This window comes from Schistosoma mansoni, chromosome W (assembly GCF_000237925.1).
Source record: "Schistosoma mansoni strain Puerto Rico chromosome W, complete genome".
NCBI lineage: Eukaryota > Metazoa > Platyhelminthes > Trematoda > Strigeidida > Schistosomatidae > Schistosoma > Schistosoma mansoni.
Window position 1 is genome coordinate 35619903 of NC_031502.1, and position 72089 is coordinate 35691991.

Consider the following 72089-nt stretch of genomic DNA (forward strand, 5'->3'; position numbering starts at 1 on the left):
ACTCTGATGTTAGAAATAAACAACAAAGTCGGGGTAGACAACAACAGTTATGAAGATTTCATGGGACGACATTGATTGACTGGGAGGAAGGAATGAAAATGGTGACACATTTGTAAATCTATGTTTATTCAACAGAATGGTTATAGGCAGCACAATATTCTTACACAAATGCATACACAAAGCTACATGGATCTCACCGGATCACACCATGAAGAATCAGATTGTTCATATTTATATCATTAAAAATTCCAGAAAGGCAATGGAAGATGTGAGAACCACGACGGGGGGAATAGCAGTACAAAGGTTCAATTCAGCCTCCCTAAGAGATACTAACAAACTTAATGAATTCAAGATAACTCTCAACAACAGGTTCTACTGAAAAAAGAAACTACGATGTTAGACAACTGGAAATGGATCAAAAAAGCATCAACTTCAACGTGTCAAGAGGTTCTGGACCTCAAGAACCATGATCATAAGGAAGTGTTTACAATTATTTATGACTATGTATAAGACAATTTTTCTGGTTAGCGTTTTCATTTTAACAGGCGTAAGTAAGTAATATATCAAATAATTAATAGTATTGAGGTGACACATTTGATTGTCACACACTTACCTCTCATTCTTTACAGTGTTAGAAAAGACTAAAGTCTAGATGAATAACATGACATACTATAAATTTTTGTTCGTCGCCGTCGAAGAGTAGAACGGTTTCCTATTACATCGGGTTCCACACATGCCACCACGGACGAGCACCGTGTAGTATAACAAATAGTTAGGTCGTTTCACATAAGCGTAGGGGACTTTGAGGAAAAGTAGAACTCCGAAATTTGAATTCTCATTTCGAACTGGAAATCATAGAAAAAAGATGGGATCTGGCTCACCTCTAATATTATGGGTGACATAGCGAATGTCAAAGCCATAACACTACGCATATGCAGTAGGGGACGAAAAGAGGAGGTGGTGTGGCAATCTACATCAATACCTCTTAAAAGCCTATGCATCACCAAATACCAAACTTCTTAAGCCACCAGAATTCTATTGGTGCTGTCCTCGACATGGACCATGTTAAATACGCGGTTGGAGCAATATGTTGTCCCTCCACAAAGTAAGGTACTAAAAGAGAGTATACTACTGGTGTTATATCTACTAATACATACGGAACTTGTCCAGATACTCCCGTTCGATGACTTGCATATCCCATCCCTAGATCTCTCTACCATAAAAGCTTTGGACTGAATAAGCATACAGACATCACCATGAGAAGGGATAAGAAGTCATCAAGACTTGAAACTTACTATCAAATAACCGGCTTCTAGTGAGATGTGTCCACCTCTAAGAACTAACAAGAAACACAGGCCGTAAGGTAGTTATAACTGATATAATCTCAAATGAGATTAGCCGGAGAGATTGGGATGTTTGCCAACTGTAACACAGTCAGACAGACTACACATCAATGAGGGAGCACCTTGAATGTCTCATGAGCACAAGAATAGTGCAAGCTAATAGTGAATGGCCACTGAGATATGGTGAAGTGCATCAATCAGAAAGCTGTCCTACCTAATATTTTTCAAGTTTAAACACATATTTTAAAGAGAACACTGACTGAAGCAAGACACAGAACACCTGATCCAGATTAAAGGAGAGCATGTCACGAACCAAAACCTCCCCCAAGGAACTATGACTCCAGCTGTTATCCAAGATCGAGGAATAGGTCAATACTTAAATGAGAAGTGGTGGACCATATTTCCAAACCTAGCTAGCCACTTAACTACAAGTCAATAAGAAATACCTTTCAAAGGTCCATGACAGGGTTGAAACGTACGAACAAGGGTCATATCAGATGTCTCGATGGCAAAGATTTTGTCGACCAGGGGATGGCAAAGGTCTTGAATTCCTGTTACGTCAAACAACTACATCAGTGGCTTACAAGCAGGGAATACAACCCCAGTTTCGTGCCGGCTGAATGTCTGGAAAAAGTCCATCTAACCCACAGTTTTGTGCTAATGAAACTGAAATCCTACAGTCCAGAAGAGTCACCAATATGTGATATTAGCCATTCATAACCTTTAAATGATGCATGAAGGCCATCAGTACAGTGATATGCTACTTGTTTAAACAGTCACTACAATTCAAGTAACTCTAAGAAACATGAAAAAAGACTTCTACGTCCCCAGTCTTTAATGGGAGGACAGGAAATAACCAAATTTTCACTGACAAGTCACATCGAAGGTTGTAAATAGGCCGAATAGAGGGAAAACTTAAAAAACAACACGTCTCATGTAGTTCAATACAGATTCAGAATGAAGATGTTCTATCCTTTCAATCTTCTACTAGCATGAGACAGCTACGAAACCTGATAGAGCCGAAAAATACCAACCCACGAAACACTCCTTGGTTTTGCAAAAGAATTCAGCATTGTCACCTATCCAGTTGAGGTAACCTGAGTCCTCTAGATAGATGGCTCGAAGAGGATGTTTGACCACTATGTGCTCACCTGTAGGGTACCGTCGTCCTGTGCACTAAATGGACCGAAATACATATACAGCAGCTGTTCTAAGTTTGTTATCGTCAGAATATTTGAATCCATTTCTGCCCATTTCAATTTCTGTAAACTTAATTTACCACCTGTTCCTTAGCTTTTATCTAATCGTAATGCTTATGTAACTATTGAATTGGCTCCTGAAAGTCGTCCTCTCTTCACTTTTCTGTATTAGAATTTTTTGTCATTCCTCATCTGGGAATAGGTTATTTTCCTGTCCGATAATGTAGATTTTGGGACAAACTCACTCAAATTTCAAGATACACAAACCAAACAATGACTACCAGACTGACTAGAATTTTTGCAGTCTTTGGGAAAGTCTTCTCTTCATTGAAAGCAACTAAAGACCTAAGTCCTTGCTTATAACAAGCGAAAGCAAGGAATTCATCCATATAACATTAGCTTGTTACTAAGTTACCTGATATTGAATTCTGGCTAACCTATTTCGAGGTAAGCGCTAGCAACATTTCTTCCTGGTACGCTACCCATGAAGGTCACACATACTTATCAGAAATACAATCCAAAGGCTGCATATGGGATAATTGCTAGCGACTCCACCAAAGTTAGTTATGTTTCTAACAAAAGCTGTAAATCGGGTGAACTCTGTTTATGTGGAGCCGGTGAATCAGCAATTATATGGAAGCCACGTACATCAGAAAAAGTAAAAGTGTACCTTTTGTTAGAAAATACTCTTTCTTTTAGGTTCATACGTTTGCAAGGGATACAGGATGCCATCCTATTTCCTGTCTCAAGGCGTCTGATATTTCAAGTCTAGATCCTCGAGTGGCTATAGGTTACTCAGATGGACTTGTTAATATCTTTAATATGAATACTGGTGATATTGAGGCTAATTTTCGTGCTGGCCGTTCAAGAGTCACATCTATGGACCTGAAAAACGATTTACTTGTCTGCGCGGCGGTAACAAATGCTTTTTTGTTATATTTTTAGGATTCCGAAATAAATGTTTTTGACATTATATCTGGATCCGGTACTAGAATGAAGGGACATCACGGTATCATTACTCAGATGAAATTACTGACTGAAAGGAAAATATTGATTTCAAGGTAAGTACATAAAGAATTATATATATATACATTTATTTATTTATTAATTATTTATTTTAAAAAAGAACTTTTCACAGCCCTTGTATTGACTTAAGATATCCATGCGACTTGATAATATATTAACCACTAAGGTTGGGATAATCGTGTTTGCTGACGACTTCCGTCTCATCCAGTCTCTATCAGCACGTTATTCTCACTGGTTATACCAAAAATCCCTGGCAATAAATACCGAATCTTAATATAATCTTAAGTATTTTAAGGAGAGGCTTAAGTTTAATAGTACCAAGTTTAATATTACCAGCTTTTGTTGCACTCACGTTAATATTAGACTGGCTGAAATTTTTGTTTCGAAGTGACGTCAGCCATGGGTTAATATCCTCCGAACAATTTATAGAAACAAATGATCGCTATTTTCCAGCGTGTAAAGTATCGTCTAATAAACAGCCAGATCCAATAACGTGGGACTTTAAAGCGACTTTATTTAGTTGGTCCGAAGATAGATATTTGGGTTTTTGAATCCAAACTATTTTGTGGTATAGCTCAGTAATCATTCAACGACTTTGCTGTATATCAGTCCACATTCCCGAATTTCTTAATCCTAGCCTGTTATAATGTCGGAATAATAATCCTACACTAATTTGCCAGTGGTTGTAAGGTTATTACTTATTGAGCTATTCATTTATTTAAACCCACAAACATTGGTAGAAAGAGACACCAAATATATATATACGCCATACAAATCATTCGATTTGTTTAAGGTTTGGGATACTACCTGGGCGCCCAAACGGAAGTGGGTTGTTTTCTTAGGGATCCAATTCATAGGGCATTGGAGCAACGTTAGGAGATGCAGTCTCATGGTATCCATTGACCGACAATAGGTACATTTGCCATTTGTTCCCTCTTGATCCTGGAGCCCATGTGCACCATTAGTTTGGAACCATGGTTTTCCGACTTCCGTAGATGAATCCTCCATATCTACCAATCCGGTTAAAGCGCCGGACATTCGCTTTCCATCTTGTCAATCTCATTAACAAAAACCCCGCCGCGGGAGGGCAGTGAGTAGGACTTACCTGGTAGTGACTGTATACACGTGGCCGTGTGAGAGCATTTCTATAGGGAGAGCGGACTCTGCCCACCCTCGACCTTACCAAAGCATTCAGGGACAAATAAATCAATAAACTAAATTTCGTTACTCCACTAAACACAACTGAAGTTTATATAGATAATAAACAAGAACGCTTAACCTCGAGACCACTAAGCCAGCATCCAACGATGTTAATGTCTAACTTCAATCGAGTAATGATCTTATGCAGCCCTTCATCTGTTGTCTGAAGTGGATAACTGTCTCACACCCGATACGGATTGGACTCCACTGGCCACGACTCCGAACTAGAACTCCAGAAAATCCATCTTGAAGCTGGTCACTAGTGAACACATGATTATTGTCAGAATGAGGATTTGTGGAGATTGTAGTAATTTTAACGGTTGAATTCATGATTTGATCTAAACTATACCACTATTAAAAAAACTAGTGTGGGACTCCTCGTTAGTGCTCATTCACAATCCCGCACTCGTGACACGAACCCAGGATTTTCAGTTTCCCGTGCGAACGCTTTACCTCCAGACCACTGAATATGTATAACTGAGCTAAGTAACTTGTTTTCAAACTGTACGGATTTGCTAGTTATTTAGATATTTCATATGCGTCATTGTCTTCAGTAACATCATTTTTATATTCTTGTAATACCCTAAACAGTTTATTTTATATCCTATTTCAAGTGCACAGGACAGTTTTATAAAATTTTGGGACCTGAAAACTCAACACTGCTTTGCTACGTTGACAGGACATCCAGGACCGGTATGGGATTTCGCGCTCACTCGTTGTGATGAATTACTTGTTAGTGGAACTAATGATCAAAACCTGAGAGTTTGGCAGATAAAATATGTAGGTCTGATACATTTTCCTTAAATCAGCTAAACGCACTTCTCTTATTGATAAGGGTTAATTTAGGGGTAACGTATACAAATAACATGTGTATCCAGTTATGTGATTTTTAATTTATTAGCAGTGTAAATCCTTATACATTAAGATCGCTTTTTGCAGGAGGTTTAATGTTTTTGTGTGTATATTATATTACTGGAATTAAAACTTCCTTTTTTAAAGCCGTAAAGTAATGAACTCAAAATTATTTCATCCAAGCCCAACGTTTATTACTAATGGTTTAAGATCTCTAATTTCTGAGGAGTATTCTCGCAGTTTTTTTGATCCAGAAAATTAAATTCATTACCTAATTGAACATTTTATTATGTTTACAAACAAATTTGGTTTTCGTTTGTTTCAGGTGAATGAAAGTGATTCGCTTGTGAAACATAACGACAAGACCACTTCAAACCCCGATGAGGCAATAACCCCCTTAAGTGAACCTCAGTCTCAAATCGCCATACAATTTTCGGGTTGCGTCCAACGTTCAGGAGTTCGCCGAGTTCACTGTTTGGTTTTTGATCCTACTGGAACTTACTTATTGTGTCAGGTAAGGTTTTGTAAAGATATTCTTTCTTAATGTTGCGGGTATTTTTCAGTAAGTTCAACGTCTACAATTTATTAATTCTATATGAAGCAAACTGTTCATAGTTTAATTCATCTCTTTTTCTGCCAATATTTTCTTGTGGGTTCCAATAGCCAAATATATGATAACCTGGAACCCATGTAAAACGTAAAATTGTCCATACATTTTACAATCCGTTTAAATATGATATAAAAAAATATTACGAGATCTTGGTTGAATAGCTTGTAATATGTACACAAGTTTTTAAACTTTCCTGAGTTTTTTAGTTAGAATTTTCGCATTTTAACGAAACTTTTTTCTTCAAAAAAATGTTATTGTCACTAGGTAATCAAATGCAGGTTCGCGTACTAGGGTTTGATTAAGAGCTAATGAGATTGCTGCGTTATCAAACATAAATTAAGTATTGTTGACTTCAAACATATCATTTAATGTTTGAAAGACGAGTGCTCATAGTGTATTCATGGTGCATTCACTCTCAAACTGGAAATTTTATTACGAGTAAGTATGGGAATATGAAAAGAATACCTATGTCGTTAAGGTTGTATGTTTTCGTACCGCATAGCTAACTCCTAGGTTAATTTGTAGGTATCAATGTCAAGGTTGGACTTGATAGTTTCTAATTAAACTTGTGTTAGTCTAATTTGATCATCTATCTACTCTGAAAAGTGGCTTAGGTTGTCATGAAACGTCAGAAATACGATTTTCTGTTCATTGAGATGTAACAAAAACATATTTATTATCCTCGGTTGGTTTTTTTGAAGGTTTATTTATACAGTTCTTTAGAAGAAACTTGACGTGTTACTAAACTAAAACTTTTGTCTTCGATACTTAATTTTTATTTCTTCTAGTCTTTCGATCGAAGTGTGGAAATATTTCGACTTCTGGATGAGGAGGCAAAAGCTAAAAGACTACGTAAAAAGACCAAGAAAACTAAAGCGTAAGTTATTGCCAACTGTAGCTGAACCGTTTTGGAAAAAAATGTCAACTAAAATATACAACTTATGAGATACCTCACAAACGGGATTCCATCAGAGACTGTTGTAATGGTTTCACTAAGATGTTAACCTGCTCATTTGATTTATGAACAGATCCTAGATCTTTTCAAATATTAGTAATTCAGTTTGGTAGTGGTTACTCTATTTTTGTTTACGTGACTTTCCAGTTTTTGAAATTACTGTCCTCATGCAGATTACAAATGGATCCAGATAACAATATTCTCTTATTTATTTTAAGGAAGAGAATTTTTCCGATATAAATTTTCATATCTCAGCAAAGCTTTGTGCACTCCTAAGCTATAGCATTCAGTAATATTTTGCACCTACATGAATTACTCTAGATTTTGGGCAGACCGATTAATCTATTCTTTTCAAGATATCAATCACTCTTAGATCTGACCTTTTTGGCTGCTCGCTTGTAACCTTGATTGTTTTTATAAATGAGTGTATATCTGCATTATGACTTATCCTTTCCTCCATATGTCTTCAGCTTGTTTTTCTGTCTGGCTACAAATATTGAGTCATGCTTTATTGAATTGAGATGGCACGTTTGTGTTCTCTGATCAGCTTTTTTATTGCTGACTGTCTAAATTAACGGATGTATGAAAAGTACATGTCCAAAAGCCATTCTCGTAGTTGTCCTGTTTTGTTCCGTTACTCGCTATCGCAAACTAAGTTGGTGAATATGTAGAAGGTTAAACGGTATATACATTGCATTCACATTATCATCCGACCATATGGAGCCAGACAACGGGTCTATAAACATCTCCAGTACTTTCAATCTGCTAACCGCTCTAGGTTATTTTCTGTAGTAATCATCATTGTTATTTTAGTTAAATTATGCGATATATTTCAGCATAAATACTTGTATTCCTTCTGCACTGCTTAGTCGTAAATTCAAATAATTTGACCATTAATTAATTTTAAACCCATATTAAACGCTGAATGAAGCTCTCCCAGCGAAAGAATTGATCTATAAAATAATCAAATGATCAGATTTACAAAATGACACTATACTTTCAAATGAACACTGTCGACGGAAGTCATAATGTCGATTTGGGATTTATGATTAGTCTTAATCAGGAACACTAATCGCACTCACAACTTATCACTACATTAAGCATTTCTCCAAAATCTGTATAGCACTTATAAACTGCTATCATAAGCATCAGACCAGTAGTCCTATACATATTTCAAGATCATATCTCGACTACCTCACAATGTGGCTCATATTACGTTTTTTTTCAACCAATTATTTTTTCTCTGAAATTACTCAGACACTATTGGACTGTTAGCTAATCTTTTTTTCATTACATTCATTTTTAGAAAAGGCTTGGATTTATCTAGCGTGATTCTAGAGGCAGAAGATGAATTGCGTCCCATCTTGAAAATTAATCTGTCAGCCAAGCCTGGTAGTTGTGACATTTTGGCGCCGCGTTTAGTCAATGAACATGAATCTCAGAAACACCTCATTCGTGTATGTATATTTTTTGTTAGGCTTTTTGTAACATCCTTTGTGCATTGGTAATGTGTCTTCTGCTATATGCTTTAACTTTATTTTATGCTAGATTATCTGCTCACTTAAGAACAATATGTTGGAAGAATTGCAACTGGCGGTTCCTTTATCTCCATTTAAGTTACAAACCCTACAACCGACGCTAACGTACAATAAGAAATGTCCAAATGCCCGCTTACTAAATACTGTTTCTATTTTTGGACACAGAAGTCCGGTAATCGCTTGCAGTTTTACTAGTGATAACCTTGGGGTTTTTACATTATCCCAAACGGAAGCAAAACTGTGGAGTAGGTATGTACAAAATGAGTTATAATGTGACTTTCTCTAAAGCTTCTCTATGTCCATCCCTTATATATTTCCTTGTATTAAATCATAATTGAATTAAAATTACTCGAATGTCTTATTCGATTAAGATATAACTGGTTATATTTGTATCCCATAGTAATTGCATTTAAACTGCGCCTTTTGTTTTCTCTGCCTCCAACTTTAGAAGCCTAATAAGAATCTAACAACAGGCATATTTGAGTGGAACAGTATAAAGTTCAGTTATCACTGTCCAATGCAAATTATTCCCACCTATGTTCCTTATGTAATGCATTGAGCATTATATCTCTGAAAATGCAGATAACGCACTTTGTGTTAGCGTACTCTAAATTTCTCTGAAATGAAATATAAGTTTCGTCTAAAAGAGAACTGTATTCGCTGAGTTCTCTTAATTTTTATTAAATGTGGGTTTTTTAATGCTAAAATGTATATCAAACTCACTAGTTGAAACCTCGTTTCTATTTGTTTCTCTAAATAGTGTATTTACGCCCTATTTCATTCATTACTTCCGTAGAGCAACTAGAAGTGAACCTTATTATCAGCTAAGTGGTTTTCAATAGGTTTACGTGACCAATGATGTAGTGCTAACTGATGACTTGAGCGTGTAAATTTGATATCTAATCCCAGAATTAAACCGTCAAAATGATCAGTAAGAAATAGTTGACCGTAAGTCGAATAAAGAGAACGCTGTCTTCTAACTCGAGGTTAATAAAAACTTATTTTAAACTAGATGCAACTACTCCTATATCAAAACTCATAAACTAGTCATCAGACTTCTTTAGTACAAACTTTTATGTATGTGAATCTTATTTGAATTAGCTATTAGTAATGGTTGTATTTACAGAACGATTACTCTTTCTAAAAAAACCTGTTTCACCTCTGATGAATAAATACTGATATAATAATACCCTTCTTATTTTGTATTTATATAAGTTATTAATGGTTCACTAAATTCATGAAGGATCAATGTAAATTTATTTCCTTTATTTTGAGAATACATGGTTAACTTACTGTATTGACAATGTGCTGGATACATCTAAAGCTTATAGTAGGAGAAAAAATGCGAAATTAATTTCCGATTTATATTAGCGTAGTTCAGTCTACATTCTCTTATTCTATAACATTTTTTAAGGGGACCGATATAGCGAGACTTTTCCATTTGCTATGTATATTTTCTAAGATTTTTAATTTACAATGATTTCCTGTACATTTGGAGCGAATACAAACTGGAATTTGATAAACTATTCTATCTGGGATATTAATTTTCATAGAATAAATGTTGACAAAACACAATTTTCTTTTTACACTATTCTTTAATAATCTTGAATCACATTCGGAAAGGGTTTAAACCTGCTATGTTTGTTTCTCTGATTGGTTTAAACTACAATACGCTTATTTTTTACCATCATTTTTTAATGTATTTAGACGTTCAACAGCATGTCTAGCTACTTTAGAATGGAAGAATCATTCAAACAGCAAGCATAATAATTCAGATGAACCATTATCAAATAATCCATTACCTAACAAGGCATCTTCAATGGTACTTGCTCCAGGCGATCGTCATGTAGTCATTGGATATGAGGTACTTTTTTATCGAAATGAAATATTTTCTTTAACAGTAGAGTATATTTCTCGTATAATTTACATATTATCCTACTTTCTTCTATAATTATTTAACCTTAGAGATCCAATCTCATTAATTTATTGTTTTTTATAATTAATCCTTTTTGCATAAGATATTGTCATCACAAGTTGAACTGTTCAGTGTTTTTATTGTTGAACAGAAATATCAGCCAATGTATTTTAGATTATAACCCATAGTGGTGAGGACTGTCCAAAATCGATCTTATTGTAATCATTTAAATGTAAAATATTTTGTTCCGATTAATATTTGGTTCGTCAAAACATTGTCTAATGGGTTCCCCTTTATATTATAGAATAGTATGTTATGTACTCCCAAAAGAACTACACAATAAGTGTGGTAAATTTTATATGATTTGCAGTTCCTGAAAAGCGGAATCATTTAGGGATATATTTATGTGCACCAGAAAGTAATCTAGTACCATTCGGAAATACGGAAATAAAATTAGATATAAAGCTTATTCTGATCATAAGGTTATGTTAAAATCAATAAAAATAGTGTAAGCGGCTTAGTTTTACACCCATACAGATAGATCCCTTCACTGTATTTTTCGCTCTACGACCTTCAATTCCTTCTCATAAGTAATAAAAATTGAATCCCTATGTTTTATTTCCACAAAGTATTCTGTGCTAAATATTTATAAGTATTTAGTTTACATAGACTTACGCACTCCATAGTCCTACCAAAATTAAGTTTATTTTATTACCATAAATCTCGTCTTCCTTCTACACTTAACGTTTTACTGTATACCAATGATTCGCTTTTTCATGGCTGATCATTCAAAGGGTGTTAGTACCATATATTAAGCAATAAATTATGTAATTGGTCAACTCAACAAATATTTATTTACTCAACAATGAACCACCTCCATTGTTTGAAGTTAGTGACAGACTCTGGTTTTCTAAAAATTCGTACCTTGGACAGTGTTGTGACATACGATACAAGCTATATATTTATCTCACTTTTTTAACTGCTGGCAATGACTTGAAGTATTCCATCAAACAATAATACTTCGAATATTTTTCAATCATAAAACTAATGAGATGTATTTCTTTTTTAGACTGGTCAACTAATTTTATTCGATTTGACTTCGAAATCAGTAGTTCAGATTATCGATGAAGCTCATACTGGTGCTGTACGAAGTATTGCTGTAACCGGAGATAAGGTAGTTATATTTTAACTACGTTGTTTGATTTGATACTCCCTATAGTCTCATAAGTTCAGTGCAATATAATTCAATATATACGTACAAATATATGTAGTAGGCCACAAACCAAACTTGTGAAAGAACGAATAATACCATTTAACTATCCAAACCTTCGTTAGTGGAGTGAAACTCTTTCAAAGATAAAATTAACAATCTTTTTGACTAACCCTTAACAAAATATGATAAATTGAATTTTTAGTTGCTTTGAAATGAACCCACCATCACTTTTGTTTGATATTAGTACCTAGATGTGTATTATAGTTATGATAGTATTCCACTAGTTACGCCTGTAATATTGGCCATACGCTACTCAAATTATGCAAAACATATGAAGAAGTAACTGATAAGATACATTTTGGATTTCATTGCTAATGTTTTTTTTTCTACACCTCTCCTAGTTTAGTTACTGTGTTCTATGGCTGTTTTTATTCTTTAGTTCACTTTTCTCTATAAAATAAGATGACCTACCACCAATGAGGATTGCATTTATATGATATAATTGGTACTGGATTATTATTCTTATTACTATTTCACTGACTAATTTGCTCTCTTGAAAGGGCATTTTTAAGGTGCTTTCAAATGGTGCGATTCATTGATTCTGTTTTATAAAATAGCGACCATAATTTTTTTTTAAAACACATGGAGAATAAGACAACATGATATCGTGTCCTAAAGATATATTGACACTATTTTACATTGTCGAATATGTTTCTGTCTTCCATTTGTAGAAAAAGATTATATCCGGTGGGTCTGACAAACAAGTGAGGTTCTACGATTTCAGTTTAAAAACTTCTGATAATGGGTAAGTGCGAATTCTCGTAGGATATTGTTTATTTAATAGTTTTAGATTTATTGTTAATTACAAACATTTTACACAACACTTGTTTGCTTAAGATCAGGTTGTTGTTGTAACCATCAAAATTTAAATTAGTGGAGGTTACCTTTTGTATATATCTATAAGCTTATTCTTGCTTTTGTAAGTACTTTTATCAACAGATTATGAAATCAATTAGCTTTTGTAGTTTGTGCACACAAATATTGAACAATTACAGTGAATACTTTCTTTTTATTTTAGCAAACCACATCTCTGTCTTGTTGAAAGCTGTCCTTCAAAAACTGTCTCTGATCAAATTAGTTGTTTAGCTGTTTCACCAAATAATCGACTAGTGGTTGTTGCTTTGATGAATTTTCATGTGGATGTATTTTTCACTGATTCTTTCAAGGTAGGTTATTTTATTTTAAGGCCTTATTTTTATTTTGCACTTATAGAACTGTTTTTCGTCAATTTGTTTATTTGGGGAAATAGTATGCTTTTATTTGAATAAAGTTAATAAAAACTACAGTGCACACCTTCATTTTTGTCTTGCACATCCTATTTTTATTAGCGAATACATTCACTTTATGGTCATTCTGCTCCAGTAACCAGTTTGGATATTTCTTCTGACAGTCGTTTAATTATAACGGGCAGTACCGATAAAACAGTTCGTTTATGGGAATTACAATTTGGTAATTGTCAGAGAAGATTTACCTCACATTCAGAACCGTAAGTTTTCTCATTTAACTTCGAAGCAGTACTTTTTTGAATTTACATATGCTCTCGTGAGTTGCTAAATTCCAAAACTTAAATTCTTAGTAGGTATCATTACCATGTTTTTATTTGATAATTTTGAATAAATTGAGCATTGGGTAGATTAATTTTCACAATCGGAATCTTTAATAATGGGTAGATTGTTATAAATAAATTAATATATTTGCAATATCCCAACGAGTAGAAAAATTAATTTTTTACAAATATATTAATTTATTTAAATTCTTGATGTTGAATATATGTGTGTACAATTCACAGTCTTCGCTGTGAACTAAACATGACGAAACCTTCACCTTAGTAGTCTGTTTCCAGTTTCCTACGCTGGGGTTCACTATTTACTTCACTAAGAACATTAAATTGAAATGTTTACTGTAAACTGATTTGGCTACTCAATGTCACTGATACGAATTATTAGTTACTGGAAGGTTATCATTTGTTATCAGTAAGTCTTATTGAAGATCCTACGTATTATAGTATATTATATTATTTTCATGCCTGTCACAGTTGTAATTAACTCGATTTTCTTTCTTGATTATTTTTTAGTATCACTTGTGTTCGATTCATTCCACATACTTCGCTGGCTGTCTCCTCTGATAAAGGTGGTCAGATTAAACAGTGGGATATTAAAAAGTTCCGTGAAATTACTACCTTTAAGGTATGTTAAGTTTTTTCATGCAAATTAGGGTTAATATTTAGTGTTTGATGGATGTGACCACTGGTGTCACTGAAATTGCTACATTCACAGGTAAAACATGTGTCATTAATTGTAAGGGTAGTTTTAAATAAATCTTGCAAGAAACACTTCATCTATCGTTTGATCATAGTGCCTTCTTTAAAATGTTACATATTCGCAAGCGGTTAGTGTTCAGAGCAAATTCATGTTTTATATCTTACCCAATGGAAAAATGTATCAATTTTCGTGAAACTCATTCTTTAAAAACCAAAACTCGCATCATTCATTCACGTTACTACTAAATATGTATTACACAAGATGAATGACAGGATCTTGTATGCATAATTCTGACATTTTTTAAATCATTTCCAGGGTCATAACGGCAGCGTAACTTGTTTAGCTACAACGATTACTAACACAGCTCTTTTGACCCAAAAGAAAACACCTAAACTGGAAAAAACACGCAAATCACGTGCACAGAACAACCAAGATGAAGGTAGCAATGATGATGATATGGATGAACTATGGGGTGGTCTTATTCTATCTACCGGTCAAGATTTCAGCATAAGAATATGGGAGGAGGCTGATGAACTTCTGATTTTAGAAGAAGAGGAACAAATTGCACGAGAACAGGAGGAGGAGGAAGAATTGGTCCGATCAGAAGCAGTGATTCCTGGAGCGATGCCTTCAGAAGCTAGTGAAGTTGGTCCTTTAGGCCGACCAACCGGTAATACAAGAGATGCTGTAAGTTTATCGTAAATTGTTAAAATAATTTTTTCGTTATTAATCTATGCTATCTATCCAATGATTAGATCAAACAAAAATTCAAGTTTACGATCTTACGTTTAAAAGCTAAATGTGTCAAGCGAATAGATTGTAATTTCACGAAATTTTATTCTCTGTAAACTGCTTTGCTTTACAAGAGTAACTGTTTAAGAAGGAGACATTTTCTTGAACACGATTTAAAGATACTACAACTTTAACTAATTTCAACGTTTGTAAATCCTAATAGTCCTGCGTTTGTATAACACAGTCGAACTTCACTCAAGTAATCTTTAACGTCAAGTAGTTTATTGTTGTTTTCTCCATATTTCTTTGAGCAACTGCCAAATTTAACACAAATATAACTCAATGATTGCAACATTCGTTTTTTCACTAGTAAAACGCTTGGTTTCAAACCGAACTTCATTTTCGAATGTTATGGGGGGGGAAAGATAGTACACGTGTATATCTGATAGCCTAGTATGCAACTTTATCCTAATACACAAATAACCATTAAACTGGTGATCGGTTAACTTGTAACTTCCCTTCAGCATAATTGAAAAAACAGTGGACAAAAAGAGGAATAATCAGACTTGTAAACTGTTAGCAATAGCTGAAAAAAATTATTTTTATACATCCTTGAATAACATTGAGTTAATATGTGTGATATTCATACACTCTTATTAACAGTGTTCTAGCTTTGTATCAGAATTAATGCACGACAAGTAACACATAGCTTACCATTAAAAGTCTTATCACAATGAATATCAAAGATACTCAAATCTTCTTTACCAGTTAAACAAACTTTATACTCAATCTCTTGATAATTTCAGGTTTCTTCAACATTAATTCTAACGATTTCACTTTTTCACACTTTCTACTCGTAACTTTCAGGCTGATATGTTTATGGAAGCAATGGACATTTATGAAGAAGAGATAGTAAAACGTAAAAACGGAGCTAAAAATATAACACATCCTCTAATGGTTGCACGTGGAACAAATTGTCCAGAGAGATTTCTACTCAAAAGTCTAATGGCTCTAAGAGCACCATATTCTCGTTTAGGTGGTGGTGGAGCAGGTTTAGAACATGCATTGGGCGCTTTAACTAGTGAACATGTTCGCCGTTTACTTCCTAAGTTAGCGGATTGGTTATCACGTGGTTGGGAAATAGAACTTGTTGGACGTTCAATTCGTCATTTGGTAACGCTACATTTTGGTCTCGTAATATCATGTTCCGAGCTACGTGACGCAATCCGTCAGTCATCTAAGGCTAGGATGGAACAATTAGTCCGTGCAAAAGTATGTCTTTCTTGTTTTAGCCATATTATTACTATAGTTTCATGTATTCAAGTCACTTATCTACTAATAATGGGCTGTTTGTTTATTATAATATTCTAATTTTTCTCATTTAAACGAACGCGATCCTCGTAAAATCTCTACTAAATGGTGGAACATAAAAATAAGCATTAACTAATATCTATTACTGTCATCCATTACTTTTTTTAGTTATATATGTGAAAATTATGATTGAATCTAAAAGGAAATATATGGTTTATGATATAATATTAGGCCTGCAAACCGATTTCATAGATGATGAACATGGTTATTTTCTCTTTGTTTGTATCACTTTAATCATAGTTTGTGGAGAAAAGGAAATTGTTCTTATTAGTTTTACAGGTCGACTCAAACTCACAAAAGGCACCTCTGTTTTTAACGGAGGCTATTCTGTTATCTGGACTTGCTCCAGGATAGATCGTTTACATATGATGACAGTGATCACTCGAAATATTTATGGTCGTCAATTCATGTAATTTGTGCTTCTACAGTGATAGTTACCCAGCAGCAGTAAACAGAAAGAATCAAATATTCTCCTTCTGGCCGGGTTTCTTTCTCCTAGCTAGATGGCTTAGTCGTGAAACTTTCATTATTCTTCTGAACAACGTCAGCACAAACTTTAGGTAGAAGTGAGGTATTCGAATTTCTGCACATATTACTGGTAGCTTGTTATGTTGAGCCTGATTGGGTATTGTGGACCTACAACCTGTCCGCATATTTGTTTTTATTGTCACTCCATCTGACTTGATTCTTTATCCTACTGTAGTTGTGACTTCGATCTGTGTGAATTGGCTTCCGACAGGCTTAAGCGTCCGGTTTCCCTGTGTTGGTCGTGGTGACCAAGGCACTTAAGAATAATAGCTTGTTTTCCGAATCCTTTTCCAATGTAGATTTTATGTCATTGAAGACGTTTTTGACAAAATTCTATTTATTTTCCATCTCATCATTTTTTATGATGATGATGATGAATCTACATTTTTGGCTTGACCAATGGAAGCCGCGATTTTACTCGAAGGAAAAAGCCATACAACAGACAGACACCAACAATGCATAACTTTGAACAGATTGGTATCAGTCTAAGTTACCACACATTACAATGGTAGGAATCTAATCAGTTGGAAAGCTGAGGATCTTAAGTAATAAAGGAAAAATATCTCTTCCCTAACTAGTTTTGTATTCATGTCATCTACAATCTTCAACCATAATGTTTGAAAAAAAGTGAGAGAAATGTAATGTAGAATCAATTTATATTGATCGCCGTTTGTTCGAATGGTTTTATGTAGATTGGTTTAATTTCTAGGGTACCTGTGATAACGAGGTAACACTGGACAGCTCTTTCACCATAGTACGGAACTCCTCAGCAGTTCTCACCAAAGATCCCATTAGGGATCGAATACAGGGGTTTCATATCTTACAGCTAACACCTAGCGATTAGAACTATTACGTTAACGTCTAATAGTACGACTCAAAATTCAATCCATTTGTGATATAGAGTGACGGGCATCTAATGTCATTGATGACAACTTTCTTACATCCGATATATCTAAGCTCTAAAAGTCCCAACTTCTCACTAGAATTTGAATTACGTCTCGAATTCACTAGTGAGCTGACTTTTACAGTTTAGCTGAAGGGATTTTGTGGCGATTTGTTTAGTTTATTTATTTTCAAGTATTTATTCATATCGACTCGCTGCTATATTGAAGTGAAATTTATTTATTTGAACACATAAATATTGGTACAAGGAAGCACCAGATATAAATGCACCGAACAAATCTCATTTGATTTGTGTGAGGGCTGTGATACTGCCTAAGTGCCCAAACTGAAGCAGGTGGTTTTCTTAGGGAGTCACACCCCGAGTCTTTGACCGAAAGGTCTGATCCACAAGGCAGTGGAGCATCGTGAGGAGATGCAGTTCCATGGTAGCTGGTGACCAACGATTGATTCATACGCCGTTTGTTCCCTCAGAATATTGGAGTCCATGTGCACCATTGGTTTGGAATCAGGGTTTTCCAACTCCCCGAGGTGGACTTTCCGTGTCCATCAACCCGGTTAAAGCGCCGGACATTCGCTTTTCGTCCTTTCAATTTCGTAAACAACACCCCGCCACGAGATTGCAGTGAGTAGGACTTCCTTGGCAGAGGCTGTATACGCGTGGCCGTGTGAAAGCATTTCGAGAGAGGGCGGGCCCTCCCCACTCTCGGCCGTACCAGGGCATTTAGGGGCTGAAGTGAAATATCTTTGAAAATATCACTTTTAATCACAATCATTTCTCTACATTGATAAACGTCAATTAGGTTATACATTCTTAAAATCTTCAAATATTTTCACTTATCTCCCTTTTGTACATTTTAGAATCTTATCGGTATGAATTTAGCCGGTTTAGAATGTTTAGCTAGAAAATTGGAAGAGAATCAACAAATCGATCTATTCGATGAATTAATAACAACACGAGATAAACGAATCAAAAAACACAAAGCTAAACAAGCTCGTTTAACACCGTTACTTCCCGACTAATTTTGTATGTCATAAAGAGTACATTTTTATATATACATATTTGTAAATAAAATAAAGACATTGTACTGTAATATAAAATAACATTTGTTCATATTTTACATAGTGAAGTGTGTCGTGGAGGAGGGCGTAAGATAGGCCGTTTATCATATTTCATGTTTACAAGAAATACAAAGATAATCTTATTATTCTGCAATATACGTTTTAAAGAAGAAAAAAAGGGACTACAAATTGTCCATTAAATAACTTTAATAACATTTCACTTAACCATTATATTCATAATACTTATCACTAATTGAATATAAGTTATACTCTAGAATAAAGATAATAATAATCCTAGTAATAATATTCAGTTTATTGAATCAACATTTTTTTTCATTCGTTAATGATATCACATGAAGTACATTTCAAAAGTTGTTATTCATACTTCTCAGATACCATTGTTTCTTATAATCTCTTCGTAACTATAGTCTGTAATATAAAAAATAGGTAGATGGATAAATATATTCGATTAGATTGTAATTTTGGTGTAGAAAAGAAAAATTGATTTCTTGTTAGATTCATTATTTAAACACATAAACATTGATACAGGGAGGCATCGAATACATATGAGCCACACAAACCACTCGATTTGTGTGAGGGCTGAAATACTACCCGGGTACTCAAACCGAAGCGGATGGTTTTCTTAGGGAACCACACTCCAATCAATAAATTTACAAATATACGCCTATTGTTTCCAAACATATGGTAGAAAAAAAGTATATGTATAGACTATTACGAAACATCTTAGTAGTCATTTGAGAATCCATCCACCATTTTGTTCATATAAATTTACATCAAACTGCTAAGTTTTGTAGATCTCATCATGGATCATAACTGAAAGTAATTTCGATCTAAATAGAAGTAGTGCACGATTTTGATTTCAGCAACATACTTCAAACATTAGTAAGTGTTTACAATTTCCCGTTTCTTGTATTCAGAACTGAGATTGATCAATCTCTGTTGCCTTTGTGTCCATTCTATCCAATTACCACGTTATAGCGTTATATTATAAGTTTTATATTCTGCATTTAGTAGTCAGTCTAATACGGAGCCCGCCGTTCGTTCTTTTTAAGATTGGACAACTAGATTTCCATGAATCTCTGTTAACTTCTACGCTGCGATTCAAACTTGTTACCTTTCAACTAAAAATCCAAACGCGCATACCACTGAGTTGCTAAATCCATAAATAAAACCTGTGACATTTTCACCAAGAATTGAAGTTCCATCTGAATAGCTGTAGACTGCAGTTTATTTTATTTTCTTTGTATCGTCATCATTTATAATTGTGAAACCACATTCAAAAGCAAGATGAAGACACTAACTTAACCTCGAGAAATTTCCGTAAACTGTATGATGGTTGATCAGGATTTAGATCAGTGACGTTTAAGTCAGTTGTGTAGTCCTGTAAACAGTTCGCATAGAAAATCGCACTTTGTTACTGGAATATTTCTAATTGCTTCGAAAGTTCATAAAAAATAACAATCACTGACACTTTTTTAAAGTTATACAATCAAAAATATATGAAGTATTTAATGAAGATTCAAACTGATATCAGCTCGTATAGTGTTAGATACAATGGAAAAGTGTTTTAATCTGGGACCGAACCAGAATGACATTGTCGTCTAGTCATTCACTTATTTCCAATGACTTTTAAAGTAATAACATGCATTGACAAGAAATTACCTTCAAAATGAACTAGTTCTGTTGGTTATACGTAAGTGACAGATTGAACATTTATTTTTCTCATAGTTGAATTCTTGGGTCAATTGAAGCTAGACCACCATAGAAAACCTGGAAGCACTGGACGGCCGTTTCGTTCGGGTCTGTTGTGAGATAGTAACTCACTGAAGAAAACGGTGGCGCGATTTCGTGGTTTGGTTGAAGATAGACATTAACACCGTTGGATGCCGGCTCAGTGGTCTAGAGGTTAATTGTTCGCGCGCGTGACAGATAGGTCCTGGGTTCAAATCCTGCGGGCGGGACCGTAGATGCGCACTTCTGAGGAGTCTCGTACTAGGAGGAAACGGGCGTTGAGTGCTTCCAGGTTTTCCGTGGTGGTTTATCCTCAACTAACTCATGAATTCAACTATTAAACTACTATAATTTCCACAAAACCCCTTTCTGATTTATTTTTCTAACGAAACAAGATAGTTTCATGAAAATTTTTATTTGAATATATTTATCACTTACCTGTATAATTCTTACTCTTTAATTATAATTTTTTGTGATAACACATTGACTTATTGCTTTGCTAATTGTTTCATGTAAATTTCTTTGTGTTGTTAAAAATTCTCTTGTAAGATTTATTTGTTGTTTCAACATATTATCCAGTGCAGTCAAACAAGGATTATAGGTCGTTAAAGCTAATTAAAAAATAATTGAGAAAAATTATAATCAATTTTCTAACAAGGTGTATTTATAAATTTCACAAATGAACTGTAATAGCTTTCTAAGCAGAGATAGATAGTGTCTAACAGAGTTGATATCCACTCCTGGGCTCGAACCCAATACCGTTCGCTTCAAATGCTATTGCGTTGTACTAGTTCTTGTTGACAAATTATATTTACTATGTAAAACAATAACTTTTCGTCATTATAAATGCTTCCAGTAAGTTTAATCAACCCAATGATTGCCAGAAAATTTCTCTGGCGTTTCCAGTCATGGTTCTTCCATTACACATTGAATTTTTTCTGAGTACTGAAATTTGATATATATGTTTTAGATAACCAATTACGCAAACGATGGAGATTAACAATTTCACAACTATCATAATTTATATCACAGGAAACTACTTGAAATATGATACTTACTATCTAATGTTTTGTAATTTATGAGCGATGACGTCATATTTTGCATTTTAAGAGTAGTGTTAATAGTAGGAGTGGGAATTTCTTCATATTTTATTATTGGAAAGTTGTGTGGAATATGGTAGTTTTGTGAAAAATAACCTGACCACACTGTTTGAACTTCAGCATCCTTTGATTGTCGAGTTTCAGATGAGTTTTTAGATATTCTAAAAACAAGCATAAAAATGAGGTAAACTTAATTATCCGCTGTTCGCACTATGATTTAATACTTCATGTCAATTTCGTTTATGGAGTTTCAAACTAGAAAAAGTCAGCTATTTATTGCTTCTAGTTTTCAATGGTTCTCCAGCTGTTGTTAGTTCGTGGTGAAAATTTACTATCATACTGAACAAACTCGTTGAATAGTTTTTCAGGGCTAATGCCTAGTGGGTTGTATAACTGAGAATGCAGAATAAAAATAAGATCAGGGTATAAGTTGAGCAGAACTACAAGCTCATTCAGTTGTCGTCTTGTGAACTTCATGTTTACTTCGGAATAATTATTTTTTATGTTACACAGTTACACTGCTTTAATCGATTTTTTTGTATTTGAAAAGTTTTACTTCTTAATACATTCTCGTAATACCCAAATAGTCGTGTCTTTTTGTAATTTGATCGTCTTAGATCTTGTTATCAAAACAATGGTCAGATTATCAATTCAGCCACCTCATGTTTTTACTAATTAATTGTAATATCATAACACTGAAATTCAACTAATTAAAATCCATTCTTTGAAATCATAATCAAATCCCATCGTCCTATACATCATCTAATTCATCAAACTCTGAATAGGTGAAATTTTTATTTATGTACTGTCAAGTATATTAAACTTTCACCATGTCAGCAACTACATAAATTATTTACTGAATAATATCTGTGATTTTGGATAGTTGTGTTGTCTAAATGATGTTTCGTAAATTTAAGATTCATATTTTTGATTGGTCACTGGTTTTGCCTGAAAAATGTTACACTTTTATGAAATATAAACGTAAATTATGAAAGTTTTGAGCAGTATTGTTTAAATTGGATACAACTTTATAAATAATTAGTATTTTGACAAATAGCGTATCTGTACTTACTTCTTAGATGAAATCGTTTCACGTAAATTTGTTTTATTCAATGGTCCAAAGGAATTCATAGGTACTAATTGATGATTGGAGAAAACGTTATATAACATTAACACACATAAGATAGTCATAGATACTATTTCAAATTACATCAGGATCTTACTTCATTTAAAAGAATTCACTATATTATCTATTGTCAACAATAATATAATGTTAACTTTATATCTGATTAAGTGGTTTGTGTTCTGACTAGCTTGATAAATCGTTAACAGTATATAAAAATAAAAAGTGTGAGAATACAGTCATTGGTAAATGATAAATGAAGAACATTGGTAGTGAAGTTGTAAAACGAGGGTACCATTCCTAGAATTGAAGAATATATGGAACTCAAAAGAACTGTAAGCCAACATCAAAATCAGAATCTTCAGTACGAACGTTAAGACAGTTCCGCCGTGCGGACCAGGGAACATGTTACACAGGGAAGTGCAGGCACACAACAAAGGAGTGAATAACACGTGAAAACAACTGGAAAGGAAAGCTCAGGATAGAGTAGGTAGGAAAATTCTTGTTGGTGGCCTCTACTCCACGAGGGGTAACAAGTGTAAGTAATTCAACAAGGATTAATAATACAAATAAAGTAAACATTATGACAGAATATACTATGTTGTATTGAAATATCTGCTTAACCCATTCAAAAAGGAAGAGGTTGACAGTGTTATAACCCTAAAAATAACGAAAAACACCTGTTGAATATATTAGACTAAATTTTTCAAAATCTCTTTAACAGGAATAACTATATCCAATGACGATTGGGATATTTTTACTTTTACCTGATGGCTTTCTTAATATCAATAAATTTTAATAGGCCTAATGAATAGAACTTCGTTGAGATTGTCCATCAATACTTGTTAACTTCTTAAAATACTTTCTAATCAACTTAGGTTTTTATCGTGAAGAACTGTGAAAAATTAAACTAGCAAACATCACAGCTAACTACAACGTACTTAAAGCGTCCAAAACACTCAGAGTGTTAGTTTAAATAAGAATTTCAATGAAATTTTATGGGTATGTAAGCATCCAGTCAATGAGTTGTTTCATTCATTACATTGAAAACTATGTAACTTCCATACTCTGAAAAATATCGTACTTGTACAAATAGTATGTTACATGTATTTGTTGAAATTAAATGACGGGAAATTTATTCCCTAGCAAAATACACAATATATGTAAATAATCATTGATTATCAACGAACCTTCATTATAAACTTTTTGATTTATTAGACGATCAGCCTTCTTTGTTTTAGGTGATAATGATCTCTGTGTTGTGATTAGATTGCATTTTAAATTTTCTTTAGTTGAACTAATTAGATCTTGTTCATTTTCAAAATCATCTGAATATTCATCAATTTCACTAGTATTATTTTCATTGTCCATTTGACAAGATATCTTCTCTAATGGAAGATTTTTATTAGATATCTCCTCCGTCAATGTACGTGAATGGGAGTTTTCACATTCAATAACTTCTTCAATTTCCATCAGTGATTTTTCATCTAAGATAAGTGAGTTTTATTGATAAGAATTTTAAGTATAAATATCATCGCAAAAAAAACACCAAGCTATTTCACGAGTAAATCTTCCTTGCATTGCTGCACTAGTGAGTATGTTTCTTTTTTTGTCTTTAAACTTGGGAAATTTTAAACGGAATAGTGAAAGGAAATGACATAAGGAGGATACAGAAATTACAATTTCAGGAAAGATATAAAATAATAATAGCAGAGATAGGCGATAGTATTTAGTGAAGTTATATGTGATTAAATATGAAAAAAATCCAGAAAAGAATAATCATAGTATTAAGTGTCTAGATACACGATGTCCGCATCTAAAAAAAGCGATCTACAGAACATATCTGAATGAGCTTGTCAAGTCGCACTGAGTATTAATAGCTGAGTTATCTATTCGATAGTATCTACGGTATTGTCATTTTTCAAATACAGAAAAAAAAATTTTTTTTCCTGAAATTGTGAAGATTTAAGTCATTCCATTTCGAGACGGTACATGAATAGAATAAGAAATACATGAACTGAAAGTATAAGAGTTCAATTCATTAGCGAGGATAAGATGTTTCAAAAATAATTTAGAGAAAGCTAATAAATAAATGCATCTCAGCTACTGAGACCAATTTTAAATTACTTAAAATAGAATTAATACGTCAAGAACTTCATCAAATTAATTTGTCCTTCCAGTGACAAATGAGAGTGATATCTAGGATTGCCATTAACTAATGTCATTGTTTATCCATAGTACTTTTTGTGACTGATATTTCATATGTATTATCACTGCATATTTTGATAGATAGTATTTAATATCAGTAACAAATCTAGCTGTAAATCTATAACTTCCATAAAAACTTACACTTTACCTAATTTATTTTATTATATCTTTTAATATGTTGATTTTATTTCAGTGAACTTGCAATTCTCCTTTATTCAGTTAGGTTAAATACTACTCAGCCATATTATATGGTTGTAGGTAGCTGGTAAAGGAACCTTGGACCAAGTTTTCATCCTGTATAGCACTCATTAGCAATTCGTACTTCTTTCATGATGGAATTAATGATTCCTAATGGATCCGAATCTGAATCACCCAGCTTCACAGTCTAAGTCGTTACCACTGAACTTTTCTGTCTATAATTGACCTCCTGTAGGACTGAAACATATTTACAATTGATCGTTCACTAGGTAGTTATTAATGTCATATTCGTCTCATCATTTGGTTATGATTGAAATTTATCTAGTAAGTTAGCTAGTATGTTTAAAACACGTATTCTGTATATATTACTGGTATTTTATATTTATTAATTACAACAAAACAGAAACTCACTATACGACTTGTCAAAACGACTTGTTGAGCAATAACTTCCGCAATCTATCCTATTGTCATTCATTAATTCATCAACAGATAATATTAATTGATCATCGAATGTACTCATTTTGCTTTCATTTCGTGAAGCTTCTAGGGAAATTTAATTTCAGTAAATGAGGAATTATTTTATGAGTTTACAGTTTGAATTTATAAATCAATACATATTTCACAAACTTAAAGTAGGAATCTTAAACTTGTACCTCAGATGGTAAACTAGTTAGTAATAGACGTAATAAGCGTCATGGTATTGAGTCGTTTATAATAATATCAAGTGAACAGGTATTTGTCCTAACGTTCAGATGTAAATCCTCAAAACAAGTGGAAACAATTAGACTTATTGTTTAGTTTCATTACTTTCAGCCTACTTTCTATATTCTTGTTTAATGTCATATTATTTATTCGGTATCTTGAAGCAAATTTAACTCTTTTTACGGTCTATTTATTAGAATAAGCAATATTTCTCAGTTGCACTGAACCACTTATCTTACCAATTCACACTCCTATTTCAATGTTTCGGATCATTCTGTTTTTCCCAGTTTATTTCTCCTGTGATAATCCTATTTACTTCGAACAGATCGTTAATTTACAAAACGTGGGGTCAGATGCCCGATTCATGACCAAGAAGAAAGAACCAGAGTAGCGCTAGACGACACTTCATTCCATGCAATTACAGGCAGTCAATTGGCGGAAATGAAATCATATATTTATTGGTCAGTAAATTGGGTTCCGATTTGTTCACAATAGGTGAGCAATTATACTTACTTTCGCTACCACAAATCACCACAGTATATTTAAACAAATCCAGAGAGTTACCCACTAAACTAAATCGTCTAGTTAAAATTCTCCTACATATTCTACTGTCATACTGTTATTTCACTAAACTAGATAATGACGATTTGGAATATAGGTACACAAATACAACATTCTGGTCACTAATAGTGACAGATTAATTAATTTTAAGATCAAGATTTCAAAAACCTATTGTAAACAGTTCTGGGTTTTATTAAACACAGAAAGAACTACCACGTAGTACAATTGCTATTTGAAAAGTTGACTGATATCTTGTCTACATTACAGATTCCATAGTTTGATAGAGCTTCGTTTGTAGTTTTTCGTCTATTCTGGGGTTTCATTAACCACTGAACAACCAAAATTGACATTACATAAAGACAAGTGTTCAGTACTCGCAACTGTTCAGTACCCTGTGATCAACTTCAGCGATCGTCCACACTAATTTCGAGTTAACACTTCTTATTCACTTAAATGTTTGATAAGGATTTTTGGATTCCCTTACAAGATATTTGAAAGCTCTCACACTTTTTCAGCATCTTCAGCAGCTGACAGGATATAGACAAACCTAATAATTTTCTTCCCGATTATTATTTGATAAATATAAGGGGGGCAGGCTTTTCAGCCTAATAAAGATTACTTATATGCTAAGTGATAAATCTGTCTTATTCCTTTTCTATATATATAAACTTACCTTTATTTGCACTACTCAGTGAATCTTTATTATTGAAGGATAAAACTGAGATTCTACTTAAATCATTCTCATCATTTTCTTGTACTACTAATAGTTCATTTATACCATTATTATTGACAGAATATTTTTCAACTTCTTTTGATTTTATCCCACTTGAATTTTTCGACTTTTAATTAAATAGAAAAAATGAATTCATTAGTTTGTTTTAATTAATAAAAAGGTAGATAATTTAAAAATAACTGATATAAAATAAGTCAATTGAAGCTAGACCACCATGAAAAACCTGGAAGCACTGGACGGCCGTTTCGTCCTATTGTGGGACTCCTAAGCAGTGCGCATTCACGATCCCCCGTCCAATGCTTCCAGGTTTTCCATGGCGGTCTAGCTTCAATTGACTCATGATCTCAACGATACAAAATTATTAAAATCTTCACAAAACCCCCTTCTGATATAAAATAAATTTATATGAATCAAGCTGTTTTCTGTTATAAAATTAAATTACATAATAAAATTTCTACAAATCCCTTCAAGGTAATTAATAAATAAATAAACATTGAATTTACCATGTTTTGCTGAAGTAATTGCCATAAATTTATGCATTCAAAAAGATTCAGTTATCAATCTTGCTTTGTTGTGACATCCTTCACAAATGTTTGTGTTATGCAATTTTTTCTTTTTACAACACTAATTATTATTTTACACATTCTATGTTATAAAGTATATAAGCTGATTTTTGACTATCCATAGTACTATGTTTAATCTTCAATACGAACTTCAAGATAGTTCTACTGTAGGGAATTGAAACTTTGGAAACTACCACAACCATCATCAGAAAAGTACAAGTATTTATAAACAATTGTCTATGCAAGATACTCAATGTACGTTGACCGGATACCACCAGCAACAGCCTACTATGGGAGAGAACAAACGAGCTTTCAGCTAAAGAGGAAATCAGGAAATAGTGATGGAAGTGGATATGACACACACTGAGGAAATCATCAAACTGCATCACGAGGCAAGCGCTAACTTGGAATCTTGAAGGGAAACAGAAAAAAGGAAGGTCAAAGAACATACTGCGTCGAGAATCGAAAGCGGATATGAAAAAGATGAATAACAACTGGAAAGGATTGCCCAGGACAGAATTGGATGGGGAATGCTTGTTGGCTGCCTATGCTCCTCGACGAGCGGTAACAGACGTAAGTTAGTACTATTATTTTTAGGTTGCAACTGATGAGAAACTCCGAAATACAGTGACTTCATATTATTCTGTCTTGTTAATAATTCTTGATCAGGTGAAATGTGTTTTCATTATACACAAATATGAACGTACTTTGTTATTGAATACTTTTTGTGTTGAATGTTTATTTAAATTTAGTGACGTTTTTCCTGCACTAAACGGAGTCAGCAAATCTTCAGTATTTTCATCTTCAGTTGTAGCTGGAGATTGTTTTCGAACTAGTATAACACAAATACCAAAGTATTAAAAACTGAATTAATATTCATCATGGTAAAACGGTTATCAGAAATGACACTACTAAGCTGTCATCTATGGAACCCAATATAAATTATAATGGAAAGTACGAAATAAAAAAACAGAATATCATTAATGAAATCCTGTATGCAAGAGAAACAGTCGTTATAAAGTTTACAAATCGCTGACACAATAAAGCGGTTGTTAGATGTTTCACCTTAAATTATGACTATCCAGTAGACATTTTTTATTCAGCACGAGCCCCGTTATCCTTAGTTTGAAAATTGCAAGCCCCTAAAATATCCTTCAAGCCTAAGAACAAGGTTTTTTTTATCTAATCATAATAATTTTACGTCTTTTTAAACATTATGTTAGATTAATTATTTCTTTATTATCTGTTATTCGTATACTAGCTCCACTATAGTTTTTATTTTTTTCAATACAGTTCCATGGACCAGTACAATAAATTGATGATGAATGATTTCAAGACAAAGTTTTACGGTCAAGCCTTTGTTGTATATTTCGAAAGTTGTTTTCATCTTAAACTTAGATCCGATGACTGTAAATGTATGGATCAAGGTGAAAATATGGGAACTAGAAAAAACCAAATTTCAAACATTACTTTAGTCTCATTATAGAACCTAGATATTTAGACCGCTAGGTGTTAGTCAGTCAGTCAGTCAGCTACAACGTAGGACCAGGCACATATATGCATCGGTCCAAGTTGCCATACCTCATTAGCACAACAAGATGAACACCGGATTCATAGAAGTAATTAATTTAGTGGTGGTAGTATATAAAGAAAGGTTGTATATAAGGATATAGTACAGGAAGGAAGAGAGATATGAATCAATTTTAATCTCATAGTTTAAGGGAAGATAAAGAGTGTATACACCTACGCCATTGTGATCGATTCTGAGCCATGTCACCCACAGTCTCCAACCATAGGTTACGATAGTCACGCGGACCCCAAACAAGTAGTCTGCATCTGCCAACATGGCTCAGACTAGAAGTTAGTGACTTCGAGCACTGATGCCATGTTTTGGTTTGACCGCCCCTAACTCTCTTCCAACCATCCCCAATACTAGTCATCATAGCGCGTCGTGGTAATCGGTGTTCAGGCATACGTAACACGTGGCCCAACCATCTCAGTCGATGAAGATTCATCACCTCATCAACTGATTTACCATCGTTCCCTAATACCCTGCGTCTAACCTCACTATTACTTACCCGGTGATCCCAGTAGATGCGAGCAATATTTCTAAGACATCTGTGGTCAAATACTAGCAAATTATGGGTATCTTCTACTCTTAATGGCCATGTTTCACAGCCGTAAAGTAGAACAGAGCGAACTGATGCGCAGTATACTCGTCCCTTAATTGATAGACGGATATCTCGTCTTCGCCATAGGTGACGTAAGTTGGCAAAAGCCAAACGAGCTTTTTGAATCCGTGCAGAGATTTCGTCAGACACCAACCCATTAGGGCTGATCAAACTTCTAAGATAAGCGAAGTTGTCGACGCGTTCGACTACTTCACTCCCTATCCTTAGTTCGGGTGTTGACGCCGGCCAGTCCTGGAGTAACAATTTACATTTGGATGGGGAGAAACGCATCCCAAACATCCTGGCATTATTACTGAGTTCCAACAGAAGACTCTGCATTTTGTCAGCGTCTTCACCAAACAGGACTATGTCATCTGCGTATTCTAAGTCGCTTAGTGGCCCCCCTGGTAGGAGATCAATTCCTGTAAATTCAGTCGACGAGAGTGTTATTTGCAGCAACAGGTCTATAATGAAGTTAAACAAAAAAGGGGATAGTGGACAGCCTTGACGTACACCACTTGAGGTTGCAAAATCATATGACAGTTCGCCATAAGCTCTCACTCGACTGGTAGTGTTCGAGTAAAGAGCCTTCACAAGGTTTATGTACTTCTGAGGTACACCTTTCAATGACAGACACTGCCACAGAACCTCTCGGTCTACAGAGTCAAATGCTGCTTTCAAGTCAAGAAAAACTATCATTGTCGGACGCCGATAAACGTGTTTGTGCTCTAAAACTTGACGAATGGTGAATATGTGGTCGATACAGCCACGACCAGGTCTGAAGCCAGCCTGATTTTCTCGTGTTTGCAGTTCACGAGTCTTAGTTAGGCGCCCGATAATTATTGAGGCTAGTATTTTAGATACTATGTTAGTCAGACTAATCCCTCTATGGTTATCGCAGGATGATTTTGACCCCTTTTTATATATTGGGACAATAAGTGATTGTGACCAGTCGGATGGGATTACATCCGTCTCCCAGATTTTAGCCAGAATATTAGTCAACCTAATCGCTAAAATTGGACCACCATATTTAAAGACCTCTGGAGCCAATCCATCTGGTCCAGCTGCTCTTCCTCGTTTCAGATTACCTATAGCCTTTTGAACTTCAAGTAGGGTCGGGGGGCCTACTTCAATGTTCCATTCAGGTTTTCTGGGAATAGTGGGTAGTTGTGCAGTAGCTGAAGGCCAGCTAAACTGTTCCTTAAAGTGTTCCGCCCATCGTTCTAAACGTTTGGGTTGAGAGCAGATAAGGGTTCCGTCTTTTTCGGAGATTGTCTCACTTACACTTGACTTCTTAATTCCAGTTTCTTTTATTAGTCTGAATAGTTGCCTGGTGTTGCCTACAGCCGCTGCCTTTTCCATCTCTTTTGCTTTCGTTGCCCACCACTGCTCACGATCGTTCCTTAGACTTTTAGTTAACCTAGATCTAATTTGTTTACGCTCTTCGTCATGTTCAGAGCCTGATGGGATGAGTTTACGCGAATCCATCAGTGAAATAGACTTAAAAGAAATCCATTGGTTTTTTGGAGCCCTATGGTTTAAATGACTAATAGATGTTACTGCTGTTTCCACAGCTGTTCGTCCGCTAGGTGTTAGCAGATTAATGATTGAGCAATTAAACATATAAAAATGTCACAATGTAAAATAATGAAAGATATAAGCATTTAGAGTGGAAGCTAAAAATAAAAACAGTTAATAGTTTTTGGCACTGAATAATAGTCGTTCGACGTTACAGTAAAAAATGGACTGGGAAATAAGAACCAAGAGGTTTAAAATCTTCTATTCAGTGGTATCGGACTTCTCACGGGCATAAAATCCCGAAATTTTGATTTTATGTTCAATTGTGGTCTTAAACTGTTGAGTGAGCTCAACAGCTGTACGGTGATCCTAGGTTTTGACAGTTCTTTAGCCGTCGCCAAGTAATATGGCAAATTTAGAAAACTGAGAGTAACTGTATAGATAATACTATAAAGTATTGCTGCACTCCAAATGATACGTCACTTAATATTAACAAAAGAGTTATAAACAACGTCCAATATATAACTGATACTAGTTTTGTTACTTCTTAACACGTTAATCGACATCGTGTGCTATATCCCTCCGCCAGAATTTCGACTGTAATTTCTTTTCCGCACACCTGCTGTTTTTCTCATTAACCTAGCGTTCTAGACTTGATCAATTATACTTCTCAATTGGTACAACTAACCTTGAGCAGCTATAATCTACACTCCTATCGATCTACAGGTCTCTTTTCTTCACTAACCTTGATTCAGAAGAGATGTCTGTAGCCAAGCTTCTACTATTATCATGTTTCCCGATCGTGGCTGCTAACTTGAAGTGGTGGTCGAGCATACCTATTTTGATGACTCAACCAAGTTATATTGGCTGGAACATATGTTTCTTTAGACCCTAAAATGCCTAACAAGTCGGTTGGAAAACGGTAAAACCAAAAGCAGGGACTTAATGTCATAAGATGAAGTTGTACTGCTGACTGTAGAGGGGTGTGACAGCATCAAGGTGTCCCCATAGAACAGCCAGCATCTGCAGCTATGCTACTATCTCAAAACTGAAGGGAGGAGTTAAAAAAGGTCGACCATGAAAATGTCTCACCTTACCACATGGACTTCCGTCTCCCCTCTAAATTTAAATCGTTATTCCAGGACTGGTCTGCGTCAACACCTGAACTAAGGATAAGGAGTGAAGCAATCGAACGCGCCGACAACTTGACTCATCTTGGAAGTCTGATCAGCCCTAATGGGTTGGTGTCCGACGAAATCTCAGCACGGATTCAAAAAGCTCATTTGGCTTTTGCCAACTTACGTCATCTATTGCGAAGACGAGATATCCGTCTATCAATTAAGGGACGAGTATACTGCGCAGCAGTTTGTTCTGTTCTATTTTAAGGCTGCGAAACGTAGCCATTAAGAGTAGAAGATACCCATAATTTGCTAGTATTTGACCACATATGCCTTAGAAATATTGCTCGCATCTGCTGGAATCACCAGGTAAATAATAGTGAGGTTAGACACAGGGTATTAGGGAATGATGATAAATCAGTTGATGAGGTGATGAATCTTCATCGACTGAGATGGTTGGGCCACGTGTTACGTATGCCTGAACACTGATTACCACGACGCGCTATGATGACTAGTATTGGGGATAGTTGGAAGAGAGTTAGGGGCGGCCAAACCAAAACGTGGCATCAGTGCTCGAAGTCACTAACTTCTAGTCTGAGCCATGTTGGCAGATGCAGACTACTTGTTTGGGGTCCGCGTGACTATCGTAACCTATGGTTGGAGACTGTGGGTGACATGGCTCAGAATCGATCACAATGGCGTAGGTGTATACACTCTTTATCTTCCCTTAAACCTTGAGATTAAAATTGCTTTATAACTTTCTTCCTTTCTATACTATATCCTCATATACAACCTATCTTTTATGCATTACCACCACTAAATTAACTACTTCCATGAACTTGGTGTTCATCCTGTTGTGCTAATGAGGTATGGCAACTTGGACTGATGCATATATGTGCCTGGTCCTACGTTGTAGCTGACTGACTGGCTGAATCTTCTCATAAAAAGGCCGTACGTGACCGGTCTCAAGAGGTTGTTCCTTGGGTTTTAAGGTCACGGTCCCAGGTCGCTAAAACCACTAATTCAGCTGCTTTTTCAGTCTCCTCAAGAGGAAATATATTTCCACGGTGTGGGCACCAGGGAAGTGTCAACAGTCTTCAAACCTTCATCTACACCTGAGGTCATCTTGTTGACTTTCGAATTCCTCCCTCATTTCCTAATAATTCTTTCGCCCCCTCGATTAACCCTTCTTGCATATTTTTATCTGCAGGAGCCACCAATGCTGGTGATCTGAGTTCTCGAAATGTTTTTCCTGGTCTCCTGAAACCTCATTACAAACTGTATGTTGAGGCTTTTCATGTTCAAACTTTGTACCAGGTAGGAGAACAGGCTCTTTTGGCTAATAATCTCGAATCTGGTACCATCTGTCTATGCTGCGTCTCAAAAACGCACATATGCGGTCAAGGTACGGTAAATCATTTGGCCTCGTCTTATAGATATAAAAAACTGGCAAGATTTCGCCTTTCAGGATCTGGAGAACTCTTTGCCACTTTGCGCAACCCTGCTCATGTAGGTATAGCATTAAGTTCAAAATCAGGACAGGCTTTATTAGACTGATTTCCAGTGGACTTTCACCTGCGCGCTGTCCGACCAGAAGCGACAGTATGAACTCGAAACGGCAGGTACACACGCCGTTGCCTTTTCGTTGTCTCTGCCCGCGCTCCGAATGATTGCAGCTCAGATGAGGTTAAAAATAAATTTTATGAGAGGATATCATACGTCCTTCGAAGAGCTAGACGTTATGATGTATTTATAGTGGTAAGTGATCTTAATGCTCAAGTAAGAAAACTTAAACAAGTCGAAAGGCACTTAGGCGTATCATATAATATTGCGGCTCAGTAAACAGATAATGGCGACCGTCTGCTGCAGTCATCTAGTTCTAACAAACACCAAGTTTAAACATAAGGAGAAACATCATCTGATGTGATGGCCCTCACAATTGACTCATCGGTGGTTTTAAAATTATCACAATACCATCAGCCATCGTTTAAGCGGCTTGATTGAAGACTGTCCCGTATTCTGGAGCACATGTTTATACCCGGATCATGCTCTAGTTCGAGCACGTATTTTTCTGCATCTTATTGAACTTAAAAAAGCCACAGCATGATAAACTCTTGGAGTTCAACTTAACTATGAAAACGTTAAGACTGTACTTCAAGAATAACTAGAGGAGTTTGTCAACCGGGAAATCCAACACAAGGTAGTTTGGCATCCAAACAGCTATAGTAGCAGAAGTGAAATGTACTAATAAATTAAACCAGCTGTCATCAGACTTTGCCACTTCAAGTGGTGTTGGTCAAGGTTGTCCGCTTTCTCTATTTTTACTCAACTTTATCACGGACATACTTTTAGAGATAACGCTCTTACCTTCTGGATTTTCAGAGATTGGTCTTCTATCAGGGTATTCACTTGTTGACCTAGAATACGCAGATGATATAGTTCTGTTCGTTGAAGACTCTGAAAAAATACAGGGTCTTCCGGCCACCTTAGGTGGCAATACAAGCATGTTTGAGATGCTGTTCTCTCCCTACAAATTTAAAATCTTACTTCAGGAACGGCTTACGCCATCGCCTGAATTAATGAAAGGTAGTGTAGCTGAACGCATTGACCACTACACTTATCCTGGGTGTCTTATCAGTCCTGATAGTCTGGTATCTAAAGAAATCTCGACATGTATTTGACAGGCTCGATTAACTTTTTCTAAATTGCGTCATTCGTGGTGAAGGCGAGATATCCATCTTCAGTCATAGAACGAGTTTACTGATCATCAGTTCGTTCCGTCACACTTATGGGTGTGAAGTATGACCATTGAGAGTAGAGGATATTTCAGGCTACTGGTATTCTACCATATGTGTATTAGAAGCATTGCTTGTGTATTTTTGGACCCATGGAATAAGCAATACCTGAGTTGGAAATAGAATACTAGGTAAAATGGGAAATCGATTGATGAAGTATTGAATATCAATCATCTGAGTTGGTTGGGAAATGTTTTACTCATGGCTAACCACCTTTTACCTGTTATAACAAGTTTTATGACCGTCAGTCTGAAAATTCTATCCTATTTAGGGGACGTATTGAAGATCAGTGCATCACCATCTATAAATTCACAGACTTTTGATGGAAATTTTATTGAGTAGTTTTAGATGTTCGAGATTCAGGTTCAAAGAACGATATCAACTTATTCCGATTATTCAGGTCATTGAATTCTGGTGAGACGTTGCCCTTAGACTTTCCTTAGTGTTACTTCTCACTTTATTTTGTAAGGAGCTTCTTCTTCGTTTAAAACGTGCAACCACCCTGGCTCAAGTACTGATTGGAAGCAATCGCTTCTCATTCAATAAGATTTAATTGTTATCTAAGCTTCAAACTCCTTATGTCATAAAATTACCAACTCTCTAAAATGAAACATATGATACAACTATAAAAAGCTTCGGAAAACTACAGAATTCATTTACCTACCAACATTTTTATGGATTCGTTTCTCTGGATTTCTTAAAAACCGTCTCCCACCTGCTGAACTTTCACTTGATATTTCATCAATCATGTATCCAGATATTTGCTCACTCAATCGAACTTTTGTCTCTTCCGTGTTTTTCATTGGTAACAAACTTTGTTGTAAATCAGAGAAAACAAACGTTGTTTTATTAGTAAAAGTGAGTAGCAATATTTCGGTATTTACTGTCTTTACCATAAACTAACCCGAGTTGAAAATATTTACTTCCGAATCGGGACCCGACAATTTAGTGTTTTCGCGAAACCTGAAAGTACTGGCTTATACTTCATGTGGAGTGATGTACCTGTATTGATAAAGTCTCTAAAAGGCCCCCTAGTACTCTCCTAATTTGGGTGATTCATCAGCTGATATTACCGTGGTAAAATTCAACTAACAATTACATGACTATTCGTAAAATAATAATACTATTCGATCTTATCTGTTCATATTAATATTGAATCACTTCCGCCCTAAAAAAATCCATCCCTGGTCTGGGTGATCCATCAAAACCCCAATGAGAAACTTCTAAACAGCTAGTGGGACCGATTCAGCATAATTGGAAGTAATTCATGATGTTTGAACCACCATTATTTAAATACTATCAAGTCAAATAATTAGAAAACACTATGTGTGCCGAAATATACCATTCTATGATTACTTGCTTTTTACCAGCAGTACTTCCTTGCCTTTTTTTTGCATTAAGCGGAATGTATGTTTAAACGAACTCATTTCAAACGTCTCGTCACTTAGGTAAATACCTAAACAACGATAAAAGATGAATAGCACGAAAATAGATTTGACGGTTAATTTACGACCAAAAACATCAGAGAGAGAAACATTTAAAACCATGGAGTAGCCGTTTTTCTACAACATGCTATCTCAGAAGTAGTTACCAGTGAAGTCAGGTATGAAAATTCCTTTACTTTTGAGGTTTTTTAGGGGACATGGTAATTTTGATTCAATAGCCTGGGTAAAATGGCCTGAAACGTATAGCTTATTTAAGATTAGGTATTTTGTATAAAGAGCAAAAAAATGAAAAAGATATAGAATTCGGTTACAGTTTTACTAAAAGTATGAACCTGTTAATTACTGGTCTGGTCGTGAATGATTTGGAACGTAAAGAAAAAAATCACTGTTGAATCTTCTATAACTCTGAATTGGTTTGTCAATATCTCAAAAATACAAAAGAAGATATTTGTTTTTAACCATTATAGATCGAAATTGCATAATATCCGATACATTTATTGAATCTCACTTTATTTTCTTGAAACACTTTGTCCATATAACGTTACGCTAGTAGTCTTCATCATTAATGTATGACATTTGGTAAACAGTAGAAAATTATAGGACACTAGACAATTACATTATTTTGGTTCAAAACCTGACCGGGAAACTTACAATTCCACATGGGACAGAATCATCCACAGTTGTGCTATGAAAATCCATATACGATGAGACTTCCGTGTCAGTATCTGACTCCAGTTTAATATTCACATATACCACAACTTCATGATTAATCAGTGTAATCAGTAATCATTAGGCCGAGACACGGTACCAGAAAATTGGAAGCTGGCTTGTATTACAAATTTTCAAAGGAGGTCGACACAGCAGACCACGTTATCAGCTGATAGCACTTCTACTAATACCTACAAAAATTATGGACCCCCTGATATTCTATGGTCTATGTGATTGTTTATTATCTATAAACGTTTTTTCACCCCAACAGAACGGTTTTAGGAAGGGTCATTCTTGAGTAACCAATCTGCTGGCCGCGGTGAACAGATCGACAACCATCTTTGATCGCAAGGGGAAAGTCGGTGTCATATACCTTGACTTTCCAAAAGCTTGTGATAGGTTCAATTATGTATGACTCATCAATAAGTTTGAACGGCTAAGTATCAAGTTACTGTTAATTGATTGACTTACTCAATATCTACATAATCGACTTTTTCAAGGTCAGGGTCAACTTCGTTTTTTCTCAGGTTATGGAATTTCCTAGCGGGGTCCCCCAGGGTTCAGCAAAAGAACTTCTTAATTTTTAAAAACGGTCCTCCACAGCAGATATCGTCAGATTTATTACTTTTCCCTGGTGATGTGAAACTCTGGAGAAAAGGTTGTAACAAAGAGGATGAACTGGCACTTCAGGAGGATCTGACTCGACTTCAAAGTTGGGTAGACAATAACGGACTTACCTTTGGCACTTCAGAGTGTAAAGTGGTCCATATGAAACATGTCGTGAACTACGAATACAACTTAGGTAACTTCATTTTAGAGGATCCCCAAGTTGAAAAGATCTGGGAGTGTTGGCACCCTATGATCTGAAGTATGACGTTAACTGAGACAAAAATACCTTTTGAAGCAAACCTTTTACTGGCAACGCTGTAGCGTATTGTAGGCTAGTTCGACGGAAGAACCTTTCACCGAATCTTCAACAGTTTCATTTGACCCCACTGATAGTCTGGAAATATAGTGTTTCGTCCCTCAATACAAAAGGATAACAATACATAGGAACTTATCCAAAGGCGAGCCAGGAAATCAGTCCGAGGACTCAAGTTCAAACCTTTTGAAGGGCGCCTCAAATCACTGAACCTTTACCCATTGAGGTATGGGCGTCTTAGAGGTGACCTAATGACACATAGCATCCCAAACACCTCTGGGTATCTCCTTGAATACCAGCTTAAGCTCATTCCTAACAAATATCTTAGAGATAACACATAGAAATTAGAGACATAAGATAGCATAACACACTGTAGGCACACCTTTTACTCTTTACGAGTAGTCAAATTCTGGAATTTTCTGCCGGCTGAGGTAGTCCAATCGACTTTCCGGGAGTCTTTTAAGAGAAAACTCGACATATTCTAGAGGACTAAAGACAGTACCTCACTATTATATAATAATCTTTTTCCTGTTATCGCCAAATATAACCAAGTTCCTATCTGAAGGCATCAGTGATCCACTGCTGCTAGATACTGAAATCCGTGAGGCGACAGCTTCTATCCTGTCCAAAATCACTTGAACATCACGCTAATACAACGTTGAAATCAAAAGCCAAGTAACAAAATGTAATGAAGATACGTTTATTTTAATCACTCAATTGTAAGTAGACAACCATGTAAGTTAAGGACAATCAGATAGAGCATGAAATTGATATACCAGCCAAATCATTCTAGTTGAAGTAGCGCATTGTATACATAGATATAGACCGTATAAATTACAGCGAGTAGACAGTCAACAAATTAGATTACAAGTAAAGACAGACTTATGTACACACAAGGATGCAGAAAAAACGTTCAAGGCTAACTTGTGAACACTTGATAGGGACCAATATGAATGTAGAGGGTAACTGGAAATATTAGAATAATTTACTTTTCCAGTTGCCGTAATAAATCATGTAAAGGTTAGAACGGTAATTCCTCAGATACGATGAGATGGTAATCCACGTTATGTATTAACAACAGGGTAAGACTTAGACATAGGCTAGGTAACACCGATCCCCTCCAACTCAAGTAGGCCCACAATCATCAGTACAGATCACCTACATTGGTGATCAATAATGGGAAACCGCTATGGTAGTATCTTCGCACATAGGGCATCAAGTGAAAATGTGGAGTTTTCACAAAAGATACTAGTACTAAATTTAATTCAGTGAAAGGGATACTAAGTGTTTTTTGCCTGTTATCTTCAAAGCAACGATCTGCAGTCTACCAGAACATTAGATATCAACATAAGCAAACTACGCGATTGAAATTCCCGAAATAAAATATGAGGAATCATATATAAATTCCAATAATTATGTAACTTCTGTTAACTAGCTGAATTCAGCCAGTTCATAAGTCAACCATAATTATGGTTGGATGTAAAGGTGAAATGTTTACTACTTTAGTACATACCTGAGATCAAAAATCAATCTGCTCCCCTGGTAGCTTCAAATGATAATGAGGGTTTCTTAGATTGATGATTGAGACCGGTATCATCAATAATTATAACTACTCGAACATCTAGTCATAAATTTGCCATCAGAGACTCATTTGTTGTACAGTAGTTACAACAATATAACAATTAAAAGCATAGTAGTCACTCGAAAAATCAGAATATTATGTACCACTAGAGCAATAAATTTATTAACTTGAAAGCAACAAAGATTACACTGCGTAAATCACTAATAAAAATATTCTTAAGAGCGAAAAAGGTTATTGGACAACGAACGTCAATGGTGGGTCCATCGTTTGATTCTTTCTCGTCAAGTTCACGCCCTTCCCGTCTCGCTTCAAAACAACTCGGTACATGGACCAGATTCTTCCAAAGTTTGCGTTCAGGTGGTCAACAGAACCCACGTCACTGTGGTTCACTTCATTGAGGGAAAACCTCAAACTGTGTGAAACCACATTGTCCATATCCGAAAACTTCCTGTATGTTTCCTGTATTCCATAAATTATCACCTTGAACTCCATAAATACTTATTTCACGGAAGCATTTTCCTTCCAAGGACACGGAAGCAACGAAATTCAGTGAGGTTACTGCCATAACACATACAAGTGTTCTCACAACTGTTGATTACAATGCATTTTTCCACCATGTCTGTTACTTGAGTAGACTTCTTGACCGTTATTCTCCAGACTTAATCTATTCAGAGATAGTAACAAGCTGCTACACATCACCAATGATATAATGACAACTGTATGGAATCTCCTCGATAATGGTACAGAACTCCGAGTTCTTCCAATAATCGACTGTCAGAAAGAAACACGTACACGCCTTGTGGAAAGAGTAATCCGTTGTGGGCGCAAAACCTCATGTTAGCGGTTGCTATTTTTGATTTCCGTATTCCCTTAGTCTTACACCTGCGATATTGCTATTTGTTGACGACTGTACTCATTATTGTATTAAATATGAATAAATAATGTATCCATATTGAGCCGTAAGCATACTTTTTTATTGTTGTATTTTTTTCACTTTCTCTACACACTGTGCTGTTGGAGACTTCCCGCTAAAACACACTATAGTTTCAAGTTTTGAGCGACTCACAACAATTTATCGTTTCTCATGAGTTTGAGTTTATGAAACAATTAGTATTATAAGTGAACTTTGTTGATGACGGATCTCTAGTGGGTATTATTCTCCACCGCACGATCCTAAAAGCTAAACATATGATACCTGGAGAAGATCACATTCAAAATTCACACTTATAAAGGGTCAGAAATGATGAAAAGAGAAACACATCATTGTATTGCATGGGCTGCGTCCATTCTGCGCTTGGCCACTCCGTGTAACTTCTTTCTTTTTCCCTTTAACTTTATATTCTATTCTAAGCCCAAGTATGTTCTTCAGGAGTCAAAAATTGCATATTTCTAAATGTTACGATAGGACGGGTCAGTATGGATATGAATGTAACTTCAACGTCAGATGTTGTGGATTATGTAGTCATATCATTGTGGATAACTCCACCTGTAACACTTGTGGAGTTACTGCCGGTCTTAAGATCGGATATTGTAGGAAGGTTGGGCATAAAGTCGGCAACCACATCCTGTGCAAAATAACTTTGCTAAAAATTCGGCCACCAGATTAGACAAATTAAACCCAATAAACTCTATCCTGGGAGTTGAAGGAAGAATTATGAAGCCTCACGAGGGAAGTCGAGATCCTTCGGATGTCACGAGGTCGATTTTCCTTTCACTAAACAGAACAACAATCAATATAGGTACATGAAATGTCCGGATAATGTGGGGGACCGAGAGGACTAGCCAAATAGCAACGGAAGTGAGAAGATACAAACTGGCGGTTCTCAGAAGCAATGAAACCCACTATATCCAAGCAGGACAGCAAGGGTTAGGTATAGGGGAGATGCTTCTATAATCCGTTCACGAAAAAGTTGTTCTTAAGCCGTTCGAACAAGCACGAAATGCACATATATGTTAGGAGTCTCAAGGATCCAGAATCATCAAGGTATTCTTCGAAACTAAGAAGGAAGAAATCACAATGAATGCTATCCAGTGTTATGCACCAACCGACGATTGCAACGAAGACGATAAAGATCAGTTTTATGAAGCTGTTGTTGATCATAGCGGAGTTCTCAAGAGGGTACTTAACAATCTTGAAAGAAGACCTAAACGCCAAAGTAGGAATGGGCAACACCGGATATGAAGATATAATGGGAAGACATGGATTGACTGGGTGGAAGGAATGGGAATCGTGACAAATTTGCAACTCCATGTGCATTCAACAAATTAGTTATAGGTGGCACAATATTCCCACACAAATGCATACACAAAGCTACATGGGACACACCGGATCACACTACAGAGAACCAGATGGATCTTATTTGTATCATCAAAAGTTTCAGAAGGACAATGGGAGTCGTGAAAACCAAGGGAGGAGCTAACATAGCTTTAGATCACAACATAGTTGTGGTCAGAATGAGACTGTAGCTACGGAAACACTGGACAGTTTGGGTGAAAGCAACGTAAAGCTTCAACAAAGCCTCCCCAGGAGATACCAACAAACTCAATAAATTCGAGATAGCTCTCAACAACAGGCTACAAGCCATACAGAATCTACTGAAAGAGGAAACTACCATGACGGACAACTGGAAAGGGGTGAAAGAAGCACTAACTTCAACGTGTCAGAAAGTTCTGGGTCGCAAGAAGCATCATCATAAGAAATGGATCTCCATGGTAACCCTGAACAAGATTCAGGAAAAGAAGAACAAGAAGACAGCAATTAACAACAGTCGAACACGAGCAGAGAATGTCAGGGCACAAGCTAAATATACAACAGCAAACGAGCAAGCAAAGAAGAGCATTAAAGCCAACAAGCACAAATACATAGGCTAACTAGCAACGATGGCGGAAAAAGATGCAAAAGAATGGGATATGATACAACTATATAATACTACGAAGAAACTAGCAGGTAAATATAGTAAACCAGAGAGACCAGTCAGGCACAAAGAGGTAAAAACAGTCAAGGCGATTCAGGAACAGAGGAAAAGGTGGGCAGAATAATTTGAGGAACTGCTGGATGGACCAGTTCCATTTAATCCACCGGACATCGAACCAACACACACAGATCTTCCTTTAAATGTTACTCCACCAACGATCGAAGAAACCAAGACAGTCGGCCAGCAGCCAAATCAAGAATGGGGAGGCGGCAGGAACTGACAATATACCAGCTGAAATACTGAAGTCAAACAATAGAGGCAAATGCAATCATGCTTCACCTTCTATTCAGCAAGATTTGGGAGGAAGAACAAGTGCCGATGGACTGGAAAGAAGGACGCCTCATCAAAGTAACAAAGAAAGGTGAACTAGACAGGCATCACACTACTATCAGTACCACGAAAAGTTTTCAACAAAATATCTTTGAACCGGATGAAAGACCCAGTAGACGCCCAACTTTGGAATCCACAGACCGTACTCCGTAAGGATCAGTCATGTACTTACTAAGTTGCAACACTACGGTTCATCGTTGAACAATCAGTTGAGAGGAATTCGTCACTATATATCACCTTCGTTGACTATGAGAAGGCTTTTGACAGTGTAGACCGGGGAACATTATGGAAACTTCTTCGACACCATGGAGTTTCTGAGATGAATGTCAACATTATCCAAAACTCATACGACGGAGTACAATGCAAAGTGGTGCATGGAGGACAGCTGACAGATACATTCCCTGTGAGGACTGGAGTCAGACAAGGCTGCTTACTCTCCCCCTTCCTCCTTCTCCCGGTAGTTGACTGGATTATGAAAACCTCGACATTTGCGGTGGAGCACGGAATAGAACGGACATCTTAGAATCAATTAGGGGATTTGGACTTCTCAGATGACCTAGACCTTCTACCACAAACGTAAGAGAGCCTAACATCATAAAAGGAGGGAGGGTGGCGTCACTGACCAGTAAACATGATGGTGGGGAGAACTTCAATCCACCCGTGTCTGTAAGATATGTGTTGTGTTCACAAGCTCCAAAGAACTATTTTTCATGGTACTCCATATGACAGGGCAGAACATATTAATTACGGCTCCTTATGTCTAGTGGAATGTCACGAACCAACGGTATTGATGCGAAATTATTCATGAAAAATACCACTTTAGATCATGTTAAAAAAAGCTAAATTGGTTCCACTTCCTACCGAGTAGTCCTATTACAAGCAAACTAGACAATTGTCTAAAAACGAAGCCCACTTTATACCCTATAAAATCTAAAAACAAAAAAGAGTTCAAACAGCTTCGAAAAAAGGGAGACATCCATTTGTATCGGAATACTGTTTTCAGCACTTTATTTTATAATTACACAATTCCATACTTTCTTCTGAACTACCTTCATTTATACAGTTCCTTACCCACACTTATTTTTCTTTAACACATTAGTATGCTCTTACCTAATAAATACTTTGGTAACAGACAAATAGACTAAATGGTTATACATTAACTATACCTCCATGAATATTGTGTGCTCGACTTTTCATCCTTCCTTTTTCTTACACCTTTTTCAGCCTCCTGCAGATGCTCCACCGAAAACAGATATGGCACGGGTGACTTCGTCCTACACCGTTATTAAAGCCTCAGATATTCCGGAGGGATATAAGTTCGAAACTTCTAAAAGCCCCCAACTTCGCATGTATCTATTCTCGACCACCAGCTGTATGTTGCAACGCTACCTTCATAAAGTGCGCCAAGTGTGATATTGACATGTTTCTTACGATATCCATTTACATTCATATCCTATAAAATATCAACCCAGCTGAGTAATTTTCAACAGTGAAAATTGTAACTTCTTTAACAATTTGATCTTGCCTGTAAACCGACATGCCTCATGTAACAATCTGTTATTTGAGAATAAATTATTATTATTATTATTATTATTAGTATGAACGAACAAATACAGATGAAGACAACTTGTCTATCAGCAGCCTTTGAATTAGTAGACCTCGACATACACAAAGGAAAAAGTAAGATTCCCAAATACAACACTGAGAACACCAACACAATCACACTTGATGGAGAAACTCTGGAAAATGTAGAAACACTCACGTACCTTGGAAGCATCATTGATGAACAAGGAGGATCTGATGCAGATGTAAAGGTGAGGATTGGTAAAGCAAGGGACGCATCCCCACAATCGATCTCAAAACAACTGACAATCAATATCAAAGTCACAATGTTCAATACGAACGTCAAGGCAGTAAGTAATCATCGTTGTAGATCTAACGTTTCGAGATTATGTTTATTATTCCAGTAGCCGACTATCGTGATTTCTTCGATCGTTGGTGGAGTGACATTTAAAGGAAGATCTGTGTTTGTTGGTTTGATTTCCGGTGGAATAAATGGAACTGGTCCATCCAGCAGTTCCTCGAATTATTCTACCCATTTGGGTTATCCTACCTTCTCCAAAAAACTGAGTTTCTCACCACACTCATCATGAATACACCACCTCTTAGCTATCGAAACCGTTCTCGGACTTTTGATGTCACCTATATAGCACCGAAATGTCCTATCAATTCACGATAATATTTCAAAATTTAATCCATAATCATATGCTCCGATGGAAATACAATAGGATGCTTTCTGAACTCAGACCAATAACTCTCTTAAATATGACCACCATCACACTGGAAAATCCATTCGTCATCATTAATTAAACATGTGTGATGGAAAGTTCGTTATCTTTATTTCGATTCTGGTCTGGGATGACATGACCATCCTAATCTCTTTCCCGAATGTCATAGCTTGGACGAATTGAATCACGTCTAGGAAAGCTAAATGTATCTCTTTCAACCTGGGCAAGCACATCCGCTAGCACGAACCGCTTACCTCCTTACTCATTACAATGTTCTCCAAAAGGAGGTATTCCTTGAATAATCTTGATGTCAGGGTCACTAAGACAAAAAATAAATGTCAGTCGTTGTTCAAAATACTTCACATTCTAAAAAAGCTTGTACAGGTTAACGTGAAATGGATGTGTAGTTCCAAACTGAGTAATAAACTTCTGATGCCTCTATTTACTGAAATCCCCACCAACGTCTTGATTATTATTTCACTAAGACATTCCTAGGCTATCTTCAAGAGGATAGTGTATTCTCCTTATCTTTAGCATTGAGATTGCCAACGATATAATCAGGATCGCGGAACATTTTGGGAAGTAGTTTGTAACCCACAGTCACTCACACAAACCATGATGGAAACTAAAGTAAATTGGAGTTGCGAATTCCATTCCAAACACATACTTAGTCCTAATCAACTAATAACTCTCTATATACCACACACGTGACTGACAAATCCTCCTGCTAAAACCACCGGTACGCTAGGTCTTGTAGAGTTGCTAGAGTGAAATGTCACTAGAGCCTCCAGATAAGTTAATACAGTGATTAAAAACAAAGAGCTATGATATTTGCCAAGGTGGAGTAAGTCCAAATGATGGAAGGCAAGTTGAAGTTAGAGTAAGGAGGGTTATTTATCAGAACAAAATGTGCATCAACAGAGTAAAGTGTTGAGAAAATTGTCAACTTTATCTTTTACTGTCTGATTATTTTTAATTTTTTTCATCTGATGCCAACTACATAGTCCCAGTGTAAAAGTCTGACTTAGCATGCCATCGATTGTCCCAGTAGACCAGCCAATTCAGTATGAAATTGGAAACGTGAGTCTGAATGGTCAGCGTATGAGAACAACCTCAATATTACATATTGATTGTCTCGTTCTCATGCATAATGAAATCACTTCTATGTCAGCTTGATGTATTGGGAAAATCTCATTGTCGTCTGAACTCACTTCTGTAGTATATGTAGTTGGAGATCCGAACTCACTATTTACAGACAATTCAGAGTCTGATTTCACCTCAGCAGCATTACTAACATCTACCAAGCTAAAGAAACTACTATTTCCAAAGGTCAGTTTTCTTCGACAGAGTTTTCTCTAAGAACATCCTTTAAATCTTCGCATTCACGAAAGCACAATCTCTGTAGATCACGTAACACATGGTGAGTTGGAAAACTATGTTGCCACTCAACTTTCTGTACTGATCTGTTGAACCCTTTGGTCCCCAAAATCATCCAATCGAAGCGTATGCCCACACAAAAGAGATGTTTTCCAAACCTCAGACAATTTTCCAAAACTCAGTGTGTATCTGGAACATCACATCCAATCAAGTCTGCTCTATTGCTCTGCAAGCTCGAAGACGTTATATCCTTTGGTGGCGTTACTGACCAGCAAACAAGATAGGGGAGACAACTTCAATCCCCCCGTGTCTTTAGGGCAGGACATGATACATTACGGCTCCTTATGTCAAGTGTGATATCACGAACCAACGGTATTGATGAGAATTTATTCATGAAAAATACCACTTTAAATAGTGTTTAAAATACTGAATTGGTTCCACCTCCCACCGAGTAATCCTATTACAAGCAAGTTAAACAATTCGCTAAAAACGAAGTCTACTCCGTACCCTACGAAATCTGAAAGCAAAAAAGGGTTCAAAAAGCTTCGACAAAGAAGGGAGACAGCCATTTGTATCAGAATACTGTTTTCAGCACTATATTTTACAATTACACATAATTCCACATTTTCAGCTTTTTCCTGAACTACCTGTTATATCCCCTGGTGAATTACGAATGGTAACTTTTAGGTCTATTTATGGATCAATGTAATATGCCTATTTCCTATTGTACAATTATTACGTAACTGAACTATTCATATTCGTATTTCTCTTATCATTAGCTTTATTTTGACCTTTGACTTATTGTCATACGATTCTTGAGTTATAATCAGTTTATTGATTACTTTGGTGTGTATAAAAACCCAGTGTGTTTGTAAATAATGATTCATACCACTGAGGCTGTTATCGGTGTTTTGGACTTAACTGGTTGGGCTAGGCAGATCGCAGGGCCGATACGTACTCTAGTCTGCTCGTACGGGTTTCGTGTCACTGTTCCAATCGATAATTCGCTGCTCCCTGTTTGGCGGTCTCATCACCTCACCCATTTACGAGGCATCCACTCGGCCACAAGATATAACAGTACCCTCATTCAAACAGTTCCTTATGCACTTATACCTTGTTTACACTCATTTACACTCATGCTCTTGCTTGACAAGTACTTTAAAAACAGAGAAATAGCCTAAGTGGTTACGTCTTAACTATTCCTCCATGAATATTGTGTGCTCGACTTTTCGTCCTTCCTTTTTCCGATCCTTTTTTTCAGCCCCCTTGTGACACGCCACCAAAAATAGATATGGAACGGGTGACTTCGTCCCGCACCGTTATTAAGGCCTCAGATATTCCAGAGGGATGTAAGGTTGATGCTTCTAAAAACCCCCAACTTCGCATGGATCTATTCTTGACCATCAGTTGTATGTTGCAACGCCGCCTTCATAAAGCGCGTCAATTGTGTTATTGACGACATGTTTCTTACTCAAACTATCTACATTCGCATATTATAAAATATCAATCTAGTTGAGTTATTTGCTGCAGTGAAAATTATAACTTGTGTAACAATTTGATCGTGCCTGTAAACTGGCATACCTCATGTAACTAACTGTTGTTCGAGAATAAATTATTAATATTGGTTATATCGTCCAGACCTTTGTTCGGTTAGTTCTTCACAACTGATCGGTAACCTCCTGACTATATATGCCCTACTAATCTATGTAAATCATCTATCCAAAGAAAATAGCTTTAAATTTGCTTCCCAATATCTGAGGGTGGCAGTGCTGATCACAGTCGTCATTTTTACCAACGCTTCTCCACCTTCGTGACGCAACTGATTAGTTATTCGTCCGCTTACGAGAGAAGTATCAGAACTGCTACCCAAAAAGGCGTGGGTATTCAAACTTCCTTTCATACCATGTAGCTTGGTTGGAATAATGCACAAATAAACCATCGGTGAGTTCCAATTATTAGTTACGTTTTCCGAATGGTTATTAATATCATCAATATGTGGCACTGAGTGATGCTGAAACTTGCAGTTTTCAGCGTCACACTTTGACAATGAGTCATATAATCTAGCCATGTGACCATTTCTCAAACACAAAAAACACAGACCACATCATCCTACTCTCTGTCTCATTCTGATAACATTCATTTTTGGTTTGACGAGGACAACTCGTAAATTTAAGGAAAATGTTAATTATTCGTCTCAAACTCCGTGAGATTTTCAATCCTAGTGGACAAAAACGGTAATGTTCTCACCACTTCCTCATGGCAGGCGACAAAAAAGACGTTGACGAGATTTTCCCTCATTTTCTTGAGAAATATCCCTTATATTTCCACTACGTTTCCCTTTATTTCATTTTTTATCTGGTTTAAAAACTTAGTTTATTTGCGCTGAGATAAACGACTCTAAAGATAACTGTATTCATGGAAGATTTCTTTGCTAAGATCGATGGTCGATGGAAATTTTCCATGTATAAAAATACCCCTTCATCAATCTGCGGATGAACCACGTGCAGCGCAGTCAGTTATGATGGAACGAAAGTCCTAACATGGCAAAATCAACACTTCCAATCAATTATGTAATCAAACTTACTTTATCTTTCACCACACGATAGGCTGATTAACATCATAGCGGTTTCGAAACATTAGACGACGACCGGTGACTTAGGATGTCAGCATGACAGAGCCTATTTGTCCTTTTGTATTTTGTCCACGGTCCTCTGGTTTCGTTTTGTAACCGAAGCAATATATCCACATCATTAACTGATAACACATTTTGGGCTTATTTTCCTTAAGAGATGAAACTACAATTCATGAGTTACCATTGAGCAACACTTAAGTGAATTTTAGAATGTCTACCTACTTACTAGGGTTGAACGGCGCAAATAAATTAGTGTGCTGCTTTACATTTGGTACTTACAGTCTGGTGTATTCTCGAAAGCCCGTCGATTCGCTCCCGAAAAACTTAGGTTAGCCGAAAACGAATTCGACCATATGATAGACTTAGGTATAATTCGACCATCGAATAGTCCATGGTCATCCCCATTGCACATGGTCCCTAAAAAGGACAGCAACGATTGGCGGCCAACTGGTGATTATCGGCGTCTGAATGCAAAATCCATTCCCGATCGTTACCCGCTGCCTCATATTCACGATTTGACAGCTACCTTGAAAGGTACAACTGTTTTTTCGAAAATCGACTTGGTTAAAGCTTATAACCAAATACCGATGGCACCTGACGACGTTCCTAAAACCGCCATCATCACTCCCTTCGGTCTTTACGAATTCTTGCGAATGCCTTTTGGTTTAAGAAATGAGGCTCAAACCTTCCAAAGGTTTATAGACGACGTCTTCCGAGGTCTCAACTTCGTACATGCGTATGTTGATGACTGTCTAATAGAAAGTCCGGACAGAGAATCGCATCTCAAGCATCTGGACATTGTTTTCGATCGACTCCAAAGGCATGGCATTACTGTCAACATTCAGAAATGCCAAATCGGAACTAACTCTTTAGACTACTTAGGACACACTATTGATGCCCAAGGCATCCGACCCCTTAGGAGCAAAGTGGCGGCCATTCTGGATTACCCAGAACCGACCACGATCAAGCACTTACGAACTTTTAGCGGACTTGTAAGTTTCTATAGACGGTTCATACCCAAATGCGCATCCCTTATGAAACCGTTAACCGATCAGCTTCGTGGAAATGCAAAATCAATTAGTTTAGACGACACAGCCCGTAAAGCATTCTCCACAGTTAAGGAACACATCGCTAAAGCAACCCTGTTTGCTCATCAGGACACTCAAGCGCCCATTAGTATCGCCGTAGACGCATCCGACTCAGCAATCGGAGGAGTCTTACAACAATGGGTTAACAGCTCGTGGCAACCTCTAGGATTTTTCTCCAGACGGTTGTTAGACGCGGAATCTAGGTACAGCACGTTCGGTAGGGAACTCCTAGCTATGTATTGTGCTGTACGGCATTTTCAACATTCCATCGAAGGAAGAGAATTCACACTTTTTACCGATCACAAACCTCTTACCTTCTCTTTAAATTCATCTTCAGACAAGTACTCACCGCGAGAGTCTCGACAACTCGACTACATTTCGCAGTTTACTTCAGACATACAACACATTTCTGGAGCTAACAATGTAGTCGCAGACGCCTTGTCTCGAATTAGTTCCTTGAACAGTTTCCAAGGAATCGACCTTCTTAAACTCGCTCAGCTTCAAAAAGAAGACATTGATCTTCAGCATGAGTTATCCTCGACAACTCTTAAACTAAGTATTAAGCAGATGGGAACAGGTAAGGAAACCTTACTCTGTGACACATCTACAGGTAGGGATCGTCCAATAGTACCAAAACATTATCGACGCAACGTCTTCAATACGTTGCACAATCTTTCTCATCCAGGTGCTCGTGCAACAGTCAAACTTATAGCCGAACGCTTTTGTTGGCCTGGCATGAATAAAGACGTGAGGGAGTGGGCACGCTCCTGTGTAAGCTGTCAGAAATCTAAGGTCATAAGACACAACAAATGTCCCTTAGGCTCTTACAAAACCCCTGACGCTCGTTTCGACCACGTCCATCTAGATTTGGTAGGACCATGACCCGACTCGAATGGATACTCATATCTCCTAACATGCGTAGACCGTTTTACTCGATGGCCAGAAGCAGTACCGATTAAGGACATCACTGCTGAAACCGTGGCCCGCGCTTTCGTCGAACGATGGGTAGCAAATTTCGGCTGTCCTTCAACCATCACTACAGACCGCGGACGCCAGTTCGAATCTGAACTTTTCCGTTGTCTGACCACACTATTAGGAATCACGCGCTTCCGAATGACCGCCTACCACCCACAAGCAAACGGGTTGGTAGAACGTTTTTATTGACAACTAAAAGCTTCATTATCGGCTTCAAACGTTTCACAGTGGACAGACGCTCTTCCACTCGTCTTGCTAGGTATCCGCAATGCAGTGAAAGCTGACATTGGATACACGGCATCTCAACTCGTTTACGGAACGACACTTCGACTCCCAGGAGAATTCGTGGATCCTTCAGCTTCTTCATTGAACATGGATCAAAACTCTTACACGAGTAGGCTTACAAACGCTATGCGTTCAGTTAAACCTGCTCACACTCGACCTCAACCAACTGATGTTTTCGTTCAACCTGACTTACGACATAGTACACACGTCTTCATTCGTCGAGACCCACATCGACGACCACTCGAATCAGCATACGAAGGACCCTTTAAAGTTCTTCAACGCGAACCTAAGTACTATGTAGTCGATAAGAATGGTACGAACGATAGCATCAGTATCGATCGACTCAAAGCAGCGTACTTAGAAGGAAACCCTAGCTACGTCAAATTTCCTTCGGTACAAGCAAACGACACAGCTACTACACTCGTAGTACCCTACACGACAACCGACACACAACTTGATACTTCGTCAAAGTCGATAGATAAACCTAAAACGACGCGTTCTGGAAGAAGAGTAAGATTTCCAGAACATCTTAACGAATATTGCACGTAGGACACAGGTTTTATCTTGAATTACCCTTTCATTGTTTATTATAAAATTTTTTTTAATATGCTCATTTTTTATTTATATAAAAAAACAAAAAAAGCAAAACATTTTTATTTTTTGAGCGTATTTATATTTTTATATGTACATATAAAAAAAACCAGTTTTTTTTCCGATCGCTTTTACGCTGTTTGTAAGTGTATTAGTTTAATCATTTTTTCCCCGCTCATCTTGTGTCCTTACGCAAGTACGAGTGTATTTTCGACATGCACTCACACGTTTTATTTTTCCTCTTTTCCAGGACGGCTGGAAAGGAACGACGAAGTTTCCCAAGGAACCGAAATTTTCATTGTATTATATTTCTTTATTGCCATGTTGTACATTTTAGTCCCATAGTTTAAGGAAAGACGACCAGACGCTGCTAAACGAAGCAAGCTATCAGAAGAGTGTTTACCAACGACAAACTCGTTGGGTTTAAACTTCTGGCTGGTCACGTCTTAGGGGCATCACTACCTCACTAGGGGGGGAGTGATCTGTAGCTGTAAATAATTCCCCAAAATCAATAGCTCATTAAGTGTTCGACATTGGATGCTGACCATGTTGTTTAAGTGGACTTGTTTAACTGAAGGCTTTCAGTCATACATCCGTACCAGATCACGTTGCAACTCGGCGTGGGACACTGCTCCTACGTTCATAAGCCACCTTATAGTAAAGGTTCCTCGATATATTGGTAACGTATCAAATATATCTTTCCTACCTCTCCTCGTCTGACTTCTGGTTTCTATTTGACTGGGAACGAACGATTATAGAAGATACTACTGGTTGCTAGTTGCGAAACTAGAATATCCGTGGTATCTTCACTGGCATCAGGGTAATGAGTTTGATTTGCACCACTTAGCCAAATGGATGGATGAATTTCATGCCAAAATCCGATAATTTTAATCTAAAATCTGATTGGTTTGTCCTATCAAGCTTGCTTTCACGCACTTTATTTTTCATCTAGATCTCATGGGGATGTAAGTTAATAAATAAATAATAAACTTACTTTCTAGAAAAGACCTATGGGGTCTCTAACTTGCATCGTGTTCCTGGGTCCGTAATGTTCCACAGAACAGCACAGAAGATATTGTACTTCCGCGTGTTGTTGGACAACTTCTTGCACAGCGTTAATGAGCGAATTCGCACAGAGATAGCACACCCCAGTCAGCAACTCATTGATTTCAGCTGTAAACTTATCTTTGTTTTCGGTATCCACAAAAATCACTCAAAATGAAACAATTTGGCATATTTAAGCTTGCTAGAAATCGTACACTGACCAATAGAGCATATGAAACGTCACGCAGGTCACGACATTCCAGCACACTGGAACTCCCCACACACTACTGCGACTCAAATAAGAGGAAATTCCATGGAGTGAAACACGCCGACCGTCATTGATAACGACAGTGCAAGTGATAGTCTCTGTCAAACTATTATAATAACAATAATTTATTCTCAAATAACAGTTTGTTACATGAGGTATGCCAGTTTACAGGCAAGATTAAATTGGTACAGCAGTTACTATGTTCACTGTGGTAAATTACTCAGCTGGGTTGATATTTTATAATATGCGAATGTAGATAATTTGAGTAAGAAACGTGTTGTCATAATTTTTAACAGTTTTGTTCGTCTCAATTTAGAGTACGGAAACATAGTATTTCCTCCCTCTCTCGAAAAGGATAAGGACACTCTGGAGTATATCCAACGGTGAGCCACGAAATCACTTCGGGGACTCAAATTCAAACCTTATGAAGGGCACCTTTTGTCACTGAATCTTTACACATTAGAGTATAGACGTCTTAGGCGTGACTTTCTAATGACTTACAGTATCCTTAACACTTCTGGTCATCCCCTTAAACATCTACTTAAGCTAAGTCCCAATGTAAACCTAAGGGGTAACACCCAGAAACTGAAGACTCAGCATAGCTGAACGGACTGTAGACACAATTTCTACTCCTTAAGAGTTGTCAAATGCTGGAATTCGCTGCCGACTGAACTTGTCCGAGCGACTTCCCAGGAGTCCTTTAAGAGGAAACTTGACATGATCTTAACGACTAAGGATATCATTTTACTATGATCTAGCAATCTATTTTTTTCTTCCTGTTATCGTTAATATATCCCTAGGTTCCTGCCTGGAGGTATTGGTAATCCACTGCTACTAGACACGGAAACCCGTTAAGCGAAAGCTTCTTCTATTCCGTCTACAAATATTTGATTCTTTAATGGTGAGCCCGACGTCATCTGGTACAACTATTCGTAAACTGTGAGTCTGTTCCTTTTTGGAGCTTTATATATCATATTCTTACTTAAATTTCACATAATGTAATATTTTTATCATATTTTTCCTCGTTCATTCCTATCATGACTGAACGGACACCTAAGTTACATAAAATCAGGATTCTTACACTACTCTCATTCCAGCTAATGCCACCCTGGCCTGACAACATCGAAGCCTGGTCCTGCTACTCAGAAGCTGACTTTCACGAGCAAGGCGTCGCAGACTCACGTGCACCGTTCATCGCAGTAGTGAGGGTCTACCGCGCGAATTCAACATGTACGTCACACGTAGTATGTTTACTAGAGATGTCTCTCGACCTTGCAGAACTCTAAAAAAACGCTATTCTTAAGCGTAAAAATCTAACCGATCAACAAAGGTTAGATCGATCCTTTAACAACATCGATCTACTACATGGTTCAGCAACGGATATGTTGTTACGAATGAGAGAGGTAATTGGTTTCAGTTTCAGTTTGGAAAGGACAGGAGGCTTGATGGCCTGTGTTAGTCCTGGCAATGATGGTCTCTCAGCTGATCCAACTTTCTTTTGAAGGAGTCGACGGATGGAGCTTCAACCACGTGCTGAGGTAATGAATTCCACTCGTTGATGATTCGATGGGAAAGTCGGTACTCAGCTGACAAGTAATTCGTTCTGGGCTTGTGAACTTTTTTGGAGTGTCCTCGTAGACTTTCTGTTTTGGAAGACAAGAAAAATGAGGGCATATCAGGTGTAAATTTGTCATTAAGCAATTTGAAAACTGTAATCAAGTCGCCTCTGATTCTTCTATATGACAGCGGGAATAGGTTTAGCTTGGTCAGTCTAGTACCATACGGGAGCTTCGCTATTCCGGGAATCAGCCTAGTTGCTGTTCTCTGAACCCTTTCCAAGAGTTCACTGTCTTTTTTTAGGCAGGGGCTAGCTGCTTGTATGCAGTACTCAAGTTTAGGGCGTACGAACACTGTATACAAAGTCAGAAACGTTTTAGCGTCAAGATGCCTAAAAGCCCTGCGTATGGACCATAAAGTCCTAAAACCTTTGGCGGCTATTGCACGGCAGTGTGCAGTAGTCTTTAAGTCTTGACTAACGATGACGCCAAAGTCATTGTGTGCCTGGACAATAGGTAACTCAGTGTTATTCATCATGTATGTATCTGTACCCTGGTGGCCAATATGCATCACAATACACTTGGAAGTGTTTATCGGCAATTTCCAGGTTTGGGACCATTCAGATAATCTCTCCAGGTCATTTTGAAGTTCTAAGCTATCGCTCTTGCTTTGTATCGCTCTCCATATTTTGACACCATCAGCATAGAGGAAGACCGATGATGATAGTAGATGAGGGAGGTCATTTACGTACAGGAGGAATAACACTGGCCCCAAAACTGTACCCTGGGGGACTCCACTAAGCACAGTTTCCCAGCTAGACAACTTGGAGTTCACCCTTACTCTTTGTTGACGCCCAACTAGGAAGTCTTTTATCCACATCAATAGATTGCCTCCGATCCCGACATTCGTTAGCTTATATAACAGCCGGTTATGCGGAACTTTGTCGAAAGCTTTGCTGAAATCGATGTAAGCTACGTCTATAGGTAACTTTTGGTCCTTAAGAGCGCATCAGCTTTCACGAGCGACTAATAAGTTTGTGAGACAAGAGTAACCTGTTCTAAAACCATGCTGCTTTTCCGAGAGGATCCGGTTTTCATCGAGATACTTCAACAGCTCCTTCCGAATAATCTTTTCTAAGATTTTAACAATCACACTAGTTAGGTTAATTGGTCGGTAATTCTCAGGCTTATGTTTTGTACCTGTTTTGAAGACTGGACTTACTATGGCGTTCTTCCAGTCTTTTGGTAGACGACCCTGGGTTACGGATAGATTAAAACATACACTTAAAGGGTTCGCAACAAAGTTAGCTAATTCCTTTAGTAACCTAGGATGCAGTTCATCGGGTCCAGTGGATTTACCTATGTCAAGCTTAACTAGCAGACCAAAGACATCGAGTTCTTTAATGGTCACGCTGTCCAGTGCTTGTGTGGGGGGATTTTCATGAACTGGTGAGAAGGGTGTTTCTATGGTGCATACATCGCTAAAGTATTTAGAGAATACTTGAGCTTTGCCAAAGTTGTCCTCCACTAGTGATGAGGCAGTACTGTCTCCCCATAGTGAAGGAACATTTCTTTTTGTCCTTTGGTTTATATACGAATACAAGCGTTTAGGGCATTCTATGGATTCCCTAACGATTTTCTCTTCGTACAGCTTTCTGGCCTTACGGAGGGTCGAGGCACAGGTATTTCGAGCCTTTCGGTACTGAGATTTTGCCTCGTCAGTCCCCAGTAACCTAAATCTGTCCCACATTTTCCTTCTTTTACGGAGAAGGATGCGAACCTCCCTACTGAACCACGGTGGTGAGTTTCTCGGCCCCTTAGGTGTAGTCCAAGGGATGTGGGGGGCGGTGACTTTTAAGTATAAATTCCGGAATAAGTCCCAAGCCGTTTCGATCGATGACTCTGGGTCTATTTTCCAATCTACTGATGATGCTGATTTCATGATGTCTGGTATGTTTGCTTTCCAGACGTTAGGTCTGGATTGAGCTGAGGCGTGCTCGTGATCGACAGTTATATGGAAGTCAAAGCTTAAAACTGCATGATCACTTTTGCCTAGGGGTGGCATGTAATCCAGGTTTGCAACATCATCCTCATAATGAGTCAATATAAGATCTAGTAAGGATGATGCAGAACCCGGGTCGTACCTAGTTGCTTCCTTCACGTGTTGCACTAGGGCACATGTGATTACCGCATCAACTAGTTCCTGTTCGAAGGAATTTGCTGACGATTCAGTCCGCAGATTTCCTCAGTCCACCATGGGTGCATTGAAGTCCCCTAGGATTAGACATCGATCACTTCGTGATAAAGTGTTGAGACTGCTTAGCAGGACCTCGTTTACCTCACAGCTTGGACTGCGATAGATCAAACTAAGCAGCAACTCTTGTCCCCTGCATTTCAGGCGGCAGCTAACTAATTCATACGTCCCACTCTCATGGGATACACTGTCGATAATGGTGAATGGAATAGCATTCCTAATGAATAGAGCTACTCCCCCTCCTTTACGCGTTTGTATTCTATCGGCCCTTACTAAAGTAAAACCCTCGAAATCAAGTTCCCTACTATCTATAGACGGCGTCAGCCATGTTTCTGTGACTGCGATTATGTCTGGCCTAGTTGAGTCAATCTGTACACCTAGTTCCGGTAGCTTATTGAGTAAGCTCCGGGCATTGGTATAACAGATCCGAAGCCTATTTAGGTGGCCTCGTGCTTCACCCAGAGTGGCTTCGGCATCATCCTCTGTCGAAGCCTCACAACCCGAAAATTTACAATTTTCAGGTCTTTTTCGCCAGCGTCTAATCTGAGCTGTAGTTCTTTTTCGGCTTCCCGTCTTTTTACACGGTCCGCCAACGGTAGGTCTTTACGGAGAAAAACTCCTGAACCCTTCAATTTGTGTCCATTTTCTAAGATTAAGTCACGTTCGTCCGGGGATTTGAAAACGACTTTGAGTAGTCTAGACTGATTTGGCTTCAGATGCGCTAGGTTTCCTAGCCTATACACCTTTAGCAAGGTGACTCCGGAGATGTTTTGGGGCATAACTTGGTTGAGTAGTTGTTTTATCAACACAATGTCATGCTCAAAACGAGCTTTCGGTTCTAAGCTGTCACTCTCCTTGACTCTATGGAAAATAACTGATCTGTCGCTGTGATCAGACCTCGGCTTTTCGACCCTTTTGGTGGGGGTAGGATTCCCTTTTAAGTCATTTTGCCGTTTTCTCCTTACGACCCGTACCCAATCGCCAACGTTCTTTGGAGTAGTAACCACAGTCGCGTCAGGCGTACTGTGGGATTCCGGAAGGATCAGGACAACTTGAGAGGTTGGGTCATCTTTCGCGCTGGAAACCGATCGAGCCTTGCGATTTTGGGTTCCGGATGTTCCCTTCTGGGTACCATTTTTGGTACGAGGGACAGAAGAGACTTTTTTGCGCGAGTTTCTGGTTGTGACAGACCTCTTTGGAGGATGTCCTTCCTCCTTTGGACAGTGAGGGTCAGCATTTTTGGGACTCACTTGGGCCTGCCTTATGTCAATCTGCGTGTCGACAGATTGAGTTTTTTTTTGGTCGAAGGACTTTCGACGATGACCTATTTAGACACTAGCTGGAATGAGAGTGGTATAAGAGTCCTGATCTTATGTAACTTAGGAGTCCGTTCAGTCATTATGAATATAAAGTATAGGAATAAACGAGGAAAAATATGATAAAAATATTACATTATGTGAAATTAAAGTAAGAATATGATATATAAAGCTCCAAAAAGGAACAGACTCACAGTTTACGAATAGTTGTGCCAGATCACGTTGGGCTCACTACTATAGATGCCACAAGTATATGAAGTTTGACAACACCTAAAATGGAAACGTGCCAACCCAGTGAGATCAGAAGCTAAGAGGTCCGAAGATATATTTAATAGAACATCGATATATCGAAAAGTGACTAACCTAAGCTGACTAGCGGTTGTAGGAGATGTGAAACACGGCTTACTCACTCGTGATCTGGTGCGGTTGCGTGACCGAGCGCCTCCACCTAGGTGAGTCCATTAGAACTTATTCTGTCAGTATCAAATATCGAAGACTTACAGAGCTATCGGTTCTGGGAGTTTATTTATCGCTACAGTTCTTGAAAGATTGCTTTTCGAAAACAGCATCAGTATTTTGAGGAACAGTTTACTGCCAGATTAAATATGCACTGATGATCGTCAATTAACTTATTATATTGGGTTCTGTAGTCCTGTAAGTACAACTGTCTTTTTGGGTGTCCTCTGTGGTTTTTAGTGACAAAGCTGGGGTTTCACGAAGGCCTCTTTCGACTCATAGTTTCTAACTATCAATATACTGGGGTATACTCTTTAGGATGCACCTCGCGTAAATAGCAATCGATCAACTAAAATTTGTATTTCAAAATGAATGGTCGTACAAACAGGTCCGTTGTAAGTGACTTGTCTGATTCATTTATATATGCTTATAAATATATGTACAAGTTTTGAGGAGGATGTGAAAACATGGATGTTTCGATTTGAATTTTAGTCAACGGTACCAAGACAGTGTTGGGCCGTCCTGCACTTTACGATTATCAGCCGTTTGGTGTAGGTTGCCAGCTACTCAAGTCTTGGGAATCGAGGTCTAAATTCGATATCATCACATGATAATATTAGTCTTTGTAAATCACAGATTATACCTTTCATTGTAATCTGGTTTTAAAATTTTCAGATATCTGATAGTTGGTGGGTGTCCTGTTTATCTGATCGGGTCCAAGATACTCATCTGCTCTGTGGTTTTTGATATTCTCAACGTTTCAAGTTTTGGATTCCCTAACTAATGGAGGATGACTTACAACGTAAAGTCATCAAACAACGTTTAAAGCAGTTTTATGGAAGTGATACTAACAACTCACTGGTTGATCAGAATGATCCCTTAAATATTGACAGTCCATCCTTCGATCCACAGTTGTACTTGGATAAAAGTCTTAGGACTAAAGACCTTTCTGATCTAATATCAGAAGAAAAGGCCTTAACTGATCAAATCCGCAGTCTAGATTCCGACATGCAAACGCTAGTATACGACAACTATAGCAAATTCATTAGTGCAACCGACACCATTAGAATGGTATGTCTTATTTTTTCAAGGAAACAAATGATTTTTAGATGAAATCTAATTTCAGTTACGTCCAGGCCGAAATGAATTCATTACTTCAAAATATTGCCTCGATTGTTTCAGTTTCTGGTGCGATTAATAGAAATTTTGCTGACAAGAGAAAGAAACTGAGCACACTGACAACTACCCAGTTGACTCTAAACAAAGTAAGATCAAAATTTTGAGTAGGACTAATTAAAGTCATGTTTCTAGCTAAACTACTTGGTTGAACTCCCAGTCAGCTTAAGAACGTATATGAACAAGTGTGATTGGGATCGAATTGTACTAGATCTTAATAAAGCGAAATACATTTTAAAGAGTTATCACAATACTCCATCATTTAAAAATATTCGAGAGGACTGCTCTGAGATAGTGTCGGAAATTTGTTCAAGACTGTGGCGTCAATTTGATGAGTCTGTAAGTCGATTCTATAATTATTTTCCAGAGCGATATGGCTGAGTGTTCTAGTCGTCTAAAAATTCTGCAACAGCTTGGTTTCTCGAGACGAAAATTGTCAAGAGCGATATTACGTTTGTGGGTAACAACATATTAATTTTACTTGTTAGACTTTTACCTATCATGCTATATTATACAACTGAGTATTCACACAAATTTCTGTTTGATAGTCTTTGTTAATATTTAGGGACTCACGTTATCCATGGCTCTATTGGATAAAATGGTGCAGAAACTATGAGCTAACAAACAATCATGTTCAATCTAATTACTTAATTGTTTATCGGGTGCTAGTGCAATGCAATGCCTTGCTAATCTTTCATCTCGATAACCGTCATAATACAAATGTTAACGGTGCATGAAATCAGAAGGCAAAGAGAAGCTGCAACTGCAGTTTATTATCAAATGACGCAGACCACAAAGCTACAAACACATGAGTGTTATAATTTTTTTTGCTAATAAACGACCCAGCTACTCCTATTGCTTAGTATTCTTGTACAATGACACTCAACATGACCCCAAAAATCAAAACACGTTGAACCGGAACGAAACTGTATTCAAAATAACAAGGGTAGGTAAACAGCAATCAATGGTTAGAAAAACATTCATATATTTATAGTATATGCATAAGAAGCCTCTAGATGCTCTCCCAATAATCTGCCAGAGCTGATTTGTTTAGAATTAGTCAATCAGCGTCCGCCGTCACGATCATGCACATAAGGTGCCTTAATCCGGTTTATTTCCCGCTAACACATGAGTTAGTATCAGCGAGCAAGCGCAATCAGTTACATAGGCAAATTTATAGTGAAGCTGTATAAGGATTCAGCAAGACAAAGCAAAAGCCAATAATAGGATTTGAGTGCATACATATATGGGAAGAGGACGAGTCATCGAATGATATTTAAGCAATCAACGTTTTGGCTAGAATCTGTCATGTGCTCTGGCGATCATAACAGCACAAAGATATATGCGAATTGTTACTATTCGAATGACAATGTGTGTTAAGTAAGTTAATAAAAGGGCTTAACCAAAATCAACCATAATCGAAATTGGGTGTATGACAGTTGCTTTCCTAGCATTAAGATGTCTTGTACAATAATTTCTTTCAGATAAGTGTCGGGAGGAACATTTAAGTAGATGCTATTCACATAAATCTAGTGCTTTGTGAGATGTAGCTAAGTTTATCTCACCGTTCTATAATGTCATAAGTTTGTTAAAATTATCGTAAGACTTTTAATTTCGTTTGACTAGAGGGCCTTCAATCTTATGAGACTTGTTTTTCTTCTCACGAAAGGGTATTTACTATCGGTTTTACACTAATGGACAACTATTTCTTTTTCTCAGGGCTAAACGTCAAGTATCTCAACGTTTAGCTTATATTAGACTTTGGTGTGTGAAGGAGACATGCGAAATGTTCAGAGAGATGAAACTGTTGGTTCTACTGAAAACATTGTTAATTCATTTGTCCAAGAGCCTTCCTCTGAAGAAATGGTAGGGTTATTATGTATTTATTAGCCGGTCATTTTTGATGAGCATGAATTACATTTTATAGCATATTAAAAAGATGGTCTATATGTCACTTCTGGGGGTAATACATATAAAGCAGTTGATAGATCGAAACTATGTTGAGCAGTCAGGTATCTGGTGATGCACTTGTTTTTGACAATTAGTATGAAAAGACGACATGAGTATGGATTGATTGTTGTCTCTTTATATCTGCTCATAGCTGAAATAGTGAATATTTCCAACTCGATCAATCGACTTTTGGCATGAAGTGTCACTTCCATCCTCACTGCTTCAGTGTTGATTATATTTAAAAATCCCCGTCTAATTCAAAGAAGTGGTCAAAAGTTCCATGATTTACGTGTACCTTTAAATCATGAGCCCTTATGTGAATGCATGCATTAGGTTCCTTTCACCTACTTATTTAAAGTGAAATATAATGGGTTCATTTTGTTTTTTTGCTTTACTCTCACGTTTATGCAAGCTGATGGTAGTTCATTCGGAATTTCAACAAACATTGATATAGTTCAAAATTAGGTAGTGAATTGTCGATATGTAGCTTGTGATAGTTTAAATCATAGTGGTTGACGATTGTTGATACCCTTTTACTGATTATAAATAGTTCGCCGACGTTTTCCAGTACGCGTAATCTATCATGTAAGCCTGATACTCGAATTCCTACCAAACGACTTGAATCCTATCCAATTTATCTTATCATATTCTATCTTCTATAGAAAAAAGGTAGCAAGAACTAGGAACTCGTACGTTAGATCATCTTATTATGGTAGAAGTTAGCGAATGAGGTTATAGAAAACCTGACGTCGATTGTGACTGATTAACTGACGTCCCGCACGGCTCTTTAAGTTTCTCCCGTTTTTGTTTCGCAGATATAGTAAATTGTTATAAGTTGAACTATAAATTGTATTACATATAAAATAGCTTGACGACTTTTTATTTAATAGAAGGTTGGTTAATATTTGTTACATCATTATTGTAACGGCGTAATTTATCTAAGACTTTTTCTTTACCCAGGACGTATTATACTTTGCCAATCTCATAACGGATTCTGTCCTCATTAAACTTTCTGAATTTATTGGACTACTGGCCGATTTTTATTTCACAAAGTCAGATGAAAGTGAACCTATGGATACTATTTTGTAAGTCGTGATAGTTTAGTGACCTTAATCGTTAGTGTTATTAAGTTTATAAGCAACAAACAAAGGATTAAATAGTGATTGCCTTGTCTGTATTACTTTCATTACATGTCAGAACCAATTGTATCTCTTATTGGTCGTAAGATACTATCAGTTCATTTTGAAGTTTCTAGTTACTTGATTATATTTACACAAAATTAAGCCAAGTAACTGTCTTTTATTGATTCCATAGGGATGTCATCTCTGGTAAAACAGAAAATAGTGCCTCAGAAGTCGATGATGGTTCCTTTGAGGAAAACTTGTCAAGTTTAGTTGAAGAACTGATGCATGAATTTTTTATTTTGGTTCGAACTCGTTTTGAATCGGAGGTCAGTTTCTGAAGTATATTAAAAAATGTTACTTTTCAGTATCCCTGTTCTGAAACATAAAGCTTTGCAGAAATTTTATGGACTTTGATCTGTGTACAATAGCTCCTAATGTTCCATATTTCCAAGTATTTTATTTCCCATACATGGGAGTATTTGACTAATTTATCTTGAGCTATTCGTGTGGACTTGTCAAACACGCTTATTTGTTAAGTGGTAATATTATTACGACTGAATGATGTTTGTGTTATGTTTAATCTTATTGAGTGAACATGATAGACATAAGGTCCTATATACTTTGTTAGAATCTTGTACCTGGATTTCTGATATGTCTAGTGGATCAATAGGGAGACTTTCCGTTGTTGTGAACAGATCTGTTTAATTTCTCAACCTTCTTCAAGGTGTGAACGTGAAGGTGGCAATTTCAAATACCATGATTTGTTTTAGACTAGCTACATCAGAAGTCACATTTGGGAACAGTCTTCTGGTAACAAACACATTTAGGATTAGTTTAACAGAACAAAATCCCTAATAAAGATGAGCTGCTGAGTAAAATAAAGATCAAAGTGAAATTGAGTACAAAGCTCATGGAAATAAAATGTTGTAAGTGAATAGGATGGTACGTAATAGATTTGTTTATGAGGAAATAATTATGAATTGTCAGCGTTTGTCTGTAATTCCAATTATTTGTAATTGTCATGGTTGGGCTTCAGAATGCTATACTGCCCAGTTACTCAGATAGAAGTAAATGGTTTTATGAAGTAAACACCTAAAGGGTTAATCTACAGGACAATATAGTATATGAACCTCTAGTTCGGATTCAGAACTCAAATTTTATTGATAATCTCCCTATCATTCAACTTTATTTAAAACTCAGAGTTTCTTTCATATTCTCTCACTTTTTAAGGAACCCTCCCGCATTAGGGATCGAGTAGAACTTCCCTATAAGGGGCTGTGAGTGTGTATTTTGAGAGGAACGGTAGGATTTTTCTTCTATCAGGACATTTGAAGACCACATTTATTCCCATTCATCACAAAGCTTTTTGTACTGATCAATATACAGTATCATTTTCATCGAGTATCCTCAGTGCTTACAAATTGTCGTATCTTATTTCTGTAATTATTAATTTACAATCGCCTTTTAAATTTCTTTTTGTGCTTCAATTTATAGAGCACAAATAATGATGTCAACTTGTTGATAAGAGCTTTGGATCGTATCCACTGTCGAGTACAAACCTTTAATCGGTCACTGTTAACATCAGTTACTTCTGTAGATTTTGAAGGTGTGCTATTGGATGATTTGAGTCCTGAATCGTTATCTATAGTAAATCGATTCTCTTTACTTACTAATCAATTTTCAAACTCGGCTCTGGAAATAATTAATCAAGTTGCTCGAATGCAAACTACTTATTACTTTGATATATTATGCCAAAATGCAGTTGAATCATTTACAGATCTCCGACATAAACTGGCTAGTCATGGACTACAAACATCCAATTTAACTAACGAAGAAGTCAACAAAGTGTAAGCCAAGTTATTAATTTATATTTAATGGGACAATTTCTTTTAACAAGAGTTATTTCAACCTTATAGTATGTTCAGAATGATTGTTTTGATGAATCCTAACGACAATGAATATCAACCTCTTGATTTATTGTGCCCCAATCGTTAATCAAAGCTCAGTCAGTGGTAGCTGTTTTCGGAGTACATTCATATGTCTAAAGGATCTGATTACAACCTTTTACCATAAAGTAGGTCATACGTTCCAAGGTAACCAATTAGTCGTAAGTGTGCGGTAAGAAATACCAGCGTGATGTATTTTGGTTGCAATCACTGGTCGGACGTCGATTGTTATTTTCTACGGAGATACTTGCTATTTGATATGCCTAAGGTTATCGGTTGTTCATGGAAGTTTCGTTTCCAGCTGGTTAAATTTCAACGCTAACCATACACAAACTAATTTCAGAATAAGATCCCTCTTAAGCAGACAGATTAGTTCTAACCGCTGCCTGGATTTATTGACCAGTAATTAACGATGCCTTTAATATGACAATCGAATGAATAGATTTAGATGGTTTCACATTCAAGTAGTTATACGGTTGAATGCTTGATTAAACACCGGCTCCTATTGACATTCTTTCTTGATTCTGTAAATATTACTGACATTTTCTCAAATATCTAAGGGATAGCACACTCCTATCATCATGTCCGAAATATACAATAAATGCAAAGATGGATAGTGGCTAGCAGTGGAATCCAGGACGCGCGTTTCGTTATATTTGGGACAATATTGAGGCAATACGTTCAGTATGCACAAATGCCAATAAGAGACTGATCAATCGCAGTCCTAAAAATCAATGGGAAGATCCAAGTAAACAATATCAAGTGAATTTACACAATAAATGGCTGTGTTCCGAACTGCAGTTGTAGGTCAATGACAACAATTTTCCAATGATTAGCCTTTGTTTTTGAAGTAAATGCAAAAGTCAATACAGTCTATTACAATCTGTTTCTAAGTGTTTTGGATTCTTGACCTGATATTTATGAACCACTTCGAAATGAATTTATACCCTTAAAGTTCACAAGTTATGAGAGTAAATTCCAAAGCTTCTATTCACCAAATGGTAACTGCTTTAGATAACTATCTGTACAAACGTCTTATATAGGCGTTTTAATAATCTCAAAAATCTGATTTTCCGAAGGTTTTAGTTCTTTAATTACTGGTACATTTTTCTCAGTAACTAACTGGGTTATCCTTAAAAAACATTGGCGGAAAACATCCTCATATTAACCACTAATTTTAGTTCTATATGTCACAGAAGAGTTTGCTTGGTCTTTATGATTCATTAAGATCTTGGTCACTACTCGTGTTCCTTAGCAGGTTGTAGGGGCCCTGGATGTCCGTGCCGGTTATGTCTATTTTATGCTTGAGTTTGCGTATATTGCCAACAGTTGTAACCAGATATATGAAAGAACATCGTGAAAGTTTGTCTTTGAATAAGAAAACTATTCTTTCACTATAAGTTGCTGGAATAATATAATGTTAATTACACAGCTTAATGGTGAGTTAACACGGATTGGTTTTCGGGGCAGTGCTACGACATACTAACATTTACCAAAGGAGTATGTATTAGATCAAACTTAACGTTTGAAGTTACTTATATCTTTTATTTTGTAGGAACAAGATGGGAAATAACAATCATCAGCTTTCATCACTTTTAGATGCTCTGAGTTCGTCACTTGTTTCACAGCTGCGCAATGTACTAAAAGCGGAGGAGGTAGACATCTTTTTGTGTTTCTTTATATTATTTAGTAATAGTATTGTTTTCCACTGAAATTTCAGCTACTTTTTGAACTCACCAACATCCATTCTTTGTTTCATCTAGTCACTGTACACGTTCTTTTTGCGGCCTTATTCGGTTTTATTCCTGTTCTGACGATTGTTCGCGTTAAGGTACTCAGTCTTCATTCATTAAGTTACTCGCATTCATTTCTCTCTACCTGCTAAGATCGGGATAGCCATAAAGTATTGGTAATCGTTACACAGCAAATAAAATTTTTTGCCGAATAATATTATTTTATTGATAAATATTTGATTTTAACGTAATGTAAAGTTTTGTGATACAAACTCCAAGCAACAAATGATATGTAATATTTCTTACTTGTTTAAAACTAAGATAACGTTCAAATCAGTACCGCGATTGTTTAGAGCCGAATATTTGAAACTTTAAAAAGTGCGAAATATTTAGTTTAAGAAATTCCGCTTAATGAGTATCGAAGTCAAATTTGATGGATTTGTGGTTCGGTGGTTTGGGCTTTGGATTTCAATCAATCAGAAGTTTGGCTTTTTATTTGTTTGTATCTATCTGTATGTTTTTAATTTGTATACGTTATTGTACTCTGCTATCCATGAAACTTCATATAATTACCAAGTTACTGAAATATCCGACTAAACTAGTCTTGTATCTTCCTTTTGTTGGTAATTGTTTACTACGATTTATTTAAAGGCTCACTGGATTAATCACTGGAATACAGTTTACTGGTTGTTTTTCAAGTTTCCTAAGTAACAACACTAATGCATCACCTTGTACTACAACCCTTCAGCAATTACTATATGTTGTCTCAAGTTTCACGACTGTAGATATGTACGCTGAAGCTTTTTTGTCTACCATCTGAATAAAATGTTTAATAATTGTTAGAATAATTAAGAAGTATCGTTGGGTATAAGTTATTAATTGTTACTAATAAAATTCTTTCGATATTTCGTCATAAATACTGTGTTCATGACGCCACTTTAATTCGGTTACTGCATAAACTCGTTCAATGAGCGTTTCCGGTGGGTAACTTCATTCAATATCTATTCAGTATTTAAGGTAATTTATCGTATCTGTTCTCGTCAATTTGTGTTTGCATAAATTAATTTATTCCAGTTGAACTGGACACGATTAAAGGAATAATTAGATAACCAGATTAACATCTTCAGTTGAACTATTTCATTTGAGTTTGTGTGAAAGATTTGACAAATTTACCAGTATCTCATATTTGACACTTTAATAGTGAGTGTGATATCGTGTATATTGTCTTTAGAGCATCTACCGTATTGTACTGTCTAATAAACCCAAAATCGTTCCAATTTATTTCGTTAACATCATTGAACCTGTTAAAACACACCAAACTAGACTTCCATTACCTATATAAAAGAAACTTACACAAGACTTCAGCCTTCTCTTGATTTTTTCTACTCAATTTCTATTTTGGTTAGCTACTGATATTTGTTTTGTTTAAAAACATTCTCTCGTAATCGTGTGAATATTATTAATTCATCTGCTGAATTTGAGATCGACATAACCAGTTACTAGTAATTTTAGAAATTAAGTAGTGTTTTAAATCCCAGTGTAAACCTTAATGTATTTGTTTTGATTAAAGTTCAGTTCATACTTTGTATCACTCTTACAATCTGGATTTGAAATTATTATTTCTTTTTGTGATGAAAGTGATCTGTTTTTTTTTCATCTTTTTTAATGTATCCAGTTATGTATTTTACATAGTTACTATCTGATAATCTGTTTTATTTCTTTTCAGGCTTTTCTTAGTACTAATAGTACATTTTCTAGTAAACCACAATTTCGTAATTCATTTTGTATTGATCAAATTAGAGAAGGACTTATCGTTGGTTACTTAAATTTCCTTGTTCAATTTCTTAGTGATCTGGCTAAGGTAGATTCACTTTTATAGCATGTTTTTCATGTTTCAACATATATTTATGAATATTACACAGATGTGTTATGTTTCAATGCTGATCTTTTTCTACTAATGTAGGAGGAAAGATTCTGTAAAACTCAGTTAAGACGTAACTGTTGTATATACTTTGTCGATCACTTATTCATTAATTCAGTTTTTGCATTATACTATTGTGTTTATTTCTGACAATGTATTTTTAGTCGCTAGTAGTTAAATCTTGAATGCTCGTTTTTTTCCTACTCTTCAACGAAATATATGCCATCATGTGTTGATATTTGCACTCAAGTAATATCAACTCTTTTCGAAAGGATACTAAACTGTTTTAGCTTGATCTCCTCCGTCAGTTGTTACTAAAATATTGTCAACTTGATGTCAATTGTAATATATTATCAGCAATAATGAATTCACTTGTTTACAGAAACCATCTCATAACTAGCTAATTAATATCGAGAACAAAACACATCAGTTAGTCAAGATAATCTCAAGTAGTGTTAGAGGTACATTGACCTCTGTTTATTCCCTGTTCCTCTCACCATGGAAGGATATACAACACGTCCTTACCTTATGCTCTCTAGATACACTGGGGATTTTTTTATTAATCGTTCCTTGCTTTGTTTTTTTCTTGTTACGTGAAGTCTCTTATTCTTTTTTAGACAGCTGTATGCAAAATTCCGGGTCCTATTTTACTAACACTTGGAAAATTATGTTTAATGTGGGCTGATTCTGGTACAGTTGGACATTTGATTTCTCTGGCCGACGACTTTATGCTTTTCGGTAATGATTATATAATTCTGGTGGTCATAATAACGATCTCTAAAATTAAACGTTTTGAAGAAACTAAACTTCATTGATAAAGGTTATTTGGTGAATAGTTCACTGAATTAGTTTGTGACTTCTTGCATAATGTAAAGACAATTTTTCATCATGAATTGACTTTAATTGGAGGTTGTAGAAGATTACAGTGTTTTGAGTAAGCGTTTCAGTTTACTCTCACAATTTTCTGTATTACACAGTTTCATTATATGGTGAAGAAATTCGTTAAATTTGAAATAAATCGTTACTTGTATTCATATGAAAAATAAGTAAATGCAACTGAATATCTACTTAAAGATTTTTTATTCTATTTTGTGATACGTTACTGATGAATTAAGGATAATATACGTTTGTGAAAACTAAGTCGATGCAATGCAACATGAATTTAGATTTGACTGTAAAAATTTGATTATCTGAATTGGTGAGTTATAACTCAATAGGGAGGTTAGTCTTTGCCATCCCTATTTGACATATATGTCACAATAATCAGTCTATTAGCCTAGTCCCGAATAACAGTGATTATTCATTTAGTCTCGTGTAAACGTGTTGTGTACGTAGATTCTAATTATTTTATAATGTTATTAGTTAACTAGCTTCATTAGAGAATAGATATATTGCATTAAATAACAATCTCATTAATCTAGGATCTGTAAATCCTCCATATTGTCGACCAAACTTCCCACAGTATGATCGATTTCTTATTATATGAGTACGTTTTCATTATCAAATACCATATGATTACGGTCAGCTTATATACATGTTGGTTGTCACTTGTTTTTTTTCTTAGGTTCACAAACAAAAGAAACAAAAAAGGAGGATTTTAATACAGAAAATGGTAACAGATCACTCACTACTCCAAAAGATGTATCAAATCGTTTCAGGTCTACTGGTAACGAGCTTCTAGTTGCTTTTGTTCGTTTAGAAGGGACAAATTTGGCACAACTACTTCGAAAAAGTGTTGAAGCAAGGGATTGGCTGAAAAATTTGGAACCACGTACAGTCCGTTCTGCAGTTAAAAGAGTGATAGAGGATTTAGTATTACTAGATCAACAAGTACGTTAAATACTGTTAACGTTTAACACTAAATTTATTGTGATCATTCATTTTCATTTGAATTCATCACAACTTATTTATCATCTATACTTACGATATCTGCGTTTTTTTCTAGCCGTTGACTCGGGTTTTATTTGTTCATCAGTGTTTTGTGTGCCAATTTTTATCTCAGTTACAAGTCAAGTTCATATACTAATTTCTATCTATGTTCATGTTTAGGTCAGCCAGCTGTTTTCTTCAAATACTCGTAATCGTGATCGTATTTCTGATTCACGTTCCAATCGTAGTCTACGACCTAGCACTTCGTCACATCTTACAGACGCTACACGAACTGGGAGTTCAAGTCAAGGATTTCATTCTCCCGACTTAGATCCAACTCTAGCTACTCATTTACGCCATTTATTTACGCAAAGAGTTGATATTTTTACTGCAGTTGACGCGAATCGCGAATCATTACTTTTGGGTGTCATTAAAATCGGTCTAAAGGTTAGCCAAGTTTTCAGTTTCAATTGTTCCACTATGTATTTATTGTATGTTGTAACCAATTATTATCACTTTGTAAGATTTAAAAAAAAGTTTTCAATAGGGTAAGAAACAGTGAATTTCAATGTCCGTTTTCTTTCGATAGGGCTTTAAATAAAGTTTTGTAGTGAAATTTAAAGTAGTTTAATAGTTAAACTGCGTTAAGAGTCAATGAAACAAATATAATCCACTTGCACTTGAAACATCGCTGTAATCCAGTCAACTTTTCACATCTCTGATTAGTAAATGTTTTGTATCAATTCACTCGATAGCAGGAAAGTTAGTAAATGTTTGTTGTGCTTATCAGCTTAATACGGATAAACTCAATCAATAATCAGTATTTATTTTCATCTATTTATGCTACAATCATTTTCTTGTTACAGCTTGTTTTTCTCACCTGTATGCTATGAAGCAAACCCTCCAAAATTTAGTAACTAAGTGGTAGTTGCTTTGTGAGTATTAATTCAAAATTTGAATCTTACATAACT

At 36.5% G+C, this 72089-nt stretch overlaps 4 protein-coding genes across 4 annotated transcripts in view; 2 read left to right on the forward strand and 2 right to left on the reverse strand.

Moving 5' to 3' along the window:
* Positions 1-3026: 3026 nt before the first annotated feature.
* Positions 3027-18929, forward strand: Smp_136010 (hypothetical protein; the record flags this gene model as incomplete). The annotated part of the gene is made up of 17 exons (XM_018789507.1): positions 3027-3200; positions 3242-3457; positions 3488-3603; positions 5383-5548; positions 5946-6134; positions 7019-7107; positions 8492-8642; positions 8734-8972; positions 10431-10569; positions 11708-11812; positions 12583-12656; positions 12930-13077; positions 13240-13397; positions 13986-14097; positions 14488-14859; positions 15772-16176; positions 18565-18929. 17 exons carry the CDS (start codon positions 3027-3029, stop codon positions 18724-18726), a joined length of 3015 nt encoding a protein of 1004 aa, XP_018654944.1. The 3' UTR covers positions 18727-18929.
* A 2044-nt stretch (positions 18930-20973) lies between these two features.
* Positions 20974-25666, reverse strand: Smp_136000 (hypothetical protein; the record flags this gene model as incomplete). The annotated part of the gene is made up of 5 exons (XM_018789509.1): positions 20974-21128; positions 21576-21778; positions 22690-22753; positions 23931-24227; positions 25558-25666. The coding sequence occupies 5 exons, from the start codon at positions 25664-25666 to the stop codon at positions 20974-20976; spliced, it is 828 nt and encodes a 275-aa protein (XP_018654945.1).
* A 3134-nt stretch (positions 25667-28800) lies between these two features.
* Positions 28801-36110, reverse strand: Smp_135990 (hypothetical protein; the record flags this gene model as incomplete). Its single annotated transcript, XM_018789510.1, has 2 exons — positions 28801-28865; positions 35972-36110. The coding sequence occupies 2 exons, from the start codon at positions 36108-36110 to the stop codon at positions 28801-28803; spliced, it is 204 nt and encodes a 67-aa protein (XP_018654946.1).
* A 24072-nt stretch (positions 36111-60182) lies between these two features.
* Smp_025440 (hypothetical protein) overlaps positions 60183-72089 on the forward strand; it is a gene marked incomplete at both ends in the record, with an annotated part of 15720 nt that continues 3813 nt past the window's right edge. The window contains 11 exons of the mRNA XM_018789511.1: positions 60183-60470; positions 60509-60664; positions 60711-60914; positions 63486-63610; positions 63840-63975; positions 65144-65496; positions 67151-67250; positions 69055-69189; positions 69867-69987; positions 70814-71079; positions 71299-71565. Of these exons, the coding sequence (XP_018654947.1) occupies positions 60183-60470; positions 60509-60664; positions 60711-60914; positions 63486-63610; positions 63840-63975; positions 65144-65496; positions 67151-67250; positions 69055-69189; positions 69867-69987; positions 70814-71079; positions 71299-71565 (2151 nt within the window). The remainder of the gene's footprint in view (positions 60471-60508; positions 60665-60710; positions 60915-63485; positions 63611-63839; positions 63976-65143; positions 65497-67150; positions 67251-69054; positions 69190-69866; positions 69988-70813; positions 71080-71298; positions 71566-72089) is intronic.